Source organism: Lytechinus variegatus, chromosome 19, assembly GCF_018143015.1.
Source record: "Lytechinus variegatus isolate NC3 chromosome 19, Lvar_3.0, whole genome shotgun sequence".
Classification (NCBI taxonomy): domain Eukaryota; kingdom Metazoa; phylum Echinodermata; class Echinoidea; order Temnopleuroida; family Toxopneustidae; genus Lytechinus; species Lytechinus variegatus.
Genome location: NC_054758.1, coordinates 2442121 through 2514209, shown reverse-complemented (window position 1 = coordinate 2514209; position 72089 = coordinate 2442121). Strand labels below are relative to the sequence as shown.

General features: G+C 38.6%; 3 protein-coding genes across 4 annotated transcripts; 2 read left to right on the top strand and 1 right to left on the bottom strand.

The window, feature by feature from the left end:
- The first annotated feature begins 4946 nt into the window (after positions 1 to 4946).
- On the top strand, positions 4947 to 20869 carry LOC121406339 (protein-glutamine gamma-glutamyltransferase 4-like). Its single transcript, XM_041597367.1, has 13 exons — positions 4947 to 5252; positions 9287 to 9570; positions 9845 to 9933; positions 10276 to 10438; positions 11065 to 11665; positions 12085 to 12416; positions 13821 to 13893; positions 15422 to 15609; positions 17121 to 17233; positions 18197 to 18308; positions 18552 to 18709; positions 19096 to 19289; positions 20545 to 20869. Exons 2-13 carry the CDS (start codon positions 9288 to 9290, stop codon positions 20678 to 20680), a joined length of 2442 nt encoding a protein of 813 aa, XP_041453301.1. The 5' UTR covers positions 4947 to 5252; position 9287; the 3' UTR covers positions 20681 to 20869.
- Positions 20870 to 28724: 7855 nt separating this feature from the next.
- LOC121405919 (protein-glutamine gamma-glutamyltransferase 4-like) lies at positions 28725 to 38615 on the top strand. 2 transcript variants are annotated; one of them, XM_041596914.1, is made up of 12 exons: positions 28725 to 29283; positions 30124 to 30289; positions 30828 to 30940; positions 31355 to 31696; positions 32168 to 32331; positions 33102 to 33382; positions 33717 to 33789; positions 34410 to 34606; positions 35161 to 35385; positions 35895 to 36049; positions 37102 to 37295; positions 38052 to 38615. In XM_041596914.1, exons 1-12 carry the CDS (start codon positions 28750 to 28752, stop codon positions 38194 to 38196), a joined length of 2589 nt encoding a protein of 862 aa, XP_041452848.1. In that variant the 5' UTR covers positions 28725 to 28749; the 3' UTR covers positions 38197 to 38615. The 2 variants fall into 2 exon arrangements, with proteins under 2 accessions (XP_041452848.1, XP_041452849.1); XM_041596915.1 differs by lacking the exon at positions 37102 to 37295 and having other exon boundaries at positions 38052 to 38170.
- A 4795-nt stretch (positions 38616 to 43410) lies between these two features.
- LOC121406004 (glutathione hydrolase 1 proenzyme-like) lies at positions 43411 to 67367 on the bottom strand. Its single transcript, XM_041597002.1, has 12 exons — positions 67054 to 67367; positions 61260 to 61501; positions 53137 to 53343; positions 51879 to 52102; positions 51423 to 51621; positions 49603 to 49763; positions 49064 to 49213; positions 48149 to 48285; positions 46391 to 46587; positions 44829 to 45042; positions 44272 to 44388; positions 43411 to 43640 (listed from the first exon to the last, which is right to left on the bottom strand). The coding sequence occupies exons 2-12, from the start codon at positions 61469 to 61471 to the stop codon at positions 43494 to 43496; spliced, it is 1965 nt and encodes a 654-aa protein (XP_041452936.1). The 5' UTR covers positions 61472 to 61501; positions 67054 to 67367; the 3' UTR covers positions 43411 to 43493.
- Positions 67368 to 72089: the final 4722 nt, after the last annotated feature.

Here is a 72089-nt window from a genome sequence, read left to right as displayed (position 1 = left end):
ACCCACCCGCACAATAATAAACCAGTTTGGAGTTATATTACCTCATATGCAATTTTTGGTCAAAATTCATTTCTTTCATTATGATAGGCAGATTTCAAAGCAATATATGGAAGCATACCTTACATAGCAGGATGCAGAAATATTGCATAGACCAGTGAATCTAAAAGCACAATATGGACACTTCATGAAGGAATTTGTTGCATTTCTGCTATGACTGCATTATCATCGTATTGTTATATCAATGTACATGTACTTGGCCAACTATAAAATACCAGTCGCTAATGGATGCATTGTTTTTTTTTAGTGTGTGGATCTAATGAAATATCCAATTCAAAAGAGTATATAAATAATCACGACATCAAAGTTGGTGCTTATCCCATCAAATATTATACCTCGGCTTCTTACTTTGCTTTCACCATTTCTCCTTTTTCACTTTTATCCCGCTTTTGTTTTCTTTCTTTCCTTGTTGTTTTCTCCTTTTCTTCCTCTCCTTTTCTTTCTTTCTTTCTTTCTTTGTTTCTTTTTTTCTTTCTTCCATTCTTTCTTTCTTTCTTTCTTTCTTTCTTTCTTTCTTTCTTTCTTTCTTTTCCTAAACCTGCATTAGCCCAATTATGTCTTCAAATGTCATTTTTATTTGTCATTTCTTGAACTGTATTTTAATGTCAGTGTTCTTTTTAAGCACCAGCTCATGAGGAGAGTCTTTTTAACAGAAACTTGATTTCTTTTGATAATCCCCAGGCATTAGCTGGTGTTCTTTCCTCTTTTTTGAGTGTTTTTGTTTTAATTTGATATTGTGTATTGGATGTTGTATGATATGATTATTTTCAATGTAATGAATTCGACTATTGTTATGAATATGCATACCTAGAAATGAAATAAAATTTAAAAAATGAAGATAGTATAAACGGGAACCGATACGAACTAAACCGACTTTGACTCAAAAGTAAATGAAACAAGACTGGTGAGTCTTTTTCAGACGGTCGCAACAATTTATTTACAATCTGTCTTTTGCATTATTTCATGTATTTCACATCAAACAGTAAGATTTGTGTTTTTCTTTCTTCAGAATTTCTGCTAAATGAAAACTACAAACTGTCCTTGAAAGATCCCTTGCATGTCTGTATATCACACAAGTAATCGGTTTTCATTTTGCGCTCATATATTGTATAATTTATATCAATTATTTTATCTCGCCCATTTTGCTCGCTCTCAAAAACAGAAAAATTGAATGTTTTGGGATCTGCACAAGTGAGTAGGGGTATACAGTGCACTTCATTAACAATTGCATACTTTGAAAACGTCCTAGAATAAAAAAATACAATACGGTGATATTTTTTACACATAATTCTTTGGTATCGTCTGATGCCAGCTTGATTATTGCTCGAATGTCATGCTTGACTGCCTTTTGTAAAGCATGTAGAAATCGGTTTGAGCAAAAGTGCTGATTTTTTTATTCGCTGTGTCAAAGAATAAGAGAATAAAGCGAATTCGCCACGCACTACATTTTCTCTTTTTTTTTCTTTGTATTTTCTGATCCATAAAAATAAAAATATTACGTTATAACTTGTTTGAACAACTTTACTACCACCGACTACGGACATTAAAATTTTATTCTCAAGTAATCAAAGCCACAAAGTGGTTTTGACAAATGGATCTGAGGGAGCATAAAATGAAACATAATTCATGAAAGAAAAAAAATAATTTCAACTAATCCCCAGCATTTTTCTTGATTGCGTCTTATCTTTTGATAAGGGGTTAACATTTTATTCACATTTCTCCGCGGCACTTTCTCAATCATGACAAGAAAATGGAAGCACAGGAATGACAAGACCCCAAATTCAAACCTATTCCCATGTGGTTCACAGCTTCTTGTAAGGCAGATATGATGCTGCAGTGGTCTTCATGTAGGTGGGGGTTGATGGATCGTGTTTGGCAAGTTTAAAAAGGGGGTAAAGTATCTTCAAATCAATCTTGTGATCTTCATGATGAACAAGTTCTTTCCAACTTTGAACGCCAGATCGTGTAGTTTAGAGTCCACATGCAAGACTTATTCACTGAACCACAACACTAGCTCTGTCATTTATCCCCAATGCTGATCCAGGAATGGTATCTCACATGCCAACTATATATACATCAAAAACCATTCCACACGTGCAGTTTCGGCACATCATACTGCATGATCACGCATAAAAATTATGGTGCAAATTAAACATGTGGGAAAGATAATTATATAAAAGACAGTTTGCTTAAGATAAACTTTTAGAACACGAAGGAATAAATAATTTATTTTATTCAGCTTAGAGAATGTAAATATAATAAATTTGCTTTGCAAATATTATGAATTCAACTGATGAAAATTTTGAGATTATTGACCCCGGGGGCCCTCCTTTCACAAATAATCACGATCAATATAAATTTGCCTATATTGTAAGTACGATGTTAGTAGGGCTAAGGAGCCAATCAAAATGCAAAATTTCGTCGGACTTACGATAATAGCGAAGTTATCATATTTGAAAATCGTATATGTAAATCGTGGTCCGTGCATGTGCAATTTTCCATTAGTCCAAAGCGTTGACCATACATACATAAAAACACATACACCCTTACATACTATACATACTTACACACATACATATATATACACACATACATACACCATCACACACACACACACCCTCACACACATACACCCCTACAACCGTACACCCACTCACACACACAGCCACACCCCCTACTTCACCCATACATATTTCAAATCTATTTCATGAGTACAGAATCGGGAAACATTGTGTAATTCGATTCTGAAATCGCAAGTTCAAAGTGGCAGATCGCTATCATTTCCACTATTGTCAGCAGGTAAGTATTGCTAAATGTGTGTGCATTTACACAATCGTTCTAATATCGATTTAACACGGTCTGAATTTATCCACAATTATTATTACCAATAGTTATTATAAAAATAATAATGTATATTCAGCACAACTTACATGTACTAGTAGGTGAGACGTGCGTTTGTGTAATGAAATGGTGCACAATCCTTAATTAACTGTATAGACCAGGACCCCTGGATATAAATGATATCTGGCAACTAAAAAAAGGAGAGGCTCTGAATTATCCAAACCCGGTGATAGCGACTTGATGTGCTGTACACCTACTATATGCAAAATGAAATCTGATATGACAAAAAAAAGGAATAATATTGTCGCTCATACAATCATTGATATTTTCATCAATAGGAGCGTTCGGTTTGTGCACATTGGCGTGAAAAAAACGCATTTGCTACCAACACCAAGTCCATTTGGGTTGTTGCTATGGAAGCGCGTCCCCGCTGCGAAGTGTAATTGGGGGAGCGGCAGAATAGACGCAGACGACAATGACTGAATCATAACATTAGATTTTGTCCTGTCCGGACTAAGGCATCACGCGAGGGAGGTCACGTGCATGCTGGGTATTACTGTATTGAGGGTGTGGGGGAGGGAGGGAGGGGGGGGGTAACATTCAAAGGTTCAACAGCAAGAGCCACAGCATCAAAACCCTGGTAGAGAGGTATGTGTAAGTATTGTAAATAAACTGTACAGGTGGATGGGAGTTTATCCAGGATAGCGTATGAGATGAACCGGGTCAACAATTTAAGCCTTCTGATGAAAACTGAAGGAAATTAATGAAATGGTGTTTGATATGTTGGATTTTGAGAGGGATAGGCAAGGGAATGGAGCGGGCGCGGGTCCAGGATTGTCCAAGGGGGGGGGTCACATTGATTCGGCGGAAAAAATGCGACCCCTCCACTTTGGAAAAATAATGAACAAATTTAAAAATGGTTTTAACCCAAAATGAAGGATATTTCTTACTTTCAAAAGAGGGGGTACACTTCTGCTTTAATGGCATTTTTTCATTACAAATTTCAATGTTTCTTTTTAAAGGAGGGGGGGGGGGTGCACGGGCCGGCTGTGCCCCTAGATCCGCTAGTTGTATGGGGATAATAACCCCTAAGTACAATTTATTGACAGAGAAGAGAGACCGAGAGACAGAGGAGGAAATGAGGGGAAGGGGATAATATTTCATTTTCATTCATTTTCATTTATTGGTTTCTGCAACACTTTTTCATGAACATATTAACAAAGAAAATACAATAATAATATACATATAACTGACAAGCAAAACATAAAAAGAAATGCATTTTCTATTGAAACATCGATTATTAGAAGGTTGCATGGGTTGCCACTATAAGCTAAGCTTGACTGCGTGGCAACCCCACGCAGTCAATAGCAATAGTAGCAAAGAGTAGGGAGTAAGAACTAGGATATTCAGACAAAGAGAGGGTGGGTGGGAGGGGGGGGGGGGGTTGATGAGCGATTATTATTCAAAAATATTGTCTTTCATGGTTCTAACTTAAGAAATAGAATGAGAGATGGGTAATAGACTTCTCTAAAAGATTGATTCATTTCGAATTCGGGGTATCTTATAATGCATGATTGTATTCACCTACCAAATGTTTCCAGACCCTGCATGGAAGGGGAGGGGGAGGGGTTGGAAATGGATGCATACACTTCAGGGTGTGTGATAATACCATCGCTGTTGTCCCTTTATCACGTATAGTAATCTAAGGGTAAGGCAACTTCTGAATATTATTGTGTTTATTCAGGATATACGACCTTGAACCATGGCAATGCATTGTCAAAGTCAATATGTTTATAGATATGATCTTTCGCTCCTCCCCACTCCTCTCTGTCTCATTAACCGTGTTTATCATCTATCAGTAAACTTAAGGTACACATTATTCTGTGAAAATCCCCCCATTCACTAAGCACATACCCCACATGAGAACAACCGATAACATCAGAATGCTGGCATGAAATAATCATAACGTGATGTATTCAGGTAGGCTAATCAGCCCCAGTCGTCCATTTACACTTGGCAACGGGGACGCGCATTCATGGCAACAATCTAAATGAACTTGATGTTTGTTGCGAATCGGCCTTCGCCATTATGAACAAATTGAAAGGCTATTATTGATAATGGCATATATTGTATAGATCGGAAAGGTATATTTTTGGATAGGGTTTGTTTCATATAGCAGCTGCGCTTAGCATCAAGTAAAGGGACCGTAGACATGGTCGATGGACTAATGTGTTAGCTATCATGCATTCTTTCCCTCAGTGGCACGTGATCTGATTTTATTTTGAAAACAAACGACTGTGGAAGTGAGTGTTCTGCGGGATTTTTGTCTTATAACTCTCATCCGGGAGTGCAATGTAAGTATATATATATATATATATATTATCTATCTGCTATGTCATATATGTCTACTTTACCTTGAATAATATTTGTGTAGGGAGATGTAATCACTTCACCGTACGTATTTTTAGGAAATTGTTCACAAAAAAACATATAATTATTTGAACACAAATTCTGGAGGCGCTTTTATTTTCGGACAGAATGATATACAATCAAGTTGCGTTCGTGTGTGCGCTCGTCTTTGATGAAGTGAGTGCGCGTGTGTTTGTGTGTCAGCGATAGTAAATTAATGGGTGTGGGTGTGTGAGTGTGAGCAGGGTATGTTTGCAGTGTGCTAGGATGTGCTCGTGTGTGGGTGTGTGCAGGGTAGTGCGTAAGGTGTACACTCTAAATTACAGGGAGTTAAAATAAGTCAAGATGGACTGTAGTTAGGGACCAATCGATTTCTGGATTTAGTTTTAACCCTAAAGACTTAAATTTAAATCTTTCGAGATTTAAATCTAAATCTTTCGAGTTTTAAAAATGATTCTTAAGGATTCAAACTATTAAAAAATCCGGAATTCGATTGGTCCCTAACTACAGTCCATGTGGACTTATTTTGACTCCCTGTAATTTAAAGTGTACATCACATGGTACCCTGCCGAATGGTTCTAGGACATCTACCCCTGGACATCCAGCCTTTGGGCAAGCTAGGGTAACTAAAAACCCTCTAGGACAATCACCTTATATAGGCCCTAGGATTACGACCCAGGAGGATATCTACCCCTTCGACAGTCATCCCCGGACATCCATCATCGGATATCTAACCCGGTCATCTACACCTAGGACCTATACCCAATGGACATTCACCTGGACATCCCGACCCTTCGGACATCCACCGGCCGGACTTCTACACCTTCTGGACATTCATCCTCGGGCATGTCGGGACAATTAGGGCCTACCCCTAGGGTGACCTTCTGGGATTATGGATGAACAGAAAAGTTTTTAACAATTCCCTCCTAACTTTGGACATATTTTTAAGTATCTTAAGCATGTTCATAAATAAGTTATAATCATAAAAATGCGAGACAAACAATATAACAAGACATTTATTGATCATGTCTATCGTGGATTGCAACAATTGTAACGATCTTGCTAAAGCTCTGCCAGACGATTTATTGTAACTCAGACATTTGATTATTTGTTTGCTTTGCATGCTGACTACATCTAAATCAATTTTATGATCACGAAGTCTTACTTGACAGTATGTAAATATTATTTTCACCAGGGATAATTCTGATTTACCAACGAGTGAAAAGGGGAAAAGAAGGACGAAAAGACAGAAGGACGGGAGACAATAACAAAACGAGAAGTCTGGGCCGAGTAACTTTATAATATCACACTTCAACTGTATGTTTTTTAAAGTCACATTAACTTCTCTTTGCCCCTCACCTCTTTGAAGACACCTCTGTGCCACTGCGCCAACTGACTACTTTATGGTCATTGAACAATACTATAAACCAATGTTTACTGAGCAATCTTTGTTGGAAGTAGCTAAGGGTACATATTCATTACATATTGTTTCCTTTTGATGTTTTTGTTGTTATACACGTACATAATAACGCCTAGGGGATCATGGGCTGAGGTGTTATATACAAATATACTTTTATATTCACTTTACTTGCTTACTTTACTTACATACTTTATTTTATTTTAGACATGTATAAAAGTTAAGGTTGTTGATTGGGCTTGATTAAAAATAACCCAGACAATATATCAGGATACTGCACATGAAAAAATAGCAAGTTGTTTCAGCCTATCACTCTAACAACAAGTTGTTTATTTTTTGTTTTGTATTTTTAAAAACTTTTTAAACAACACTTGTTTAAAAAGTCTAGACAGTTGTTTGAAACAGTAGTTGTTAGAGTGACGGGTTTAAACAATGTAATTAAGATTTTAAACAGCGTCTTTACAGCAGTGTGAAAGGACGAAGGAATCTCTCGATGAATTAGATCTAATTATGTGTAATCATGATAAAAGCATGGAAGAAAGAGGAGGAGAGACAGAAAGAGAACATATCAACGACACTCCGACAAAAACTCAAACAGATAATCTATTAATAAAGTAACCAGCTTAAACGTTATACTTTCGTTACCTATGCGATGTGAACAATACGCTTGCATAAATTATTCAATTCTATACTTTTATTGTCAACTTGTTTGCGCTCTCACGGTACAACTCGCCACGTTTAAAGATTTTCACTATTTTTGGGCATTAAAAGGGGCTCAAACTTGTAAGTTAAGAGTAAAACTCAGCAGACTATAGTAGTAGAAATAGTAGCAACAGCAGCAGTAGTAGCAGTAGTATAGTCATGATATTAGTAGAAGAAGTAGTAGTTGCAAACAAAAATATAAAGTAGTACACTCTAAAAAATATTGCTTAAAAATGCTCAATTAGGGTAATTATGTGTCTTGCCAACATTGGGCTTGTCTTTTTAGGCATTTTTATTGATCCAAATTTAATGAAAATTTTGCCTATTCTTAATTGCATTTTCTTTTTAACTTTACCGGACAATTCGCTTCCCGCATTTGGGTAAAATACTGCCCAAAGTTGATTGGACACATAATCACACTCATTGTGTTAAAAAAAATATCCAATATTTTTTTTACAGTGTAATAGTGGTAGTAATATAAACAGTAGTAGTAGTAATAGACTTCTAGTAGTTATGTAGTAGTACAATGTAGTAGTAATAGTAGTAGCAGTAATAGAAGTAGTAGCAGTAATAGAAGAAGAAGAAATAGTAGTAGTAGTAGTAGTAGTAGTAGTAGTAATAGTAGTAGTAGTAGTAGTAGTGAATGTTGCTTCATAAAGATTAAACTTTTGATCCTAACGTAAATTAAGTTTGGCAAATTAATTTACCTCCAAATTTTCGACTGCACTCTTCGGAAACAATAGTCACGGAACAGAGGAAATCTTTGAAGAGAAGAGCACTTTCGAAGTGTTGATGTTCCAAGTGGGCTATAATTGATAGAGTTAGCAACCCCGAATGTCAACAACAAACCTTCTGTTAGAACTCGTTCCACTACTACAAAATGATTGGTCGTTCTGCTTTAACCCTATCTAGGCCGGGGGGGGGGGCTCGGAGGCCCCCCCCCCTCAACAAATCACGCGATATTTTCGCCGTGCAAAATTTTTGACCGCGCCGCTCGCTGACTTTTTACTTTCAAGTCTTGTGCAACTTTTGGGACCAATTTTGCGTCACCCGGGTACGTGGTTCCGAAATTACACAACATTATGTAAGTGCATGTCAGACCGAAAATTGCTCAAAAACGTGATTTTGTGTACAAAGTCAATGCAAATTGTGTTTTCAACCAAAATTCATAAATGTATGATTATTTTTAGTTTTTTTAGTCTAAATGTATTAATTTTATTGTTTTATGATCACAGAAGAGTCCCCAACAAATTTCATTGAAAAAACAATGAAAAACAAAAGGTCCAAAAAACATAGAAATACATAAAAAATTGCAAAAACAATATAATACATAAGAAAATGATTTGATCACAATTTTTTTCATATACACTTGCTAAGGACACCACAAAGAGTTTCTATACCAAAAATAGTATATTTGGAGCTTTATTTAGGGAGTTAGAGGGAAAAGTATGCGCATACTAATTATGAATAAATTAGCATAATCACTTAATAGCGATTCGCATGAAATAAATTACTATACAATCTTGTAGATTATGTCCCAAGCAACCTGCGTGCCAATTTTCGGCGCGATCGCGCGGTCGACGGCCGAGATCTTAGGGGGGGGGGGGGGGGCTGGGAGCCCCCACCCCCCCCCCCCCCCGCGGCCCGTAAGAACTCCCAAAATACCCGGCCTAAATAGGGTTAAACCTTGGAAATTCACCCAACCCCATACCATTTACATAGTCTTGCCTCTTTTTCACCGAATGCAGTTCAACTTTCATTCGATTGTGAATATAACTTGTTCTTACAGGCCTAAAATATATACTTACACAAAAATATATCATACTCTTGAGCTCCAATACTTTCTTTTTTCACTTTCAGTATGGGTACCGGTACAAGCAGGGGAGGGAGAGGCAGTGCAAGAGGGGGAATGGGAGGAGGAGGAGGAGGAGAAGTGAGGAGTGAAGGAAGAACTGACAGTGTCCGAGGAGTAAGAGGGCCAGGAGGGCGTTCCACCGATGATCTTTTTTCAGAGTGGCTTCGCAATTGGATAAACAGTCTCCCACCGCCAGAGGAGCTTGAGGAGGAGGACGATGGTGACGAAGACCCTAATGATCCTGTACCAGGAGGAGGAGACGATGCCGCAGCAGGAGCCGGTGGATCAGGTACAATCTTAAAACACACACGAGTGAATATTCCAATAACGGAAGAGAGATTTCCACTCCTTGTTGAGTGAATTTCATACCTACAGACAACTTAAATCTGTTTGAAACTTGTAATGTTTGCAATGATCTTCACTATGTTGCCATGAATGCCAAGAAATCTAAGCACCGATTCAAATTCATAACTAGGAATTAGCTCCTCGTATTTACACCAATACTGTCAATTTCCTTTTTTGTGAATAAATCACATTTCTTCTAAATGTTGTTGTTCATACAGGAGTACCAACTGATGGAGGTAATTCTAGCGGAGAACATCCCCCCGCACATCGGATATCATCCCTCAAGGTCACCGATGTCGATCTCAATGTAAGGTTTGCATCAATTGAAGATATTGACATATGCGACAAAGCTATACCTATGTACATGTAACTGACGTCTAACCAGGGAATTCCAGTGCAACGAAAGAGATTGATAAACTCCTCCTAAATTGTTTTTTTAACAAGAAGAAGCTCAATGGAATTGTCACTAATGTTTTTATTCATTATTCATTCCCGATGACAGTCTGTCACGCTTGTGATTATTGATTGGCCAGATTCGCGTACTTTGCCTTATTCTTGAATTGTTCGTGCTCACCTATTCGATATGCGTTCCATAGATGAAAGTATCTGAAATTGATGCCTATTCTCCTCTCATTTCGTTCATTTACAGCGTAATTCCAATGGCCCCATGCATCACACGGATGAGTACGAAAATGACGAATCTATAGGCGTCATCTTACGACGCGGTCAGGAGTTTCAAATCGACCTCCATCTCAACAGGCCTTTCAAGCCAAAGAAGGAACGGCTGTTCCTTCAATTTACCGTTGCAAGTGGTACGTGCAGACGCAAACACCGCTCGTTCAGTTCGAAGATGTTTGATAACTAATATAATGATGACCATAATTGCATTGAATAATGTTACAATGGTGTCACGACGATGTCAGTCAATTTCATAATTTCAACATCTTCTGGAGAAATGAAATAACATCCTAATTTAGACAAACAGTTCACAAAAATTGTTAGCGTATGGCGGAAGGCAAATAACATGAATAAGTATAGACGGTAATATTACCGGCTACTTATTTGAATACAATGTTTGCTGCGTATATCCTGATATGGGCTTGTAGTAAAACTATATAATGGCATAACTTTCTTTCTTTTTACGTTATTTATGATTGATGTAATACTCAAATATCTAAAAATTTACAAAAGTTCAATAGGTTAAACACGAAGAAACAGTGGACATAAGGTGAGGAAATGAGGCAATTCAAATAAGGTAACAAGGAGAGAACAGGGTACTTAAAAATCGATAATGTGAGAGCGCTTGCAAATGGAGGGGTGATAAAAAAAATAAGCCACTGTGATTGTCTAAGGTTCTGTCTACATGGTCTATGGTTAATGCACGATGCCGAATTGTTAAGAAATAACTGATGAGAAGTCTCTGTTGATTTTCTTGCAGTCAAGAACCCCCGGCCAATGAATGGCACTCTTATCGATTTAGACATCGAAGGTACATACAAAGAGGGCAGCTGGAGCGCGAAACTGGAGTCAGCAGAAGGCAACTCCATCAAGGTCATGGTGAACAGCGCCCCCAATTCCATTGTCGGAGCATACAAGTTCTTTGTCAAGGTGGAAAGTCGTGCGAGTGGAATCGAGAGGTTATTCCCTCAAGATAAGAACATCATAGTTCTCTTCAACCCTTGGTGCGAAAAGGATACAGTGTATATGGAAAGCGGGGCCGAGCGAGAAGAATACGTCATGGCAGACACCGGGGCGATTTGGAGGGGCAGTGCGTTTAGCAACCGACCAACGCCTTGGACGTTTGGACAATTTGACAGGGACGTCTATCGGGTGGTCCTTGAGCTCATGGAGGAGGAGATACGACTTCCCCAAGACAGAGAAAGCGCGGTCAGGGTGTCAAGATGGTTCACCAATATCATCTATGCGAAAGTCCTAGTAGGAAACTGGAGTGGCAATTACGAAGATGGTACGCGTCCAACTAGATGGACAGGCAGTGTAAGGATAATTGAAGAGTATGGAAACACCAAAGAACCCGTTAAGTAAGAGGACACTCCTTCTTAAGTCCCCCCCCCAAAAAAAAAAGGGGGGTATCGGCTCCTAAAGAAGCACATGCACGCTTGAATGTTCTTTTTTATTTTGATGTATCTAATGGTGCAAAACACGATTTTAGACCAGGGGCAAGAATTTATTAAGAGCATGTCTTAGGATATGAATTGGAGTGACATAAAATATTACTTTCTTTACCTAGCTATTACGGCTTTACTGTTCTCATTTCGTTTCAGAAGGAGCTTTCAAGACTTATCTTTAGGACAAATTACTGTGCTTGGTCATGGTGGCCAGCAATTCTATGGCTTTCAATAGAAAGAATATAACGATCCAGTACGTTTGATATAGATGATACAGTTCCATACTTGCCAAAATGATATTATATGAAAAACCGACTTTTGTATGTTCATAGATATGGCCAATGCTGGGTTTTCTCAGGCCTCCTCACCACGTTCCTCCGCTGCGTTGGGATACCAACCCGTAGCGTCACCAACTTTGACTCGGCCCATGACACCGAGAGGAACATGACGATAGACGAGTACGTGGACAGCAACAGGACGTCGCTGAAAGATGAATTTTTCTACGGTCGGAGAGGAAGCGATGGCTTAAGGACAGGAAGGGACTCTATCTGGAATTTCCACGTTTGGAACGAATCATGGATGACGAGAAAAGACCTGCGTGGGCTGGACGATGACTTTGACGGCTGGCAAGTCGTCGATTCAACTCCACAAGAGATGAGTGGTGGTAAGTGATTCGTTTTCTTTGGATCACGAAGATTATTGGCATTATTGTTTCAGATGGCATTAATGATATGGCAAGATATTAATTCAATCCTGTCAAGTGAACTTAGTATAGCTGTATCATATCGCCTAAATTAATTTATAAGTTGGCATACTGACATAACGCTTCTCGCTAAGCCGATTTCTCAATATCATCTGGGCGACAATGACAATTCGCCATGACAACACATAGAAGCCGATTTGGCTGGACCCCTTTCACACCGTCGACTTGCAGAGTTGTCGCTCCGCGATGTACAACGGTTTCATGAAGAATGTAAAATGTATTGAGAACGCCCGCCAAAATGACAAAGACAGCAAAAGAGGTATTCGTCGTAAACTGCTAAACCGGAACAGCAGTTTCGTTCTAAGTTTCGGAGCTAACGAAAATTGGAAATATTGTTTGCCCAGAGTCAAATACGAAACTGCTTACATGTATATGATTAACCAATTTTCGACAAAGATTTCTTGGTTGCTCTTTGACAATACATGTAGATTTACTTTGTTCTTCAATCCGACGTACGTCATGGTGCGGAAACTCCATACTTTCTTAAGATATACTCTGGACTTTTCGCATATGCTGTACGGGGAAACTCTCTTCAACGCACCAATCCCTTTTAAAATGCAAGTTAAATCACAACGGAGAGCGGAGTGGTTTATATCGAAAGATGGTGGACTGGGACAGCATCGGAATCTCTTGACTCTGGACAACGCCATAATTTGCATTTGTTCGTCCGGTGCAAATATTTGGATGATCTGCTGCCCCAGGAAGCCAACGTTCGACAAAAGCTTTTGTGATTTCAATTGCATTTTCAAAGGAATCGATGCGTTGAAGAGAGTTTTCCCGAAGTAAACGCGAAAACTACGTAGTATCTTGCCATCGCGTCATTTAGGATCACCATTCCTTATGGAGTGGTAGTCATTGTCATCAATATATATATATTTTTTAAATTTTGTTGGTGCAGCAACAGCAGTTGTTTAGGTCGCCGTTGCCGAATTATGAATGGGTGGAAGTAAAATCCACGCGATATATTATGCGTATGTATAAGAGCAGTTCGGGGTTGCAATAGGCATATCAATCATGAATACTATTTTCTGTACAGAAGATGTATTCCTATTCCGTTGCACTAAGTCTGCTTTACATAAAAAAGGGTGAGTATACAGAAGAGAGAAAGGGGGAAATTCAGCGGCGATTCGGGCTACTCTGTAAGCTGCAAGCTGCAGAATGCTCTTTGTATACATTTATTTTAATAACCAATGACATATTTCAATGGGATCTTTTTTATCTATGTAATCGTTGGATGTGTTATTGTTCACTTTTTTACATTTTTTAAATATGTGAATAAATATATATATACATATATCTTTTAAGGTATGTACCAGTGCGGTCCGGCACCAGTAAAGGCTATCAAACGGGGAATCGTGGACATTCCATATGATTCAGGGTAAGAAGCAGTCCCCCTATGCTCACAATGCACTTCCTTTGAATGGTTATAGTTCATTTGGTCCAATGCCAATTCGTCCGATTGCCAACTCGTCTACTATTATTTGGTCTACTATCGGTTTGTTCAATATCCACATGGTCGTAATGCCATTTCGTCTACCTACCTTTCGTCTAATAATCGGTTGGCCCAATAACATTTAGTCCATCTACCACTTCGTCATTAGATTAGGCCTAATTGGGCAAAATGGATGAAAATAAAACAGATATTAGACCAACTGTTTATGAGGCAAAATGGTCATCATAGAAAAACTGGTGATATTATACGAAGTGATGATTGAACCAAATGGTTATTGGACCAAATGGTTGTTAGACTAAATATTTATATGGACGGAATGGCATTAGACTAAATGAAGGTAGACCATGTGGAGAGTAGACGGGTTGGCAGTGAAATAATCGGCAATTTACCCTTTAGATGAGCATCAGTAGAAAGTTAATGCAACAGGGGCAGATTGAAGAACAAAGTGACTGCATCGAAAATGCCCGTCAAGTGACAAAGAACAGCAGTTCCGTCCTAAGTTCCGGACCTGACGAAAACTTATAAATATGTTGGTTGTCCGAAAATGCTGTTTTGATTCACCAATTTTCGACAAAGACTTCATGGATGTGCTTTGTCATGACGGTTATTTGGCAATACATTTTCTATGTTCTTGAATATGTCGTGCGTGTTGAGAGCGGATACTCTCTTGTCATGGTATTTTAAAGTATTTTTCGTACTTAAAGGCATTGTTTAACTTTGTGAGCAGCCGATTTAAAAAGAAATCTCAAACCAAGATGAAACATGTATACAAGTACATGCATTAAAACTAATAAACCCTGAAAGCAACCATTATTAAGAATGAAAGCTAAAACTACAAGGTAAATCCGATTATGTAAATATACGTCTTATAGACACCTAAATATTACACATAAGTGTATGGGATGAAATTAAGATGGTGTTTCTGGTCACTTTATATTTCAATTTTTGAAGCACTGAATAATTATTTTCGAAAGCAATTTTTCTGGACTTCATTTTTGTAACATATCGCAGACACAGATGACAAGTGTGACCTTCTAGCTCAGATTTTTTAAAAATCAAACCCCTGTTAACCAATCACTTTAAGCTAAGTTTACCGCTACATTCTATCACCAACTCACATCACTGTTTTATATTCATTTTGATTTTGACATTTGTTTTATGTATCTTGATTTGAAATCGTCTTCTTGCGTATTCCTAGAAATAAAAGTATTCAATGGTTATGAGATGAAATGGACAAAGACGAAAAGGTGACGAGACGAGATGATGATAGAACCACACAGTTATTAGACCGAATGGTTGCTAGACGATATGTTGGTGGACGGGAATGGCATTAGACTAAATGAAAGTAGACCATTTAGGTGAGTGGACGAGTTGGCAGTGGATGAATTGGCAATTTACTGTGTCGATCACACTGAATCATCATCAGTCTTACTATTTCCTCTAATATTCCTAGATTCGTTTTCGCTGAGGTGAATGCAGACGAGGCAAGATGGCTCGTGACCCCGTACCGGACTCATCGGCACTCATTGATGTACACGCTACTGTCACGTCACAGAAATACCGTGGGGAAAAAGATTAGTACGTTGAAAGTTGGATCTGATGAGAGAAATGACATCACACTGGACTACAAATTTCCAGAAGGTATAGTCCCTGGCTGGGGGGCACTTCCATTGAAAAATGGGTATCATGCGTGTCCGCTATCCACATGGTGTAATTATCATTTCGTCTGATAACCCATTGGGTCCAATAGCCATTTAGTCTCTATACCATGACTCTAATTGGACTAAGTGTTCATGGGCGAAATGAATGGAAATAAAATGGATACTAGATAAACTATTAGACACAATGGTCATAGACGAACTGGTGATTAGACGAAGTGACTATTGGACCAAATGGTTGCTAGACGAAATGTTGATGGACTGAATGGCATAAGATTAAATGAAGATAGACCATGCGATGAGTGGACGAGTTGGCAATAGACTGTCGGCAGTTTACCATCGTTTATCTTCACACTTGCCTTCAGACAAATCATTGAGCAAGACCGGGAAAGACGCATAAAATCACAATGGGATTCAGAAAAGCCAATATTGTGAACAAGGATTAAATTAAACCATAGCCTGCTGGTGTTGGGATGTCCCTGTACGAATCCCATGGGAGCTGTCAAAATTCATTCGGTGCTCTGGTCTCAAGTATTGGTTTATTAAAGAAAGCTCATTGTGACACAAATCTCTAACCGTCATGACCGTGGCATGCTGCTTTTATCAGCTCATCTGTTCAACTGTAAGACTGTAAGGGAATAACAAATATATTTTTTTCGTTATTATAGCATAAGAAATGCACTTATTACAATAGATCAGTTCGTAGTTACTTCATGGACAATTTTGGTCAAATGACCTTTCATTTATTTCATTATGATAGACAGATTTCAAAGCAAGATATTATAAGCTTGCCTTACATAGCAGGATAAAGAAATTGAATAGACCAGGTGACTAGAATAGCACACCAATGAACACTTCATTAAAGTATTTGTTGCATTCCTACTCTGAATGCATATCATAGCATTTTGCACAATGTACTTGGCAAACTGTGAAATACCAGTCGTTCGTACGCATTGTTGTTTTTTGTGGATGTAAATGAAAACCACAATTCAAAAGAATATATGAATAATCAAGATATCAGAATTGGTGCTTATCTCATTAGATTTTAAACCACCATGTCACTTTAGTACAAATGACCTTCCTCTGATCATGCGTAGAATCTTTTGATCATGCGCAGAAAGGAACTACGAACTGGCTTATATGAAACATGAATGTAAACACAATTTATACAACATTCGAGTTGTAAAAGCGTCTTTCTCAATTGTTTTACAGTATTCGCCAGTTGCCTTATCAAAAATCAATGTGACGGTTTGTGATGAAAAACTTCTTGCTGGTTTGAGCATGTTGAGCGTGATTCGATCTTCACCAAAGAGAAACATGGCAAAACAATAGATAAATCAAATGATAAAGTAGATAAAGAAATGAATGAATGCAAAACAATGAAGTAAGAATTAATGAAATAAATAAACAAATATGTATTACAATGAATGAATAGATTAATCAATAAATTAAGACATAATTACCAGGCTTAAACGCCTTTTCTCCAATGTTTAGGCTCCCCGGAGGAACGCGCTGCGGTTGAAAGAGCGGTCAGTATGGGGATCAACCGCGGTCTTTACGACGCAGACGACAAGCCCGAGCTTGTATCATTGGCTATCGAATGCAAGGTAAAAGATGAAATAACAATATGACAATTTTTAAACAGGTGAACAAAATACTTATTTTCACTGACTGCTGTTCTACGCTACTGGAAATCCTCGCATCTGGGTGATTAAGCACAAAGTTAGCTATGGTCACAAAGGTTCGTACGAACGATGCGTTCGAATGAATCTGACTGTTCGTACGAATTAGGGAGTTCTTACAGATTCGCACGGATGCTGTTTATTTCGCAAGAATGACTTAACTCCTACTTAAGAATTTTCGGTAATGGCCGCAGAATTAAAATGCTACGTCTTTCGTAAGAATCGCAGCTGTTCATTCGTCAGACGTACGGTCAATTTAAGATTTATGTTGTCTGCTGACGTGCAATTCCCAAGTCATTCGTAAGAAGATTTTTCGAAATTTTCGGGGAATTTTTGTATATTTTGTCGGGTTGTAAAAAGACACTGCCGTGTTATGTGGAAAGTTCTTCAACTTTTGACATTTGTATACTTTCAGGATGAGAATAGGACCTAGTATCAAGAAAAATACGAGTCACTTACGTGGTCAATATTATACTTACTCATGTTAGTGGCATGGGCATGTTAAGCATGTTCAAAATACCCATGGTATTACTTCAACACTTTATTTGATATGTTTAAACCGCTCTAGGGTATAATTCCTTTACTTTAAGGGTGTGTTCCTTTAGGAGCACCACCTGGTATCACTTCTAACGCCCTTCACTCTACAAGAAAATCAGTCAAAAATGACTAGTTAATAGAATCAGCTGGGTGCAACTGTTAATATTATTAATAATCATATTTGACTATTTTTCTAGTCGTATTTTATTAGAAAAGAGTTATTTCTAACTGTCTAAGTAGAATATAGGTCGGAAATGTGACTAGCATATCAGGTGCACCCAGCCGACTACTTGTCTAGTCAATTTGACTGATTTGTGTCTTTGTCTGTATCTTTCTCTTTATTTCTATTAGGATGACCTGTGGATCGGAAAGTCCGCCAGTATCCAGATTGAAACGAAAAATGAGTTTGACTATCCAAAGGAGATTGAGCTTGATATAAAGATCAGAAGTATTCTCTATACAGGTAAGCTTGGAGGTGTGGCCTGTAACCGTGGAAACAAAGGTTTCCTCCGACGATAAGCAATCATTAGCATGATTTAGTCTTTGCTCTGCAATTTTTCATATTTTTTTGTGATTTTGAAATCTGATCGAGCGATAATTATCTATGAATATTGTCATTTTTCATGATTTTCCCTTTTCCCCCTTCCCTCCCCCCTCTTTCTCTCTCTTCCTGCGTCTTATTCTCCGAATCTTCATCTCTCTACAGGTTTGCCGAAGGACATTATCAAAAAAGATGAAATGAAATTTATCGTTAATGACAAGGAAAGCATAAGCCAGTCAATTCATCTCACATACGACGAGGATTATGGGGACAAGCTTGATGATGAAGGAATGTTTCAAGTCAGAGCAATCGCGACTGTCAAGGTTTGATTTATGTATTTATACATTTTAAGTTATTTAAATAATAAGTAGCAAATAATTGCTCACGATATAAAGCGAAAAAGAAGAAGAGGAACGAAAATTATTAAACAGGAGAGAAAAGACAAACACAAAAAAGAGAAGAAAGAATGAATCCCCTTTTCGCATTTCCCTTGGTCGTCTTTCTCCTGCTTATGGAAAATGAAAACTATTTTGGTGTATGTGCACCCATTTTTGGCGTGTTATGTTATTAAAACATTTTCTTGCTTTCTTATGGAAAGTTAATCTATTTTTGATGGTCAATGTTTTTTTATATTATTTTTTGTTCTGTGCTTTTATCAGTTGCGCAGTGGTTGATTATAATTACTATCTATCTATTTTGATCCGTCTAGGGCAGCAAAACTCCAGTCATCTGTAAGGAGATTTTCAGGTTCAAGCAGCCTGACCTCGAGGTCAAAGGTGACGTCAAAGGGAAGGAGGTCAAACTGACGGTTAAGTTCAAGAATCCGCTGAATAAACGCCTGACCGGTTGTACGTTTACCGTCGAAGCACCAAAGCTCGTCAGACCTTTCAGTGTCAACACAGAGTGAGTAGCAAGCCGTGGCGTAATTAGCCATTTTTAGGGGGTTGGGTATGGCATATCGCGTACAATTTGCCAAAAAAAATGCAAGCGATCGAAGCGAGATAGCAATAAATTATATTCTATTTTTTAAATCAAATTTTGAGTTAGATTTTGACATCATATTCAGAAAATGATATCATATTTCGCTCTTCTCTCTCTTTCTTTTTTTTTCTAGGTCGCATTTGTTGGGGGATGTAAAAGTCCCCCAGCCTCCGCCCCATCAATATGCCACTGGCAGCAAGCTGGCAAGGCATAAGATAATCAATAGGATTTCAACTCGGATAGATAAAAACAGAGAAAAACAAACCAATTAGATTTTAATCAATATCGCACAGGGACTAACTGAGTTATGACATTTCGAAGTTATACATGTACATTATTTCGGTGAAACAGTTCTATGTCTTCATCAATACGTAGTGAGCGAATTGATGATGCCATATCCCCACTTATTCTTTTCTATACTATTTATAAATGAAATTGTATCAATTTTGTCAACCAAGACTGAACACAAAGATGGGCTGACAACTAATTTTATATGCAAGATTAGTAATGCTGCAACCTCAGCATGTTCAGGGAGAATATCAAACACATTCCTTCTATTAATATTATTGTTATGATTATTATTATTATTACTATCATCATTATTATTTGTACTACTACTACTACTACTACTACTACTACTACTACTACTACTACTACTACTACTACTACTACTACTACTACTACTACTACTACTACTACTACTACTACTACTACTACTACTACTACTACTACTACTACTACTACTACTACTACTACTACTACTACTACTATTACTACCACTACTTCTACTACTATTATTATTATCATTATTAATGTTGTTGTTATTATTATATCAAGAGTATTTTGGAATAATTCACCCGATACTTTAAAATTATTTGTTACATTCTCATCATTGAAACGTAGATTGAAACAAAACCAATTATCTACTTATAGTTAATAATTCCAGCTGCCTATCTAAAGGTCAGTGGCCTTTCTGACTTCCTACATCCGCTACATTTTATTTTAATTTCTTTTATATTTCTACCATTTTTATTGCTTATACTGTGATATAAATTATTTTACTCCTTTGTTGTCGTATACTTGTACACATGTTTGTATGTTTTTAAAGGATGTCAAATAAATTGAATTTTCCTGCGGTAATATATTCAATGACGTCATAATTTACCTCTTGATTCAGGGATATTGAACCTAACGAGATGATCGAGAGGGAAATCCGATTCACATCGAGATCGTCTGGACGTAAGACCGTGATCGTCGAGCTCGATACAAACCTCATCAAGGACGTCACTGGCTCGGTCAAAGTAGAAGTCTAGATCTTTAATCAACATCAATGATCACGAATGTCACTTTGGGACATGTTACACAGCTAAGACTTTGATGTCGATTGACGTACTGGGAGGGCCACATCAGTCATTTTATTTTGGTGTTCTGGGCTCCGTAACACAAAGATTAGCGATTAATCGCTAATTTGAAAGAACAATTCTGATTGGTTCCTATCAGTCTAGGGAGCAAAATGCGCATGCAACGATGATCTTGATAGGCCATTTCATGTAGCGATTAATCGCTAACCTTTGTGTTACGGAGCCCTGGTCTTAAAACGTTGGTGTTAGTTCAGCACATATTGGTGTTTTTACAACACCTTAGACTTTTACTGTGACACCCTTTGGTGTTATTATCAGTCTCAAGGGTGTGAATTAACACCTCACCGTTTCATTTCGTCTTATCGCAGTTCGTCAATAACCATTTCGTCTCATAACTAGCCGGTCTAATATCCATTTGATTTCCATTCATTTCGCCCAATTCACATTTCGGCCATAAAGGCCAAACATGCCAAATGGTATATGGACTAAATGGCTATTGGCCCAACTGGATATTACACGAAATGACGAGTGGATGAAATGGTTATTAGACCATGCAATTAGTTGACGAATGGATGGTAGACCAAATAATAGTAAACGAGATGGTAATTGAACTTATTGACATTAAACCAATTATAAAATAAACCGATTAATTTTCGCGTGCCGGGATTTACTGAGGCATTAAGAATATATTATTTTTTTAGGACTTGATGTGTGTGGCTTATAACGATGGATGATCATTGTCTCATTGTCAATTTCTGTGACTTGTAAATATGCTTAGTCTAAGTTATGATGGTTATCATAATTTTATGAATTACTTTGATTCGTGATTGCTACACGAAAGTGGCATAGCAATGTGATTGCTTGTCGATTTTAAGAAAACGCAAAATCCGTCCAGATTAAGCAAAATTATGTGTGTGTGTTTTTTTTTTCATTTAAAAAAAGTATGTAAAAAAAGAAGTCAGAGTACATGTAACTATAAAAATTGCAATTTCTTGACCTTACTTTTTTTGTAACAAGTTTATCGACCGTATTTATCAACGTCTATTGATAACTGCTATACATCAATTATTACATATACAAATATTCAACATGTTCAATGTGTTTGTAGGCCTACAATGTGTAACGTGCGTGTGTGTGTGTGAACATTATAGACAATAACACGTACGATTCCATGACATTTGCTCCGACGACAATTATAAAACTAAATAAGCCCTAATCCTAACTCTAATCTTATGCCTTCTGAGATATTAAAGACCGAGGCAATACTCGCAAGAGCAAATGTCTTTTAGCCAACACGTACGCTCTAAAATGTAAAGTGGTAATTTATCATTTACAGAAATTGTACAAATATATTGACTGTACTTTCGAGTGCTCATTCAAATTTAGATGATTAAATAAGTACTCCAAAGTGCAGTCAACATACAAGGTCCTCAAGTGCTAAATTAGCACTTCATTTTCTTTTTCTTGAGTAGAGGATTAGGATGACAATAATTGCAGATCAGTATGTGCTATACTGTAGATTAAAGGATGTGTGTAAATATTTCTCGAATAATTGTATTTTTTAATAATTGGTTTGATGACGATGCTGATGGTGATGATAATTAATATGATGATGACGGTGATGATTATGATGGCGATGGTCATGATACTGATGATAATAATGATGATAATGATGACAGTAATGATGTTGATGATGATGGCAATGGTGATGATAATGACGATAATGGCAGTAACGATGGTGACGATTAAGATTATGAAGACAATGGAGATGATGGTGATGATGATGATGATGATGATGATGATGACGATAAGGGTAATGGGGGAATATATACGATAGTAATGACGGCGATAATGATGACGATGATGATAAAAGAGATATGGTTAACACTGCGACTAGTCTGATGTGCAAACCCTTCACTCGAGTTAGGCTATATGGATCTGAACGTGCAGTCTATAGCCTTGTGTGCTCAATAACCTCTCGCTTGCCGATGACCTGCCGATGATCGATGACTCATCTGTTTGAATATTCAATTCAATTTATTTGGCAAAATAAGACAATCAAGAAGTTACAAAGTAAACAAATACATATGGAATAGCCAGGACCTCTGAAAAAGCATCCTGTGCTTTTATTTGAGGCCCTAAATGACAATTAAGAAATACAGTAAAAAAAACAAAAATAACATTAAATTAACTTTGTTAAAAAAATCCCATTAGTATTAGCTAAAGGCCTGCACACCATACGTATAAAAAAGCACATACACCAGCAATCACACATTGCAACAAAAGAATAAAGAAAATGAGAGAGAAAATTAGATAAGAGAGGAATAATGGAATCATAGTGAGAGCGAGAGAAGAAGATGGGAAAAAGAAGATAAAATGAAGAAAAAAGTACAAAATATATAATGATAATAGATAAAAATAAAGGAGATAAACATGGCAAGAAGGGGTCGTTACCAGGACGTAACACCTCTAGCACCGCCTTCATTCCGCCACAACGTTCCTTAGGACTCTGGAGATTATAATTATAAACCACTTCATCTTCACAATCAATTTGATTAGCGTTCGATTACTATTCTTTCAGCAACCAGCGTAAAAGGTAAGTCAGTGATGTCAGTGACTGTCCATATAAATAGATAACTATATGATTTCGTGCATTTTTCTAGAGATTAGGCCTATTTTCCCTCCAAGTTAGATTCGCCAATATTAGTGCGTTATTCCTCAGCATGCACGCGGACAGGATCGAGACCAGGGGGGGGGGGGGCGTTTCATGAAAGGACTTGTCAGACGATTTATCCGACAAGTCCCATTTTATCCGACAGTTACCATAGGAACACTGCCTCTCAGCCAATCAAAATCATGGAAAGGTGTCAGATCTGACAACTTGTCGGATGAAAATATTGATGAAACGCTCCCCTGCAACCACCTCCGTTGTTACCCGGACAACGCCTTATGTAGCTATGGCAATGGGACGCCAAGCGAGTGGTCGCGGTAGCTTGGTTCTATTATGGCTTATGGGTCACTTGGTTATATCGGTGGTTCATTTAACCATGAAATATAATTTGACAATTCCTGCTGTTGATGAGACCCCTTTTTGATATTTTCCAGATGTGCAGAATGGTTTAGGGTTCAAGATTAAAGGCATCATACCGGTCGTTCGAACAATCCCATTCGCATCTTAAAGCCTATTTTCTTTCGAAATTTTCCCTTGATTCAGAATCAAACAGTCACGAAATAGACATTCAACACTGCATTTGAAAATAATTCTTGTTCTATAGGTATACTGCCCAACGCCCCGCAGTGGTAGCCAACCGGGCAGGAAGTGCGCAGATGTTAATGGCGCGGAGGGAGAAGATGCTTTTTTAGTCTTTGCTTTGGGCATCCATGCAGGACAATTTGAAGAGCCGAGAATAGATTGACTGATTGGTTGATTTTATTTGTCAGGGTATTGTAACAGGTGAAAGTATAAACATAAAATATCAAAATACCGTGACCGGATCGATAGCCTATGGAAAAAACCGACATGGCTTATTTCCAGTGGGATCCCTATGCTCGATGACATCTCCAAAACGAATCCCGGCCTCTGGAATGGATCACCTCTCTTAACATGCTTAAGGCATGTTCACACCGCCCGAGCGTTGTTGGAGCGGTCGTGGAGCGGAGAGAAAAAAATCATCAGCGCTCGCTACCGTTCACCATTTTCGATTTCGATTGTTTTTTTTTCCTTTTTTTTTTGCTTTCGATTTTGTTTTCGATTTTTCCCCCAAGTTTGAAAGCGAATTCGACCTTCTCTCCCTAGCGCTCGACGACCGCACCAACAACACTCGGTGTGTGTGTATTTGAGTTTTGTCAGACGTGTATCAATCAGATATGATTATTTACGTCTGGGACCGACCTTTAACGTCACCATCCGAAAGACGTGACCAGGCTCGAACCTCGACCCTCTGCATCAATTTGTAACTTCCCCACAGCTTGGATTACAGGCGCACGCCACAACGCCCAGTTGAAGCGGAAGAGAATGATAAAGATTGAGAAGAAGGGGTAGGAGGAGAAAACGAAAAAAAAGAAATAATAATAAGAATATGATTTTGAAGATGGTGGTGACGGTAGTGATTAATTTTTTAGCATAAAGACCAGCATCATCGCCATCGTCATCATTATTAACATCATCATCATCAACATCACCATCATCATCATCATCATCTATTATTGGTGATATTGATGTTGCTGCTGCGCCCATTAGAATGAAAATGGTAGTGGTGTTATTGCAATACCAAGGCCCGCATTATGCTTCATAATTAAGCTCAATCACACAGTCGAATTCAAGGTCGTTGTCAGATCCTGATCCAACATACTCGGGCGTTGTGACCAGGCTTTTATACCAACCTTCTTTATGGCACATTTTTGGTTGGATTTGAAAAGCTCGAAATGTCGTGCTGATCGATACTGTCCTAGTAATAAAATAATTTGTATATAAACGTGATCTCTCATTATCAATAATATGACATGTATGCATAATTACCAATTGACCAGTATTCATCTGTTCATTATCCTAATTACCCTCTCCCATTTTGCCATTCAATATCGTCAATCAAAGACAAGCTACCGTCTCCGAGTCGTCTATTCTGTCAACTATATGCATGGGTGCTCCGACTCCTCTCCTGCGCATGCCTCGACTTCACAAATGATCTTAAAAGGGGTACCTTTATTGACAGATTTGTCTTTTCAATAGAAATCGATTTTCTCTTACACCCAAAGGAGGGAGGCCATTGAATTTCTTTGAAAAGACACAATACAACATGCGAGTGGCCCGGTCATGGGGTGACCGCCAACTCGCCCATAGAAATTTCGGTCTTTTCGAAAAGATCGAACCCAATATATCCTATGGTTTAAATATAAACAAAACCAATATTGTCAATGAATGAAAGTTTGACAGATCATGATTTCTAGTCCCTTGCCTTTCGTAATTATCGGTATATGATGTAAGATATAATAAGACACATTTTCTAGTTTCAAAACATACATAATAAAGCAACGAGAAAAAATAGAGTAAAATTCGGTTCCACTTTGGACATAGACATGATAGATGAGAAGGTCCAGGCTTTGATGGGGTGAATGATTGGTTGGTCGAGTTGTCACGGTCTCCTGTTTACAATCGCCTTGTAGTAACACATAGTAAACAACAATCGTCAAATGGATTTCTTGCTTTTAACTAGTTTCTGCAAATAAAATGTAAGTACCGCAATTTTATGTTTGTAGCATTAATATGAGTTTTATTATTCCTCTCTACTGGTATCGGTTTATATAGGTTTCATTACTTACATTACCATGACCATGATTACTAACAAGTGAGGTAAAGTGCGCGGGGGGGGCACTTACATTGATGAGTGGATACCATGCGTTTCCAAAAAAAAACCCACGTAAAAAGGATGTCTTTTTCAAGATAGCGCACGTTACGTACGTAACGTGATAAGGAACATTCCTGTACTTGTTTAGGGGTTCATTTCAGGGAATATTTGCCATGAGTATCGTTTTGTTTCCAATACTTGTTAAAGGGGAAGTTCACCCTGAAGAAAACTTTGTTGTAAAAATAGCAGAAAAAATAGTAAAAAATATTGGTGAAGGTTTGAGGAAAATCCGTTAAAGAGTAAGAAAGTTATAAGAGTTCAAAATTTTGGATTTGTGACGTCATAAACGAGCAGCTGCCCCATGTGTTATGTAATATAAAATATATGAATTTCAAATTTGGTATGGTTCCTGATGACTTAATTTTGTTTTCTTTTCATGATCGGGTGTGAAACGATTTGTCTATTGATATACAAAAGTTACAGTGAAAACCATTTTCAATTTTCTGAGAAAATGACATTTCATTGATTTTTTACCATTCGCTATGTAGGGATGCTGCTCGCATATGACGTCACAAGTCAAATAATTGAAATTCTAATAACTTTTTAATTATTTGATGAATTTTTCTCAAACCTTCGGCAATATTTTTTATTATTTTTTCTGCTATTTTTACAATAAACTTTTTGTCAGGGTGAACTTCCCCTTTAAGGGTAGGGTTTCACATGCGAATAAGGAGTGCATTTTCAGAATATGGAAATTACGTGTTTAGGTGCTTTTCGAGACCCCGTGCCCGCATGGTATCCATTCGTCAATGGAAGTGCCCCCCCCCCCGGTAAAGTGTTAACATTATCGTTGCAGAAAGAAAAGTAGAATAACTTGTAGGGCCTACCAGTGGCAGATCCAGGGAGGGGGGGCGGGGGCGTCCTCACCTTTTGACAGCCACGATCCAAATTTGTAATGTAAATAATATACCGTTTTTACCAAGTGTGCCTCTTTTGAGAGGGACTACTTTTTTAAGGGGGGGGGGGGGGCTTGTCAAATTTTCCGCGGACGAAAGGACTTTCAATTAGAGGTCAAAAATATATATTTGTATATTTTTGTTTTGCTTGTCAAATTTTCATGTGCCCCTTTTGGAAAATCCTGGGGTGGTATTCTGGAACACTGTCATAACTTTTGTCATAAATTCTGTCAATTCTCTCCGAGATGTGACACCGCTATGATTGTCACAAATCAGCAGTGGCGTAACTACGGGGGAGCATGGGGGACGTGCCCCCCCCCCCTCGGCTGACAAAAAAAAGGGAAAAGGAGAAAAAGAGGGAGAAAGGAAGAGGAACGTAGTGGGAAAGAAGAAATTATTATTCATTATAATGATTACATTATAATCATGTTACGTTATATTACATAGGAAACATTTTTATCATAACTTTATGAAACATAATTTGCTCAGGGCCTATGTTGTCATTGTTCCTGGTGCTCGCATTGTCTGTTTAGAGAGATATATATAAACCTGTTGTACGAAAAACTCCCGTTTCAAGTCAATATACACCAAATATATTATTGTTTTATGTAGTGACATATGCTTCTTTTTTAATGACTACTTAACATGATTGCCTCATGTTAAGGTCTCAATATAAAACATTTCCTGTCCGTGATTACGCTCTTATCAGAGGATTGGTGAGATAAGTCTGCTATCTGTGAATTCCTAAAATCTGTCCTTAAAATGTCCCCTTTTCTGATCTGAATATCAAAAAATTTCAGCTGGCGCTTCGCGCTCGCATCATTTGGTTAGAGAAATACGTATGGTCTTAGTGAATTCCTACAAGCAAGTCTTAGAATGCCCCGCTGCAGGTCTGAATTATCTAAATTTTCAGCTCGCGCTTCGCGCTTACAATATTTACTTAGTGAGATGCGTATGGTATTCATGATTACAATGACTACGCAAAGTGCTTCATGTGTTCAGATGTAATTCTAACGAAATCAGCAAGCGCTTGGCACTCGAATTAGATGACTATGGTGAGATATGTATACTATTAAGGGATTCCTAAAACATAGTCCTTAAAATCTCCCTTTTCGGGGTAAATATATACAAAAATTTTGTCTCGCACTTCGCGCTCGCATTGTTTAACGAGACAGGTATCATGATTACAGAATCGATTGTAATATCCTTTTTTAGGTCTGAATATCAAAAATTTTCAGCTCGCTCTTCGCGCTCGCATTATTTGATTGCTGAGATGCGTATTTTTATTTATGATTACAATGACTACAAGTGCTTCCTTAAAATGTCTCTATTAGGTCAGTATACCTGACTAATGAGCGCGCTTCGCGCGTTCCTTAAGTGACTCAAATTTTTGGTGGTGCCCCCCATGCCGTGACCCACGGTACGCCACTGCAAATCAGTATTCTGAACTTTGCCCTTTCCTTGCCATATCTCTCAAAGTTCCCGCCCATCTTTTCGGAAGCAAACTAACCCGTATCCATCAGAATACCGATTTTGTCATATCTCTGAGAAGAGATAAGACAATGCTCAGAATACCGCCCCATCCGGTTCAATGTCAGTAGTAAAATATTGTCTATTGCATCTTATTAAAGTAGCCGTTCCAAAAAGTAATTCTTTAAAGAGATGGTCGTGTATTCTGATTAAGAACAATTTTCTCCTTTCAAAGATATAGGATCGAACGATGGGTTCAGGTTCTAGCCGATCAAGATCCGGTCAAGCTCCGGCCGGGACAGTCAACAGATCAGGTGATGGTCGGAGCTCCTCTTCTTCAGACCCCAAGAAAACAGGATGGGAATGGTTTGAGATCAACTTCAGCTCCATGGAATTAGGATTCGATTCCGACGATGAAGGGGATGCTGGTGATGATGCTCCTCCTGTGGATACTTCCCCTGTGACTCCTGGACCTGAGGTAGCCGGGGAGGATGGAGGTGGAACAGCACCTACGGAAGACCCGGAAACAGCTGCTGATTCTGCAGCCAGTGGAGGAGCTGGTGGAGCTGACGTGCCCCCAGCGGGAGAAACAGCTGATCCATCTCCTGGAGAATCGGTGGGAGAATCGGATCCTGCTGTGACGGAAAGCGATCCTGCTGCAAAGCCCGAACCAGCCCCTGCCAATGCCTCCGAATCGACTCCTGCTCCTGTTCCAGCTCCTGCACCTGCGGCCCCTGATCTCTCCGATCTGCCATCACTCTCCGTTACTGGGGTTAATCTATTTGTAAGTATAATCTTGTAATGGCGTGCTATAGGCCTATTGGTTATTGCAACAGATGTATCAATTACATCGATTACGAACATTGAAATCCTGAAATGAGGTGTCCCAATTAAACTCCAGTAAAATCCTATTTGTTCATTTTATTGTTATCTTTATACCCAATTTATTAAAATGACACCAGCAAAAATGACTAAAAGAGATAATAATTAAGATAGTGATGATGATTGAGAAGGGGTAGGAGGAGAAAACGAAAAAAAAAGAAATAATAATAAGAATATGATTTTGAAGATGGTGGTGACGGTAGTGATTAATTTTTTAGCATAAAGACCAGCATCATCGCCATCGTCATCATTATTAACATCATCATCATCAACATCACCATCATCATCATCATCTATTATTGGTGATATTGATGTTGCTGCTGCGCCCATTAGAATGAAAATGGTAGTGGTGTTATTACAATACCAAGGCCCGCATTATGCTTCATAATTAAGCTCAATCACACAGTCGAATTCAAGGTCGTTGTCAGATCCTGATCCAACATACGGGAATCTATCTCCTTTTTAGTTCGTAATGCATGTCACGTTCATTAAGAAGGTAGATTAGACAGATGTAAACTGAACATGACTCCCTGCTTTTGCCATGTCTGTTATGTACTCCTAATTAATCTACAGTAATTAGTAATTAAGGCACATAAATAAGCACACGTCTGATACTCTTGGTATATGATTCCAAAGCAAGTTTATTCCGCATTGCGCCTGCGCAGCTACAATTGTGAGTCATGGTATGACATCATGAATGACATCATTATCAATATGTAGCAATGTCCTTAATGATCCTTAGGAATTAGAGAATGCGAAAGCACATCACACCGATGAGTTTGAACAGGACGCGAGTGGAAACCCTTGTTTGATTGTCAGGAGAGGTCAAGAATTCACCATGAAGGTCAACCTCAACCGGAAGTACTATCCAGAAATAGAAAAGATACTTCTACGATTTGCAGTAAACAGTAAGAATGTTTCCAATGGATGAATTTTTATTTTAATCGTGGAGTTCATTTACAAAATTGACATTATATTCACACAAAACTTAATGTTTGCTGGACCCAAGGTAATTAAGATTCTTGCAATATTTGTTGTTTTAGCTCTGAATACTTTTTATTGTTGCATTACTTTATTCAAGTAAATGGTAGACAGTACACTCTTAAAATTTTAGACAACATATACTGTCCACAAAATTGGTTTTAAAAAATCAATCCAACTCTGGGTAGTTTTCAACCAATACTGTAAAGTTATCACCCCAAGCATACATTATTGGTTTAAAACTACCCAGAATTGGATCAAGTTTTAACCAAAAGTAATGTTGTGTGGATAGTATGTTAAAGAGTGTAACCTTCTGCAGGTCATCAGATTAGCCTTTAACCAAGAGCGTTCCTACATTATCATTCATTTAACTTTTTACAGGATAATATATAGCATTATACACCGTCTGTCCACATTCCGTTTTTAATTGTTGTTTTTTGTTTGTTTGTTTGTTTGTTATCGTAGCAAAGATTCCCCGACCTACGAATGGAACAATGATAACACTTCCTTTGAACGGTCCCACTGAAGAAGGGGAATGGAGTGTCAAGGTTGAATCGATCGAGGAAAAATCTGTGAAGGTATAATGTCATATAACTTGGTATTGGTTGCTTATCCTTTATCAGTGCCTTTTTCTTTCCTTTCTTTCTTATTACTTCCTCTCATATCACCCTCGGACATCCATTGCTTCACCACAACGAAATAGACCCACCAATGACAACCTTCTATGCCCTTATAGCGAGTCAATGAATGCCGACATTACCTAGGGACACTGGGGGCGATGTTGGCACACAACTAATTTCATTTGAGCTCATTCCAAAGCTTTGCATACCTCCCTTGAAAAGGATGTTGAATATCCAAAAACAAATTCATATTTGTTGGGAATTAATCTTCTAAGATTCGATTATCTGTGTCGGTATATACTTTGATTTCTTTACTGCTAAGGTCTAAAACAAGAAGATAATTATTTGTATATCTTGGGCATGCACCCGCAGGTAAAGGTGAAGAGCGCCCACACAGCCATTGTTGGCTGCTACATGCTGACCGTCATTGTGAAGTACCTCAAGTCTGGCGTGCGACGAGAGTTCGCCCAAAGGAAAAACAAAATCAACATGCTCTTCAACCCTTGGTTTGAAAAGGACTCGGTGTTCCTCGAGAGCGAAGATGAGAGAAAGGAATACGTCATGGAGGACATGGGTCTTATCTGGCGTGGATCCTACAAGAACTTCCACGCCAAAAAATGGAACTTTGGACAGTTCGACCTTGATGTACGAGAAGTGGTCTTTCAGCTTCTTGAGGACTACATCAAAGCGGAAGACAGGTGGAATCCGATTAAGGTGAGTTATCAAAAGATACAGAAGTTTACAAATGTTGACCTTGCTCTGAGACGAGTGGACGCTGCCTTTCGGCTTTATATATGGTGATCTACACTACTAAGTAGTGGACCGGCAAGTGGAGCCTGAATAAAGTCAATGGTTGAAAAAGCCCCTCCCCAAATCAATGTCGATTTTGTAAAATGGTTTGTCCAATCTGTTGACAATCATATCGAAACAGAAGAAAGGCACCGGCAAATTAATGTGAGGGTTTGCAATAATAATAATAAACTCTGTATGGCCATGTGTACCATTATTGCCCCAACAAATTGCTACCAAAGCGAACTTCAAAAAAATGCTAAAAAGTGTTTTTACCGTTGTTTACTCTTGCTTTAAGAAATACCGACTACATTGCTTCTTCGAAATTGGAATCGGTTTCATATCAGTATCTAGGTACAAATTGATTGTCTTCTTTTCTGTGTGCTTTTTTTAAAGGTATCTCGGGTGATGTCGTCGATCATTAATGAATCTGGTCGAGGTCTTACAGGCATACTGGTCGGTAACTGGAGTGGGTCCTATGATGATGGTACAAGTCCCACCAAGTGGAACGGTAGTGTGGCGATCTTAGAGGAGTATAAAGAAACAGGAAGCCCTGTTTTGTAAGTTCGCCAGGGCACCATGGCAATATGTATTGTATATCCCATGTAATCTTCATGATAACGTATCATATACAATGATAGAGACTTTCGCAACGGGAAGGAATCAATACTGAAAACAACAAAAAATGGATTGAAAACAACCGCCAAATTACAATAAAAAGCTGAGAGGTCTTTGTCAAAAGTTGGTTAACCAAAGCAGTGATTTCGAGGTTAATTTCTGAACTGACGAAAAATAGCAATATGTACTTTGTCAAGAGTCAAGGACGAAACTGCTTCTCTGAATCACTAACCTTTGACAAAGTATGCTCTGTTATGACAGGCATTCCACAATGTATTTTCCTTTTTTCCACAATGTATTTTCCCGACTCTCACACGCATAGGCGGCGGAAGCGGGGGGGGGGGGACAGGGGGGACGTGTCCCCCCCTAAATTTGTTGTTGATGACCTTTTTTTTTTTTTTTCTTTCTTTTTTTGCTTGTCAATTTATTTTCCTACGTCCCCCCTTAAAATTTTTGGGTTGAAAACCTTTTTTTTTTTTTTGGGGGGGTTGTCCCCTCCTAAAATTTGTGGCTTCCGCCGCCAATGCTCACACGTTCACACAGCCTTTGATAGAGAGTTCGGCCACCTGGTTTCAATGGGTTATCAACATGGCGCATCCTGCTTTGTTAGGCAAGCCCAATTCAAAATAAATTTCAGCATGTTGTTAACCCATTGGTACCGGGTTATCCGAATTCTCTATGGCTGTTCAATGTATCGCCCGCCCTCACGCAGGTACGGACAATGTTGGGTCTTCTCTGGAGTCTTCACCACCATCCTGCGTTGCCTTGGTATACCCGCACGGAGCGTCACCAACTTCGCTTCAGCTCATGACACCGACGACAATATGACCATCGATAAGTACGTTGACCTCTGGGGGAACGACCTCAAGAGAGGTCACGACTCGGTGTGGAACTTCCACGTCTGGAACGAGGCCTGGATGACAAGACCAGATCTAGATCCTGGACTAGGAGGGTGGCAGGCTGTGGACGCTACGCCTCAGGAAACCAGTGACGGTATACAAAATCTCTCTACTCTGTATTTCGGATATTCAAATTTGCAAGATATTCTTCGTTCAAACGAAATTTCGAAAATATATCGTACGATGTACTGTTATCCCCCAGAAAGCTATCTTTTAAAAGGGTGAGAAACTTTAGGTGTATTGCTTTCACTTTCCCACGTGACCACCTTCCCGTATTAAGACACAATTGTCGGTCGCTCACTATTGCATTAGGTGGAAGACCATACATGAATAGGAAATGGCCTAGTTGTGAAAATGCCCATGAGTGAGGGAAGGGTCTAACAAAGATAAAACGTAATTGCTACGTTGATGTATTTTCTTATTAACAGGACAATTCCAGTGTGGCCCTGCCCCTGTGATTGCTGTCAAACGAGGTTTGGTGAACCAAGGACATGACACTCGGTAAGTACAAGCGGTCGTATGGCATGGGCGGAAATCCCAGGGGGGACACGTCCCCCCTACCAAAAGTAGTAGGGGACACAATATCAAATGCCCTCTTACTATTTTTGGTCGTTTATGATGGAGAAAAATACATCATTCACAGTCTAAATAATACATGTATTTTAGACTACATGACCTGATATTTTTGGTGAAAACATTTTTTTTTTGCTTGTGTTTTTTTTTGGGGGGGGATGACCTTACATTCTGGGTGATGACTTTTTTTTTTCTGTTTGGGGGGGGGGCTTGTCAAAGTTTCTTTCCAACCCCTGGTCCCCCTATCTTTGGGGACAGATTTCCGCCCATGCTTCTTGGGTAAAGTATGAGTGATACTAGTATTCATTCCAACACGGGTTGGGTGATTCGGGCGCTTTTTATTTTACTACATTAAATGAATAAACCTATGATTTCCACACATTTTCGCCGTTTTAGTAACCAGATTATATCCAAGGATGAAAATAACGTTGATAACCACAGTCATTCCGCGAGTTGCAGACCGTGGTTATCAAAATGCAACAAATGGTTGCCCTTAACAAGGTCAAAATGTTGCAGAGATTTCATACCTGCTTTCTCTCTCATTTCAGGTTTGTATTCGCAGAGGTCAATGCTGACAGGGTTACCTGGGAGGTCCGGAAGTGGAAACATAACCCCAATGACCCCATGTCAGCAAGCTTCAAACACATTGGTCTCTCCAATAACTCAGTGGGCAAGAACATAAGCACCAAAGCCGTGGGGAGTGATGCAAGAAACGACGTAACGTCGGAGTACAAGTTTCCTGAAGGTAATCGTCGCAGAAACGGTTTGCTACTTCTTTGCGTTACAAGTTCTCGTTTTCTAGTTTCGAATGATAGTTTGCGATTTGTATCTATGCCGCTGGAGAATGACAGAAACTAAATTTGCCAACATGTATATTCAAAATGACAAGAACAAACAAACACCCCCCCCCCTTCCAAAAAAAGAAATAAAGAAAAAAAACCGGTATGGAGTAGTAGAGCGCCATATAGAGAGGGGCAATTTGTTTCCCAAAAGTTCATGACTAGATTTTATAGCTGATTAGTGCACCATTTTGTCACGGTGGTCGGAAACTTTTAAAGAGATAACCGTCATTCAGCTAATAAACGATCATGTCACCCATATGGGTAAACTAGCTCCGTTCTCTTTTATTCATGTCCTGCATCAAAAAGGATAGGTGTTTTAGGTAGGTAGATAGGTAGGATAGGTATTTTATTCACAGTTGTTTGAGAGAATGTTGACTGCCTTGCTTCAGGTAGGAGCGTGATAACTTGTCCCTTTTACACACGTAAAACCTTTACTTTCAAATTCATGTTCTCGTAGGATCTGCGGAGGAACGTGCAGCAGTCATGAACGCGGTCAACAAGGGTATGAGCCGCGGTGTTTACCGGGAAGACGGGTCGGTTGACGATGTCGTCTTCGTCGTCGATGACATCAGTGACGTCTGGATCGGCGACCCATTCCGAGTCCGCGTCAAGGCTACGAATAAATGCGACAAGGACCGGACAATTTTCATGAAGTTGAATGTTGAGAGCTGCTATTATACAGGTGCGCATGTTAATTTGCATATTATTAGGGTGCAATGTTGCTAAAAGATCGGAAGATATTGTAAACTGAATATAAATAATTTCAATTTTCAAATTATGTTGATTCATTCCATGTTAAAATAATAGCATCAACTTGTATGAATTTGACAAAATAGAATATTTATACAACTAAAATAGAGACAATAATGTGCAACATTTTGTTTAGCACTTATTACAGTTTTTATAAGCATTGCATAACCCCAGCTTTAGCTCGGCTTCCCTGATCGGGCGCATCGGGCATTTAAGGAATTCTTTCCTACCGAGTACCCATAGGATGGAGAGTGGCAACTGTAGATAAAAGAAAACATTATGAGTAAAAAATGAAAGTTTGCTATAGAACGATATAAAGATGTAAGATTTAAATGTTAGATAGACTGAAGCGGGATAATAACGAAATGGAAATGCGAAGCGATATAGGCTACATGTTTCTCTATTATCAAATCGAAACTACTTTGATGTTTCTTCTTTAAGGTATTGCGCTGGAATCTATAAAGAAAGAGAAGATGACCTTCAAGATTGGTCCCGGAGAAACGATCGAGAATAACATTAACATCGAGGTCGATGACTACCTCGGCAAGATCGACGACCAGGCATTAATCTCAGTGTTCGGGATCGTCTCGGTCAAGGTAAGGTTTGTAAAGGCCAAGGAATGATTAAAATGCCGCAGTCAATGGCCCGTATTCTGAAGTCGGGTTTAACTTAGACTCGGGTTTAAAGTTGTGGTTTAAGTATGGCGAGCCAATTGTCACATAAATCACTAACAGTAGAGACATCATACTTCAGCTCATTTGGCTCTTAAATCATTCATAATTGTCTAGGAAGTATAAAAAAAATTATTGGCTTCACCATCGATGAATCGGGAAAGAGCTCAGTAAACATAAGAAACATACAACTTAATAACAAATATGATACGTTTGGCTTCCCATACTTAACCACAACTTTAAACCTGAGTTTAACTTAAACCCGACTTCAGAATACGGGCCAATGGGTTTAGTGCTCCAAATTCTACAAATCTTGAGGAATATAGCATCTGTGCACTAGTTAACAACGAAACAACAAGGTGGCGCTGTTGAAAATACATTAGATCCGACTCGATTTCATCAGAGATCACTGGACCTTAAAAAACGAATTGGAATTCATATTTCTGATGCAGTATCTCGCCCGAAAGAGGTACCATCAGGTTTGGGCAAAATAATGATTGCACGGACCATCCGCATAGTAAGTTGAAGGGAACAGACACTACATGGTGTTGTGGATTAGCGGATGTCTTCAAAATTTGAGCCATAAGGTCCGGGGTTCAAATTCCCCTCCCCGCAGCACTTACGTCCTTTTAGCAAGGTATTTGTCTCAATTTCCCTCTCTCCAACCAGGGGCAGTAAATAGTACTCGGTAGAAGGGAATTCCATGAATACTCGAACCAAATGTCCGATCAGTGTGACCTTGCTAAAGCCGGGGTATTAGTATGCAGTGCTCCAAAACACTGTATGGAATTCTACATAAAGGGTTCATATTGTTATTATCAACCCACAAATGTGATCTTAAGAGGATTAATCTAGTCTGAAGACAGAGAAAGCTATAGCAAGAAAATATAAGATAGGAGCCATGTTTCCGACCGTGACGACGCAACCTTCACCTTGAATAACATGTCATTACTTCTCTGTATCTATATCCTGTGCAGGAATCAAGCAAGACTGCCACGATTCTTGATGAGATCCGACTCAAGATACCTGACCTAGAGGTCAAAGGTGAGGTCAACGGATCAGAGGTCTGCCTTACGGTAGGGTTCAAGAACCCACTTCAAAGGACACTGACCGATTGCGAGTTTGTTGTGGAAGCTCCGAAACTTGTCAAACCATTCACCGTAAAACACCAGTAAGTATATCTACGCTTTTATAAGAAATAAAGAGACAAAAATAAGAAGAACAAGAAGAAGATGATGATGATGATGAAAGAGAAAAGAAGAAGAAAAAGAAAGAAGAAAGAAGAAGGGGAAGGAAAGTGGACATGTTAGACAATGGAATTTATTCAGAAGTGGAGTAGTCGTGGTGAAAGGTTTTGGAATGGAAGTCAGGTTATTTTGGAATACTCTGACGTCTGACAAACCCTGTCTATGCCACGATTGATTTAAGGGACCACCACCATAAGTCCTTGCAGTCAACTGAGGGATCTATAATTGGTAGACTTACTGAAATGCTTCTAGGAAAGAGGAAGAAACGCTTCCATCACGAGAAGAGAACTAGAAAACCCCTGATGATCTGGATAATAGGCGGTTTTCGCATCGTGACGCAGCATTGATTAGAAAAAAGTGAATTACTGAAAATAACCTTCAAATGACAATGAGCAGCTTGGAGGGCTTTGTCGAAAATTGATGAACAGAAACAGCAGTTTCGTTCGAAGTTTTGGAGCTGACGAAAAAATGTAAATAATTATGTCATTTTTGTCCAGATTCCAAGAAGTCACGCTGCTGTTTTATTCACCATTTTCTTCGACAAAGACTTCTTGGTTGTGCCTTTTCATGACGGGCATTCGAAAATACATTTTATATGTTCTTGAATTCGGTACATCGTACAAGTAATAAGCGGTTATGTAAAGAAAAAATCCATTATCATTATTTGGATTGCTTTTCAGAAACATACAAGCTGGTGAAACGATATCGAAGGAGATCAAATTCAAGGCAAGAGCTCGCGGACGAAAGGAAGTCCTCGTCGAGTTCGACTCGCAGTACCTCAAAGACGTCACCGGGTCCGTTGTCGTACATGTCAAGGAAGTCTAATGAGCTGTTAAGACATCACTAAGCCTCAAGAACAAAGGACAAAGAAATGCCTACAGAGTATAAGAATCACAACCGTCCTGATATGGAATATCTCTCCCAAATATTGTCAATTAAATGTGTTAAAGAGAAATAATCAAAATGCTGCAATAATTGTCAGTCAAATTCTTGAAAAAATATTTTCATGTAATCTATGCAAGTTTAAGCCAATCAGGAGTGGTGATTTGTAAACTGACTATGCAAATATGAAATTTCTTTTAAAGACATGTCTGAAAGGGATTTTGGAACGCTATATTTTAGATCCCGTTATATCCTCATAAAATGATCATCCTTAAAATTCATTTCTCTGATATTTTAAAGCGAAAAAATATTATCACTATATTTCTTGAAATATTTTATGCAAATAATATATAAATATATGTAGATATTTATTCAAATATCTGCTCTGTACATTATATTTTTATCAATGCATATTCTTGATGCTCAGCGATGCATTATAATTTTGTTATTTTATATTGGATTTATAAATATATTTTCCATGTTTTTATAATTCAATTTGGTTATTTTTAGGAACGTCTTCGCCCTTCCGTTCTTTTTTCCTGTTCGGAACTAAGTATTCAATAATTTTGGTATGCACAACTTGTTTGACAATATCAGAATGTGTCAAGTATATTATGCACTAAATCCTTTCATGGGGGCGGTAAATGCCATGCCCCCCCCTTCCGTCTTCATGCACCCAGATGGTAATCTTATTTTATCATGTCCTTATTTATAACGTATTTTCAGACACCAATTTAAATTTCACCTAAAAAATAAATAACATTCTATGTTTCAAATAATAAAAGCAACGTGACATTTAGTAAAGGCAGATTAAAGATTCTGCCAAAAAAGATGTGGTTTTAACTCCACCAAACGTATTTTTTTATATTGTCTTTATTTTGAGGGATACGTTATCTACCGTCGGTTTTTATGACAAATGTATATAATATTATAATTTCAGTACTGAAATAGAGAATATTTGTTATTTTGGAACAAAACAATTTTGTTACGTTTAGTTTTCATCCGCGTCAATTGTCTACTTACATTTTCATTCACACACATATAAATTTAATCATATATACATTCATGGCGTGTAAGCCCTATACTGTGAATGAAAATAATACAAATTACGTTATTTATGATCATCGGTTAGTCTGCAGACACAGACCATTGTTTTTCGCATTGTGCATAATGTAGAGTCTGAAATAGATAGACTAGACTCACTATGTCCCGTGGCTGGCTCTACCAATCTTATTTGACATCGACGGAGAATTGGACGTGTAGTCTTCACTCTAAACATAGTATAATTAGTTATGGCTTCAAATATGAGCCTGTGCTTGCAGACTAATTACTGGTGATGCTTCAGCTACACCGCGAAAACAAATCAGAGCATACCCAAACGCTAATTAGGTTATTATTACCATTGACATACATCGATTGGTCATGTTGGTTTGTCGTCAGTTTCGGTTACAGTCACTGCAACGAAACCGACTCCAGACCGATCAAAGCTATTACGTTATTACGAATGATATACCATCGGTCGGTTTGGAGTCGGTTTCGGTTACAGTCACACCAACGAAACCGACTCCAGACCGATCAAAGCTATTACGTTATTACAAATGACAAACCGTCGGTCGGTTTGGAGTCGGTTTCGGTTACAGTCACTGCAACGAAACCGACTCCAGACCGATCAAAGCTATTACGTTATTACCAATGACATACCATCGGTCGGTTTGGAGTCGGTTTCGGTTACAGTCACACCAACGAAACCGACTCCAGACCGATCAAAGCTATTACGTTATTACCAATGACATACCATCGGTCGGTTTGGAGTCGGTTTCGGTTACAGTCACACCAACGAAACCGACTCCAGACCGATCAAAGCTATTACGTTATTACCAATGACATACCATCGGTCGGTTTCGGTTACAGTCACACCAACGAAACCGACTCCAGACCGATCAAAGCTATTACGTTATTACCAATGACATACCATCGGTCGGTTTGGAGTCGGTTTCGGTTACAGTCACACCAACGAAACCGACTCCAGACCGATCAAAGCTATAACGTTATTACCAATGACACACCATCGGTCGGTTAGGGGTCGGTTTCGGTTACAGTCACACCAACGAAACCGACTCCAGACCGATCAGAGCTATTACGTTATTACGAATTATATAGCATCAGTCGGTTTGGAGTCGTGTGACTGTATCAATGGGAGGGTTTTCGCATTTACTACGGCTACAACGCATCGATCCCTTTAAAAATGTAATTGAAATCACAACGGAGAGCTGGGAGGCTTCTATCGAAAGTTTGTGCACAAGGACATCAGACCATCCGAGGATTTGCACCGGACAAACATTTGCAAATGTGTCGTTGACCAGAGTCAAGAGATTTCGATGCTGTCCCGGGGGGGGGGGGGGGGGCGTTTCATGAACACTTTTGTCTGACAAGCTGTCAGATCTGACATCTTTCCTTGATTTTGATTGGCTGAATGGCACTGTTACTATAATAACTGTCGGATAAAACGTCCAAGTCCTATCATGAAACGCTCCCCCTGTCCACCATCTTTCGACAAACGCCTCTCAGCTCTCCATTGTGATTTGACTAGCATTTTCAAAGGAACTGGTGAGTTGTATACAGTATCCCCGTACTTCGCGGAAAGTGCGGATGAATGACTACATAATGCCATACAAAATCTATTTGTAATTATGAATACGCATTGTATGGATTCAACGCATATTCAGGCACACCAACGGAACCGACTCCAGACCGATCAAAGCTATAACGTTATTACCAATGACACACCATCGGTCGGTTAGGGGTCGGTTTCGGTTACAGTCACACCAACGAAACCGACTCCAGACCGATCAGAGCTATTACGTTATTACGAATTATATAGCATCAGTCGGTTTGGAGTCGTGTGACTGTATCAATGGGAGGGTTTTCGCATTTACTACATCTACAACGCATCGATCCCTTTAAAATGTAATTGAAATCACAACGGAGAGCTGGGAGGCTTCTATCGAAAGTTTGTGCACAAGGACATCAGATCATCCGAGGATTTGCACCGGACAAACAATTGCAAATGTGTCGTTGACCAGAGTCAAGAGATTTCGATGCTGTCCGGGGGGGGGGGGGGGGCGTTTCATGAACACTTTTGTCTGACAAGTTGTCAGATCTGACATCTTTCCTTGATTTTGATTGGCTGAATGGCACTGTTACTATAGTAACTGTCGGATAAAATGGGACTTGTCGGATAAAACGTCCGACAAGTCCTATCATGAAACGCTCCCCCTGTCCACCATCTTTCGACAAACGCCTCTCAGCTCTCCATTGTGATTTGACTAGCATTTTCAAAGGAACTGGTGAGTTGTATACAGTATCCCCGTACTTCGCGGAAAGTGCGGATGAATGACTACATAATGCCATACAAAATCTATTTGTAATTATGAATACGCATTGTATGGATTCAAATGAAGTACAATTCACGAGGTGTGGTCAGTTTTGAACACATACAAAATGAAATATTTAATAGCAAATGATGTGATACAAAGTAATATACGAGTCACGGATATATGGGATTTCATTATGTTATATCTATACATCTACTTTGACTAGTTCATCAAATCTTCTAAATGTTCTATCAAAACGTTATCTACCACTTGCATTATATTTTAACCTGTATGGTGATAAACCAGTCCTCTCTTGGAAATGTTTTTTTCTATAGGTTGTCACTCAAAGCATATTAAATAACACTTTATATTCCAATTGATTTAGGAAATAATCATGCAAGTACATCTATGATAATGAGGTAGGCTATTACGTAATGTAAAATTAATTTGATAAATCGATGGCCATCTAACAATTGTTTTAACATTACATTTTCATAAAATATTCCCGTCGTATACGAATGGAAATATTATTTCCTTAGGATTTCATATGCATTGTTTCACAATTTAAAAAATATAAAGATAAAAAATATAAAGAAATACAAATCAAACCTCCACATTAACAATCATCCAATTTATTAGAAATACACTTACACAAATACTACTGACAACTCTACTCTGTAATAATGCTTCTCTTCCCACTTCTAATATTCTTGCCACTTAGTGCTTCTGCTGCTGCTACTTCTTCTTCTACTGCTACCACTACTGCTACTACTACTACTACTACTACTACTACTACTACTACTACTACTATATTACTACTACTACTACTACTACTACTACTACTATATTACTACTACTACTACTACTACTACTACTACTACTACTACTACTACTACTACTACTTCTAATACTACTACTACTTCTACTACTACTACTACTACTACTACTAAATCCACTGTTACAGTAATATCACCGTTTCTACTGGCACTGAAATAGTCCATTATTGAGGCCAAAATACAATTCCTGCTTTTATCACCTATGTGCTTTCTTTTACGTGTTATCCCCCTGAGACCATAATAGCTCCATGGTATAACTGTTCGGACGTAATTGGCGGAATAGGAGTTGCCATGACATTGGGTGATTTCAAGTACGGTGTTGAAATCAGGCTGGTGTTGATGTTGTGACAACACCAACACCAGCCACAACACCGTACTTGAAAGCAGGCTGGTGTTGGGATTGACCTTGAAAAATATGACGTATTTCCGGCAGTTCGTGTTGAAGAATGGTGTTGAATATCGTCTGCTAAACCCAGCACTGCGGCTGGTGTTGACGATCTACGTGCAATTTCCCCATTCACCAACACCAACCCCCAGGGATTGGGAAAATCATGATTTCAAGTTCGGTGTTGGTGTTGGCATTCTCAAGCTCGTGAACAGGCGGCGAACACGATGAAACATCCCCGTAAAATTAGCTTTTACAGTTAAGATGAGTTCAAATCAATTGAGCTTTATATATTTTGATGAAGAATAATGTTCACTCTTTCGAATTCTTGAATTAATTAAAGCATTGGTATTCTGTACGATGAGAATTCAATGTCGAGACTTCTCGCGTGAAGTTGAGATGATTTAGCAGCGCAGAGGCGTGACGTCATGTGCTATCGATAAACGCAGCCGGTATCGTTCCTCTGAACCCAGCTCGGTGTTGGAGCTCGGTTCAGCGGACTCAACACCAACACCAACACTGAACACCGTACTTGAAATCACCCAATGAAACTCCTGCAACCCCCCCCCCCCCCTCCCCCAACCCTCAGGTAAATGACAAGAAAAATGGCAAAGAAGAAGACTACGTTTCTAATTCAGTCCGTTCTCAGTACCCTGAAGATTTTCCTCCTTTCCGGGGGTCTGAATACGCAAAAATGGTTTCGTCTGATTTCAGTATACCTTGTATAACACCATATATCGTTGTCTGCTCGTTCAAGTCATGGCCCAGTGCCGTCAGCTGATCAATCATGTCCTAGATATGATACAAATAGGTGAACTCTGTTCAATCAAAATCATCTTTGAATTCTTCCCTGAAGGAAATTTTGTAGAAACAAGGCGTTCAATGTTCAATATTACGTTTTAAGTTAAATTAGGGCCCGTGTTTGTTTTCTACTGCATACTAACAGTGTATAAGTACAAGAAAATTTATCCCTCAGAGAGATTATCGACAACTACTAGACAGTTTCCAAAAACTCAAATTGGACAATGTTTTACATTTTTCATGTTCATTAAATTAATATTCACTCAATCAGATATGGATAAAATAACGTCATATCAGTTAAAAAAAACTCAAATGGGCAATGTTTTACATTTTTTATGTTCATTAAATTAATATTCACTCAATCAGATATGGATAAAATAACGTCATATCAAACAAAGCTTATGTATATCTCATCTTCACAATGATTTAATAAGAAAACATAAAAGATACAAATCTTGTACGCTTTGAGTTCGGCAATACAAACGAATGAATGAAAATGTATATCTTAAACTGACCGGGTATATTTGTTACCATGGCCATAAATATGGGCATAGATCTCTAAAAAAGTATTTAAAAAAAGAAGAAATGAAAAAAGAAATAAAAGATTTCGAACACAACATACCTGATCAAAACCACTCTCATAAACTTCATATATTTCGGGTCTTAGCTCAGCGTGAATCAGCTTTCCGTCGATAGCTTGTGAGAGGGGCATCTGACCTAGCATCGTACTTAAAATAACCTGATGGATCGTCCATATAAATAAAAAATGGATCATTTTCTATGAAACAAAAATCTCCTTAAACTGAGCTACTTTATTGGCTAACATATTCAAATGACCAATCCTTTTTGTCTGACACAATTCCTTCCGTGAAAATCTTATTAAAATGTTGGAAGTACAAGGACGTTTGGTGAAGAACAGGAATACTCACATAAATACAACAAGTACACGGAATGCTCCTCCATAGAATTAAACTAGTTTCTTTTTGGTCTTAAACATTTGCTACTGTTGGATATCATATAAGTATGAAGGTGTTCCCCGAGACTGCGCACCTAATCACTGCATTTAAGATTTCACATAAATTTGTTTTTATTTTACAAAATCTTTCAGTTGATATTGTTCCCTACATTATTATGAGTAAGCGAGTCAAATATCTCATAAAAATTGATTGATCCCCTTACCCACGCATTCATCGTAATGATTTTCTTGCTTCCCGCGCTCCCCTCCACCAACCTCACGTGACCATCTTTGCCGACAACTATAGAACCAGACATCGACGAGAGAGGGCGCTTCCCAGGAGCGACATAATTAGGGGAAGTAGGATCGTAGCTAAAATCGGACATGTCGTTGTTGTAAATGATGCCTGTAGACGGTGAGCGGACCTTACTCCCAAATCTGTATGGAGGACAAAATTACATTAAATTGGAAAGTATTGGCATTACGTTTCTCTGCCAGTGTACTGTCCACTTATCATGGTTATCATGCATTAACAAACACAAAAGGGGAATATTAACGTTTGGTACGTTTATACATTGTATATAAATTTGCGACTCACGCAATGAAATTGAGAAATAAAATCAACCAACCTACACAGGGTAAACGTTTTCCATTTTGTTTCACATCGGGTGTTCCATAATTAAGTGTTAAAAAAAAGTTTATGCAGAATCTGAGTTGACTTTGAGATGTCGACAGCACTACCAGTAGCGGACCGTGACCCGGAGGAGACAAAGCATTGGGGGGGGCACTGCATTGTTTGTGAACAATGCCGTGCCCCCCCCCCCAATGCTTTGTCTTCTCGGGGTCACGGTCCGCCACTGAGCACTACCACATACCATCCTGGCTTTTAAAGACGTTTTGTACTTTTTCATATAATCTCAATAGTTATTGTGAAAAATAAAACAACAAAAATCACCGAATGAAAATGAGTTGTCAATAATGATATGCATTATCGTTCAAAGTCATTTCATGCTATCCAAATTGAATGAGAATCAGCTTTACTATACTCTTGAATGGTTAGCTTTGTTGGTGATCTTCACTGACCAAAAACCCTGAACCAGGCAAATCCAATTATTCCAATAGATTTTTAAATATTGTCATTGAAATATCAAACATGGACCCTTCATTTTGCTTGACGTATTCGTATTGACAAAATAGCATAACGTCACAAACATACGAGGATAAAGTGAGAAAGAGAAAGAGAGAGAGAAGGGGGTGAGAGTAACAAAGAGCAGTGATGTGTTTCTATAGACTTGGCCTCGGTATCCAGAAAAAAATGTGAACTTGGAGTCTCGGACGTCGTGTCGTGCCTTTGGTTTCGGACGTATAGACTTTGCATTTGATCTCAAGACGTCTAGTCCTGCCTTTGGCTTCGGACGTCTAGGCCTTGCCTTTCGTCTCGAACATTTAGTCCTTGCCTTTGGTATTTGACATATAGCCCTTGCCTTTAGTCTTGGGCGTCTCATCCTTGCATTTGGTCTTGGACGTACATGTATAGTCCTTGGTTTCGGTCTAGGACATCTAGTCCTTTCCTTTGGTCTCAGACATGTAGTCCTTGGCTTTGGTCTCATCTACTCATTGGTTTTGGTCTCGGTAGTCTAGTCCTTGTCGTTGGTCTCAGGCGTAAATCCTTTGCATTGACCTTGACTTTGGCCTTTGGCACAATGGTGATTGAGAGACAATTTTTTGCAGGGAGACAGATTATATGGGAAATCGGAGGGGGGAGGAAAAGGGTATAATGGATCACCTGTAATTGACAGATGTAGTAGATGATGCCGCATCGCCATTTTCTGCGAGTACACTAACGTGACTCGTACCGCCTAGGGTAGTGGTAACTTGGGGTATGACGTTGTAATAGCTTGAGTTCGTAGAATAAACACGGTTAGTAGGAATTGAAGCCGCTACTTGACGGGCATACTCAAGAGATCCAAGGGCATCTAATGCCTAAATAAAACAGTTTGGAAAAGGTGATTGCATTAAACAAAAAAGTGATGATGATGGCGGCGTGCATGGAGATTGAGATATCATGATGATGATGATAATGCTGCTGCTGATGATGGTGATGATGATGATGACGACTGTGACGATGATTATGATGGTGGTGGTTGTAGTAGTAATGGTGATGATAACCGTAACACGGAGGAGACAGAGCATTGGAGGGGCACAGCATTGTTCACAAACAATACAGTGCCCCTCCAATCATTGTCTCCTCCAGGTCACGGTCCGCCACTGGATGACAACGACGATGATAATGCTTATGGTAAGAGTGGCGATGACGATGGTGGTATGATAATGATGATGATAGTGATAATGTTGTGATAATGATGATGGTAGTGATGACGAATGAATGAACGACGGAGGAAGTGATGATGGTAATCACGATTATGATAAGAATGGTGGTGATGATGAAGGCAGTGGTGGTAGTAATTATGACGATGATGGTGATGTAGAAGAAGAAGAAGAAAGAAGAAGAAAGAAAGAAGAAAAGAAGAAGAACAAGAAGATGAAGAAAGAACAAAAGAAGCAGGAGAAGGAGAAGAAAAAAGAAGAAGAAAGAAGCAGAAGAAGGATATGATGATAACGATGACAATTAAAATAGTATTTCACGTGTGAATGAACTTTGAAACTAGTTTCCCTAAAAACAGTACAAGGACATTTCGAATTCCTGAAATTAAAACAATCATCATAATCAATTTCGCAAAAAAGAGTTGCAAGAGTCGCAATGGAGAGTTTTCGCTTTCACAACGCATGACAGATTCAAGAACATCGAAAATGTATTGTAAAATGCCCAACATGACAATGAACAGCCAAGAAGTTTTTGTCGAAACTTGGTCAATCAAAACAGCAGTTTCGTCCTGGAGTCCTGGGCCATGTGGTACAAAGAGTTACGATTGATCCGATCAATCGTAACTCTATGGAAATCCATTAGTGTCATATTTTTTTCTACGAAAAATTTGCATCTAATGTCCTTTTTATGCAAAGAGAAGCGCAGTGAATTTTCAAGGGAACAATGAATACATGAATATACATCACAGCTAGAAAATATTTTGAAGAAACATGCATAATAAATGTTGACGTTGCTGGCCGTCCATAGTTGCGATTGATCGGATCAATCGTAACTCTTTGTACAACAGCGCCCAGGACTCTGGACAAATGACACATTTTGCATTTTGGTCACTTCCTAAACAAAAAATGAAAATGCTGTTCCGGTTCATCAATTTCCGGCAAAGGCATCCCATTTGGGGCCCGTTGCAGAAAGAGTTGCAATCAGTCGCAACTCTAAAAATCACGCGCAACTTGATTTTCAACCAATCAACAGCGCGCATTTTTGACTTGCGATTGATTTTTTGACTTGCGTTTAAAAGCAACTCTTTCTGCAACGGGCCCCTGTTGATTTTTAGCTGACAAGTAATTTCAATACATTTACTGTGTTCTCGAACTTGTTATGCGTTGTAGTGCGAAAATGTGCTTTAGCTGTAGCTTTGCACTAGCTGAAATGACTTACCTGCTGTACATCTGGGGTTTCCTTATCCCCTATCCTACTTCTCAAACCGAACCCAAAGCGACTGGCTTCTAGAAATCGGTGATAAGTTGTGACCAGATTCGGACCAGGTATAAAATCTTCATGTGTTAAATTAAATGCTGCGGAAATGAGTAAAAAAAAAAGAAGTTAATGCACAATAGGAGGATGGAGAGAAACCTGAAAATATTTGTTCTGAAAATGATCAAGCAGTTACATCATACCTTAACACGTTTAACTGTCAACATTAATAAAAAGAATGGAGTGATTGAGCCACTCTGTGCGGCGTTTCAATGTAGTTTTCACAGCGCAACGCGTGACGGATTCATGACTATAGTAAAGACATTGAACATGCCCATCAAATGACAAAAACAACTGAGAGTTCTTTGTCAAAATTGGTCGACCGGAACAACAATTTCCTCCCGGCTAAGTTTCGGAACTGACGAAACAATGCATATGAGTGTCGTTTGTCCAGACTCTTGGTAGTTCATTGTCATGAATGGCATTCGACAACACATTTTCTATGTTCTTGAATCCGTCGTGTGCCGTTGAGCAAATAATCCAAACACCAAAGTGTTGATGAAGGATGACTGCTTTCCGAAAAAGCACTGTCGGAAGCCTCCTACACTACGAGAACACTGGTGTTCATTAAACACCACCCATGTAGCTAAGTGTATAGAGGAAAACATCAGGGAGGCATTGAAACAACACCAGACTGACGTCAGGCTAACACCAGATACGGATTTAAGCTATACCAATCAGTGTTGAAACAATATCGGTTTGATTCTTAACTGGTGTTCTTTTAACACTTCCTTGGTCCTTCCGATATAAATACCGGGATGGTATTAAATTAACACAAACACTTTTGCAGTGAATGTCTGAGAAGTCTTTGACACTTACACTGCATGACGTTGACAATAAACTGTAGCACTGGACCCCCTGACGGCGATGGGGGCGCTAGTAATATCATATCCTCACCGACAGGTGACGTCACTGCCGGACCTGATCGGGTTGAATAACTGCTAAGATCCCTCATTGTCAGGATGCCGCCTAAAAAAAATCAAACGAGCATAAAATTAATATAAGTGCTTAAAAATATCGACGTTTGTGCTTATCCAACGTGACTCTACAGTTGAGATTTGGGCCTATAATATTTCCCTCCGTTATAAAAGATTTCCCTTTTTTGGCTTGTCCGATTTCTCTGGACGAAATAACCTTCATTTTGTAGTAAACCCTTCTTTATATGTCCTATTTACATCTGTACCCCGATTAAAAAATGTTCCCAGTGCCATTTCTGTGATTTTTAAGACAAACTTTCCTTGAACGCGCAATCACTATCATTTTCCTTTTACTCATTCACACCCCCCCCCTCTCTCTCTCTTTATGTCTTTCCCTCCCCCTCGCTCTTTACTTCTATCTGTATACTTCCCAAATCCTACCTAATTCCTGCACTTCGTCAACTATTTTCATTGCCGTCGCTCCGGTGTAGAATTCGTCTGATCCATTCACTGATATTGCACGCAGTGTGTTTGCCAGGGCGATATTTTTTACTAGATCCCCTTCGCGTTTATAGCTTCCATCTTCATTTAAGTAGATGTCCCTTTGAAAAAGGATCAAGAAGAATGAATCATTTATAATTATATAAATGAAGTAAGGGAAATGGATTATGTAATAGCCGAGATTTAAGTACATGGCTTTCCGTATTACATGACTTTGTTTCAATTTGGTGAAAACATACTCGATGCAAAAATATTGTTACAAAACTAATTCCATTGTAGTGAATACATGAAGTGCATCACTGCTATAGAATAATAATTCAAAACTGCTGAACTGAGAGAAGTGACAATTTTCATAGAAGTTAGAAAACTTAGAACATGAAATGAGCTTTCCACTCTTGTACATTTAATTGAGAATACTACCACATTTTGGAATTAATTTAGCCCTACGTCAGAAGGATATTTTAGGGACGCACTGAACAGTCATATCAATAATTCAATTACTTCCCAAGTTTAAATTTTGTATTTTTTTCTTTTTACGTTGATGGCGTTTTGGTATATTTATTTTTATGGTGTAACTTCAAAAATATAGAAATGGCTTTTTATCCTGCAATATTGTCCAGTCGAAGATCAAGAGATACCCAGTAATGAAGTGAAAATGCATTCTTCTGAAGTGATTTAAAGACTACTCTGATTAAAAAAAAAAGCATAAAAAAACCAATGCAGTGTCCCGCCGTGTTTTCACAGTTTTCGCATCGTGATCTGATTTGTGAAGACGTGATTTATGCTGATACTCAAAGTTTTAACAGTGTGAATACATTTCTACACTGTGTTTAACTATACAGTGTGTCTACACTATGGATCATGTACAAATACTATTCATATTGTTTACAAATTACAATTGAACAGTATGAAGGTGATCCACATTATTGAAACCTCTATAATGAGAGTTTTCACAGTTTGTTTATGCATAACACTATGTGAAAATGTCATTCACGTTGTTTAAATTCTTGACATAACGAAAGGTGATCAGTCAAGATGATGTCATACTATGTTGCACTCCCCGAACATACTAGACACACAGTGTACACACCGGGACACAATGTGACCACACTGGACACCTGTGAACACTGGCCACACTGAATACACACTGGAGACACTGTGAATACACTGGACACACTATGTACACACCAGACACACACTGGGTACACACTGTGTACACACTGGGCATATTGTGCACACAATAAACACACTGTGCAGTGTGCACACACTAGACACACTGTGAACACACTGGACACTCTGTGAACACAAACCGTAGATACACTGTGAACACACTGTGTACACACTATGTACACACGGACACACTGGTTACACACTGGACACACACTATGTAAACACTGGACACCCGGACACACTGTGAACAAACTGGGGTCGGGCACACTGGACACACACTGTGTACACACTGGACACAAATGCACATTGTGTACACACTGTGTGCACATTGTGTACACATTGGGTACACATTGTACACACACTGGACACACTAGGTACACTGTAAACACACTGGACACACTGGGAACACACACCATAGACACACTAAACACACTGTGTACTCACTGAACACATTGTTAACACAGAGGACACACTGTGTACACACTAAGCGCATTCTGGACACACTGTATACACACTGGACACACTGAACAGACTTGACACATTATGAACACATTGGATACACTGTGATTTTCACAGAGCAGATTACTTACCATTGTCCCTCATATTCGCTCAGCGGTTTAACCTCCACCATCTTCCGTAACGTATCCTCGAGATGCGAAGTAGCACGGTATCCTTTTTCAGCCAGTTCAATCACTGGTTTAAACAGATCCTCCCACGGTAGCTTTCCATACTTTTGGTGAGCGTCCCATAGACCGCGCACTTCTCCAGGAATAGCTGTTGAATTGATACCTTAAATAAAGATGTAAGAATATACAATCCTATAACAGAGTCGCCTATGGAAAACAAAATGTCAAATTACACAAAACGTCCGTTAAAGATCACTAGTCTTCCACAGAAGGGTCATTCACGTTACAAATTTACCGCTTGATTATTTTCAAAGTTTCATATCACATATCACTCTTAAAATAATTATCAGCTCAAATGACAGTATGGTATTATCATTCTTAATTGATAAATCTGAAACTATAGACCCTTCAAATAATTACCCGTCTGCGAGCCAGTTGCAAGTCGATGAGTGACGAAACCCCAATTGGCCCCTGAGGGCGCCGTCTCTCTGGCATCGATGAAGTGAGACGATTTGCTGGCTGCGTCATAAATGACCATGAAGAAGCCGCCGCCCAGACCAGAGCTCTGAGCATTCACAAGGCCGATACATAGCTGCGATGTAATGAGAGCGTCCACAGCCGAGCCACCCCGCTCCAAGATTTCTCTGTGTGCAGTCGAGTAGGAATCGGGTTTCAAGATTATTTATATATGAAATCTTGAAAATATTAATCTTTCATATTTAGGCCTAAATTTGCCTTCTACAAAACTTAAAAATGTTCATTTAACGATGTTGGATTTGTTGCATAATTTTTTTTCAGGGGGTGGGCCGGCGGGAATAAATTGGGGCCCATTTCAAGAAAGTGCATAACTTTTTACTAATTGTGTTACGCAAGGGATTCTGCACTTCAATTATCTTTTGTTTATAGATATATACTTTTTTCTTAATATGGGTATTCTTAATGTGAAATTTAAATTTTACATGGTGAAATAAACAAAAGATGAATAACCACAGACGCCGTCACTATGGAAAGCCAAGCTAGACAATATTCAACTCTATATTCGACAATATTTTTACGTCCAAAATCCACGTGTCTGCATTTATTACCAGCTTGGCTTTCCATATACATGATATAGATGACACCGTGATGGCACGTTCATTAAAAGGGGCCCCTTAGTGAAGTCATACAGGAATTATTGACGGGATATAATTAAGGAACCTCTGAAAATGCAACATCATCAAATATCAAAGGCCATGCAAGCAGAGGTATGTTTTTTTTTCTTATAGAAAACTGTCTTGTACAGCGTTGTGTGTTAATACCCTATAGTCATAACGCGCTTTTCCTAAATGGCCCAAAGCGCTCATAATTCATATAAAAAAAACCAAATGATAAAACGGATTCATACCCCAAAAATGACAAAAAGAATGACATACGTATAGAATGAAGGCAGGCTTTCATTTGTATGCTTAAAAAATAGTTGTTCTGTTGGAGTCTTCATAAAGCTGACCTTGCACCATCCCGCACTCTGACGTCAGAATTCAGGATAGTACATTTGGTATGACGTCAGAGTGCAGGATGGTACATTTTGGATGCCATAGTGCAATTCGCTGAATATCATGTGATCCGGTTTGGACCAATCAGATAACAGAACATTCTTGGGAGTTGTATAATAAATAATATACAGAACTTCGCTACTTACTTCCCCATGATTGAACATATCTCTGTGTCCGTCACAACAGCTGCATGTTGGTACACACTGGACAACGGGTCTGAAGCGCCCTCTGACGGCATGCCCTGTTTATGATGGGCGTTTTGACTACTAAGCACTGCCACGACGATCGTAAAAACAATCGCTACTAGTAGTCCTACCGTGAGTATAATACAGCATTTCCACGAACCTCCGAATCTGCAATTTGAAAGAAAAATTAAGGAAAGATAGGGACGTGGGAGGAATAGAGAAAATTAATATAATCTGTATCTGTCCGTTGACCTTCAACTGTACAATCACCAATCTGGTTGTCGCTTAAGTTTGGGTCAAGTGCTAAACACAGTTAATTTTTGTAATGTGCTTTTGAGACAAGGTGTTGATATCCATATTTTCAAGTTTGAGTTTGAATACTCCTATGTCTTTGGAGTTTCCAGCATCCTCGCCAAGAAGATTCTACTCTGGGGTACAGGGGGTGTCGATAGCAGTCTTTATTTGATCTTATAACGTTGTATTTAAGAGTTCCCTTTTGTCTTGTTTGATATCTACAGCTGGTTGGGTTTTGAGATTGAAGGTGGGCTGATATGTTGGAGGGTACAAATCCATGTGTGTCTTGTACAAGGTTGTCAGTCTAGCCTTACTTCTGCGGACTTTCAGTGTGTCCCACTTTAGATTTTGTAGCATCTCGGTGACACTAGATTCCCTGCTGTAATCCTTCAAAGTGAATCTAGCTGCCCTATGTTGAACCCATTCTAGGTTGTCCTGATCTGATTTGTGTTGTGGATCACGAACTGCTGCGAGTATTCCAGCCTTGGTCGTATTAGAGATTTGTATACAATGTCCTTTTACGAGTGCTGCAAGGGTGCAGTTTTCTCTTTAAAGTCCAAAAATCTTATTGGCCTCTGATGAGATATAGTCAATATGAGTTTTCCAAAATAGGTCCCAAGATAACTCCACACCGAGATAGGGATAATGGTGCACTTCTTCTAATCAGACATTACTGAGCCCATTGTTGACTTAGATTACTTTTTCTCTTATGTGTGATACTCAATTGGAAGTATTCAGAGGCATTGAATCTGCCAATTCTTTCCCTATGTACTTAATTTGTTAAGATCACCTTGCAAGATTTCTGTGTCCCTATTATTATGTATATTAATACATTACAGTCATCTGCCAAAAACCGAATGTTGGAGTACATCCCTGAAGGATTATCGTTGATATAATGTATGCGAGGAACAGGAGAGGTCCGACGACCGTCCCTTGCGGGACGCCTGATGTTACATCACACTTGTCTTACGTTTCACCCTATGCGATTACTTGCATTTATAAAAATGATAAAAACGAATCTATCCACTTGATAGTGTCATTACTAACTCAGGTGCTATGAGAATTTCCGAGTAGTAGTAATGTAACGTGTGTAAAAACGAAATCAGGTTATTTGGGGTTGGGATATGGGGAACTAAGATGTTTCGTAACGGGAGTCTTGCGAGCGGGGCGGCCTCTGAACGGAACTTTTATCATTCGAAGAATCTAGAGAGCTGAACAATTTAGTCTCAAGAGGGGGGGGGGGGGTAATCAAAGGGGCACGCACGTCCCTATACCAACAATGTAAGTGCCCCCACCCCTCCACGGGGGAGGGCTTTCCAAAGTAAAATGATGCGTTTTTAGTTGTTAGAACACACTCTAGAGTACATATATCTCTATTCTCCTACCTTTCTCCGTTGTTGCCATGTTCGTCAGTTTTAGTTCTCAGTAATGATGGAATGGTCGATTCTGTATAAATCCCATTAAATAACAAAAACCCTCTCCCATGGGAATTCGAAGACTCCCTACGAACACATTTGGCCCCGTTCTCCTGGCCGGCTCTCTGGGATCGCTTTCTAATAGATGCCATGGGCTCCGTGATAAACTAGAAACAAGATTAAGCCCCTGTCACAAGAGTGTGAACTCCTCAAAAGGACGTTTGACATCACAGCACCAAAAATGTAAAATCTCGTAATCACATATGAATGATGAGAGAGTGTATTTGTGTTTTACAGATCATAATTTTCGATTGGTTAGTCCTTGAACAGTTGAATGAAATAAACCTTTCAAGTTCCCCTACAAAAACGTATAGCCAAACAATGAAAAGAAAAACATTGAGCCATTTCAGCTGGAAGACTAAACTCATATGTTAAGGTTGATTGAGGAATGAGCATTGTATTCTCTAAATCAAACGTGATAAATCTTGTTGGATCCAAGTTTGAGAAGCTCGTCTAGACAGTCACTGAACATTTTCAAAGCAGATTTGCAATACTTTGAGGACAACGCTCAGTGAGCCGAACAGGCTAGAATAAATTGAAAAGCCTTATAGTCAGTCGGCAAGTCCGCAAAAATAACCTCTTTTATCAATTTATCTAATATTCATGTCTAGAGGGTTTTTGCATTGATAAGGTTGGTGCGGAAGAAAACACCTCTTTGTATTCGACCATTGCTGCTCTAAATATTGACAAAATGTCATGGATTTAGTATATACATAAAGAAGAAAAATCATTCTTTCAATCACGTGTCTAGATTTTTAAAAGGATTTTGTAATATAGGTGAAATTGTTGACCTAAAACATGGTACAAAGTGATAATTTTCATGCAAAAAATACCCAAATGATTTTTTTAAAGATTTAATAGGATAAACTGAAGATCTCCGCTTAAACATGATATAGGTTTCAAAAAGTAACATTTACTTTTTCTATGATGCAAAAATAATGGGTTTTACTTCAAAAGAAAGTGTTTAAATTCTTTGAGAAATGAATTTTAATAGCACATATTCAGTAAGGAATAAGACTTCGTTTCACATGACAATGAGAATATTTCATATGATGAAATACCAAAGAATTAGTGAATAGTGACGTCATCAGTCCCCTTATTATTTTGCATATACTTTAAATTGTCATAAATTTCTTATTTAAACCCGATTTTGATGAATGTTTAAGCGATAAGCTATTTGGAATTTTCTCTTTTTATTCAAATCAACGTTTTTGTTGGGGTGAACTTGTCCTTTAATAGCTTCACGGTAGGATGTGAACTTCAATAGTTTATTACTCGTGCTCGGGGGGGGGGTTGCCTGGATAGCATGTTCCCCAGGGAGTGAAGATAGTGAACTTTATACGTGGAACAGCGATGGAAGTAATGACTAAGGTATTAATAATAGCATGTCAAGTCTTAGACTTAGAAGCACAAAGTATGAGGCGCTACATGGATGCACCTATTATTATCATCAAACCCGCAATTCCTTTAAGGCCACACCGCCCGAGCGTTGTTGGAGCGGTCGTGGAGCGGAGAGAAAAAAAAATCATCACCGCTCGCTACCGTTCACCATTTTTGACTTCGATTTTTTTTTCGATTTTTTCCCCAATTTTGTCAGCGAAATTCGACCCTCTCTCCCTACCACTCCACCAACGCTCGGGCGGTGTGACCATTAAGGCCGAGTCACACCGCCAGAACTTTGCTGGAGCGTTCCTGGATTTGTGAAATAAAGTCACCGCCAATGAGTGGCGGTACCGTTACCGAGGGGGGGGGGCATGGGGCTTCCCCCTTTTAAAGATCGTTGCCCCCCCCCCAGAAATTTGGAAAATTGAAAAAAATGCATAGTTATAGTCGTGGACTATAGAATGGTAACGTTTCAGATCACAGAGATGACCAGCTCCATATCAATTAAAAAAAACAATAAACTACAAAGGAAATAATTATATTTCGCGAGTTTCTTTTTTTGTAGATGTTTCTTATTAATATAAGTAATGATATTTTCATCAAAAAATAGCATTAGCAATTCCACTATATATAAACACCACTGTACAGTGTGTTTTTAGAGGCAGAAACATTGTTTTATCATCTTGAGCGATGCAAACCAAGACGTGAACTAACATAATTAATTTCCTATGTACATTATTTGGGGGGTTTTCAAGTCTTATGAGTTTATATCAGTTAAAAACACAATGGCGTTGACTTTGTAAACAGAACTGCGTTTTTGAGCAACTTCGGGTCTGATATGTTTACAAAATGTTGCGTAAATTCGAAACCGCGTAACTCGGGCGTCGCAATAACAATGGCAATAAAAGGCATGGGAAAAATACAATGGTAACAAAAATAAAAAAGAAAGAAAAAGAAAGAAAAAAAAATCAAACATGATAACAAACATATGTACAATACAAGACACACTCCACTGAGCATGTGTGGGCGCAATTCAACAAAATCTGGAATCATGCCCTAATACGAGAAAGTAACCAAAACAGCAACTACATTTAAGATGATTTTGAAAATTTTGTCATAATGAATTTACAAAACCTTGACAAATTTTTCAAGTCTTTTGTATTTCTCATATTAAACATCTTGTGCATTTTAATCACATTTCGTCTAACAGAATAATACCCTCTAATTAAAGCTTTCCTTTCATTTTTAAAAACAGGACAATTTAACACAAAATGAAACTCGTCACCCGGCTCATGCGAGTCACATAAAGTACAAGATTGCAAACCTTGATTAGGCAAGTAACGACCATTGGCAACAGGCAATCTATGATTTCCACAACGATATTTACAGAGTTCAATCCTATCTGCAAAATCTATTAATTTCAGTTTTCCATTCCTGTTTGGCAATATCATCCAATCTGAGACTCACAGTTGACTTAACCCACTCAACGTCCAAGACCATATTCTCAGCACTCCACAAGTTAGACATGCCACATCTATCCAAAATGTCTTTTACTTTAACTATCCATGGTAATAGTAAGTGTTGTCATAAGCCTTCTTTCAAGGCAATTAAGTAAATTTCTGGAATAGCATTTTCAATCTTCAAATTTGAAAAATTTCCCAACCATTCACTGATTGCTCACAACAATTAGTGGCTAACTGAATATTTCAGTAATTTAAATAAAATCTAAAATTTCTATCACTCTTCGCGCTCGCAGTGGCTGTTGGCTGAAGAACTGATCTGTTCAATAGGATAACATGGGTCTATAACATTCAAAAATTCAGTGTTCAAGTCAATATGCTTCCCACGATTAGAGATTTTTCATTCTCCGCTTTAGCGACGTATGCATCATGTGTGTTCATAATTTCTAGATCTATAGAAAATCTTTAGCTCGCGCTACGCGCTCGTATCAATTGTTTAGTTAGACACCCATCCTGTTAATTATTACAAAAGAGCAACAGAACGTCCAGTTATTATCTCAGGATATTAAAAATGTTCAGCTAATTTTTTGTTCAGAATAGGGCATATAATTATGAGAGCGAAGTTGTCTCAGTCGGTAGTCTCTGCCCGTCGAACCAAAGATCGTGGGTTCGAGTCCACCCAAGACAGATGACTGAAGCCAGTTCATTGTGTGTAAACGTCTCTCCCCTGATCCATAGATGCATGCAATGTTACAGTGGAAAACACTCCGTGCCTCGGATAGGACGTTAAATGGAGGCCCCGTGTAGAAGAGAGTCACCACCTTTGCACGTTCATTGCACTATACGAATAAGAGAAGGGGGAACCCCCAGTGTAGTGATCCACCTGCATTTCCCCCAACCAGTTACTTGTATATAGGGAGGAGAGACCTGGGTCCCGTTGCAGAAAGAGTTACAATCAATCGCAACTCTAAAAATCATGTGCAACTTGATTTTCAACCAATCAACAGCGCGCATTTGGGACTTGCGTTTGATTTTTTGACTTGCGTTTAAAGGCAACTCTTTCTGCAACGGACCCCTGCAGGTCACAGTTCTATGTGCGCGCCCTTCTAACATGTCTAAGCGACCCAGATTGGCTGGCTCCTTCAAAAATGCGCCTTTGAACGTCTGTTATAGGGCGCTATATAAATGCTGTGCATCATGATCATCATCATCATCACATATATTAACAGATTAAGCTCGTGCTTCGCTCTCGATTTTGTGTAAACATGGTAAAAGGCAAAAACAATTTGTGTCTGGCTGTGCCCCCCCCCCTAGTTTTATTATTCTGGTGCCGCCACTGTGAGATCTTCCAGGAATATATCTGACTACCTCTCCTCGGGCACGTTGCAGAAAGAGTTGCAATCAATTGCAACTCTAAAAATCACGCGCAACTTGTTTTTCAACCAATCAACAGCGCTCATTTGGGACTTGCGATTGATTTTTTGACTTGCGTTTAAACGCAACTCTTTTTGCAACGGGCCCCTCGTCTGATTATTGCTTGTATCCAGATTTGGGGAGCAATACGAGATAGACACTTACCGAACTACCGCAAGGCCGTTGCACGATCTCCAAAGATACTTTTCACGAAAACTGAACGATCTTTGTCAAATCAGCTTTAAAAGTAATACATTTTTCTCTACTCTCGGTGGTATCCAAATAGTTTTGGGGAAGACGTCAAAGAGTTGACATCCAGATTAATCTCATTCCGTTGAGAAAAGGAAATATCATTCTTGCTCATTAATTGTATTGTCAGTAGTTTAGGTCCGCTCTCAAACCTATGCCTATTACTATTATATGAGATTAGCGCATATCCAGCATCAACTACAAACAAACAAACGCATGGGACCATGCCCCTGCACAGAAGAGTCACTATTGTCCCCAGACAAAAGGACCCATGAAATGCTCTAATTTGTAGGATCTGATGCCGAATAGCGATATTACATTTCAATGATAAGGACCTCCAAACTGCATATGATCTAATTCACCTGGTAGGCTACCAACATTGTGCAAGGTTGATCAATGAAATAAATCTGTAGCTGACTATTATTATGAAGAATAGGCCAATCCTTAAACCAGCATATCTTCTTTCAACGCGATATCGTGAATAACTCTCGCTTCAGCGAGTTTCAAAAGATTTGATGCAAATGGTGTGTGAATCTTTGACACAATACATGGTCAACTCTGACGTATTCATAGGACTCAAATTTCAGTGTTCAAAGGCATCAACGAGAATTGCATAGTTTTGTAGTAGTCAAATAATAATAACAACAATGACAATAATGATGATGATGATGATAATAATAATAATAATAATAATCATAATAATCATAATAATAATAGTAATAATAATAATAATAGTGGTAATAATAGCTGGATTTATTAAGGGTTTTGCCTGAGTAAACAAAGCGCTACTATTTTTACTCAGGCTCCAGCTGAACTGTCATTGTAGACACTAAAGCATTCGAGTAATCTGTTCCTACTGGGCATCCATTTACCTCATCTGGGTTGAGTGCAGCAAAATGTAGGTAAATTTCTTGCTGAAGTAAAACACGCCATGGCTGGGAGTCGAACTTACGTCCCTTTTTTTAAAAAGACGAGATTCCTAACCACTATAGACCACGACGCCTTCATCGGTTCATCACTAAAGGCATGGGCACACCGCCCGAGCGTTGTTGGAGCGGTCGTGGAGCGGAGAGGAAAAATCATCACCGCTCGCGGCTAACGTTCACCATTTTCGATTTTTTTTTCGATTTTCCCCAATTTTGTGAGCGAAATTCGACCCTCTCTCCCCACCGCTCCACGACCGCTCCAGCAGCGCTCGGGCGGTGTGACCAGGCCTTAACAACATATATCTCACAAGCAAACTGTCTTTATCCTCGTCTACGATTACTTTGTTACTGATACCTTATTCGCACCACTGATTCCATGCATATTTCAATAAATTATCTAACAGAAAACAGTGATAGAATCCATTTTATTAATGATAACTTGGCGAAATGGTGTTTGCTAGACGCAAGTCTGTTTTTAACGGATTCTCATCAGACTGTCATTTGTCTGCTTTAATCAAAGCCAACATGACGTGTGGGATAAGAAATTATATAGGCCCTATGCATATACAGAGGCGGATCCAGGGTGGGTGGGGTCACTGGGTTATGACCCGAGACCACACCCCTTGGATGGATGGGGGGTGCGATCATTGTGAATAAAGACAATGTCAATGGTCCAAGTGTGCCCCCCCCCCCCCACCCCCTCTCGCCGCCGGCCAAAACTTGTTTAGGGGGTTATTTTGCACATAGAGAATAACTGGTTGAGGGGGTGTTTGGAAATTCCTTGGTCACGCGTGTGCACAGCAATACATCTGACTGCCCCCCCCCCCCCGAAGCCGGGGGATGAAAACCAAAATAAGGAAACTATCAGAGGGGGAGATAATTACCCTGTTTTATGCGATGAATCGCCTGCCTCCGCATCGGTTTGTGTCTTTCCATTGGTACCTTCTGTGGCCATTTTACCTCGGAATTCTTGCATCGATATTTCATTGTCTTTTGAAACGTCAGAGTCGCCCTTTCCGTCCCCAGCGCTGGGGCGCCCTCCTTCGTTCAGTGGTTCCTTCTGTTCGAGCTCCAGCTCTGCAGATGCCGTCGCCATGGTGATGATCACGTGGATTTACACCTCGTTCTGTGGATTACAATTAAGTACATGTCAGCACTGCCATAAAGATAGGGAAGGGGGCTTGAGGCGTCCCCTCCCCACAACCCCCCCCCCAAAAAAAAGGTAGATAAATTAACACATAACAAAATGGAGAACAAGGTGAAAGGGAATTAGGGAAAAATTGTATTACTGTATTATACTGTAAAAAATCATCATAAAATTACACTGTTAAAAAAACCCTGATTTTACAGAAAAATAAAAGAAGATTTTGCAGAAAGCAATACCAGAATCATTCTTTAAATTCATGAAACAGGAATTTTTCTGCAATTTAACAGAACAGGTCTGTTAGAAAAGGGGGGAAAGAGTGTTTTATTTAAGGAAATTTGTAAGATTACACACCAAATACCAATTTCCTGTAAGATTACGCAATCTGGTAAGATTACAGGTGTTCTCGAGACTCTGCTGCAGGAACTTCTTTTAGTTTAAGGATAAATTTTCTAACAGTGTAGCTTTTGGTAAAAGAAGTGTAAGAAAAAAAATGTTCACACTTTTTCTTCCAAAACACCATTATGGACCTTCAACAATATCCAGCTCATTTCGACTCAGTTTAGAGAATTTAACGTCGTCTCCATGATATGAGATATAAGATGAAAGACATTATTAAATATTGCAACTACGTTACGACTGGATTCTGTTTCTATTTTTTTTAATATCATGTCTGTTCAATTGATTTTTTTTCTTCCTGATTAATTTCCGGCAAAAATTACAAACCATCCTTCTTGTCACCTTCTCGTTATTTTCACCATTAATTCTAGCCAGTTCGTAGTTCCTTTCTGCGCATGATCAAAAGATTCTACGCATGATCAGAAGAAGGTCATTTGTACTAAAGTGACATGGTGCTTTAAAATCTAATGAGATAAGCACCAACTTTGATGTCTTGATTATTCATATATTCCTTTGAATTGTCGTTTTCATTTACGTCCACAAAAAAAAAACCAATGCTTCCACGAACGACTGGTATTTCACAGTGTGCAAAGTACATTGTGCAACATGCTAAGTTATTCATTCAAAGTAGGAATGCAACAAATATACTTCATTAAGTGTTCATTGGTGTGCTATTCTAGTCACCTGGTCTATTCAATTTCTTCATCCTGCTATGTAAGGCAAGCTTACGTAATATCTTGCTTTGAATACCGAGATGAAATAAGGAGAAAATGTTGATTTTATTGAATAGAAGAATGGTTCAAAAGCGTGTAATGACCCTTCCAATGATCACATTTGAAGAAATTAAAAATGACTCGCTTTTCTCGCCCAAGGCCAAAAAGGCAAGCCGTAATGACTGCACTTTCATCTTTTCCAATCGCTCTGCACTTTTCGTAGAAGAAAATTTGGCAGGGAAATCCGCAAAGGTATAGACAAAACAAACGTTCGCATGGCAGGATATAACCCAATTATATCGTTTTACTGATGTACATGTAGGCCAATATGAAGGAAGTATCCCGTGGTATAGAAATTTGGCGCAAAACACACTTTCTCCAGTCACCAACAACCATGACAAAACTGACTCAAAACAGAATGGACGACATTAGAAAAAGCTACTGACGTAGCATTCATGAATGGGGGACTCAGGGGAGGGCTCTGCCCCCCATAATACTAAATAACAATGACAAAAAAACATCTATAGGCACAGATCCACGGTTTCAGCAATTCGCATTGTGCACAATGCAGAGTCTGAAAGAGAAAGACTAGATTCACTGTAATGTGGATGGTATCTTACACAGACGTATTCTGAGTCAGGTTTAACCATGGATCCTCCTGGAACTTTAGGATCCATGGTGCCATGAGCCTAATTACATCAGGAGGGCTCAAGATATTCGTTCGACCCAACCCATTCGAATTTTTTATCAATTTGATGTTGCTGATTGACAAAACTGTATGAATATGATTCAAAATCTAACACTGATTCTAGAAATGGTAGCTACTGAACTTCCTTCGCCCAAATTGGGAAGATAAAAAAGTGACTTGGAACTATTTTTTTTGACTGGCGGACTAATTAGGGCTATTTTACTGTTTGAGTCGATGAATTTGATCCATTCATAGTTATCTTCATAAATGGCAATTTATTTTTAAAATGAGCTGGCTACGCTACCCTTTCCTGGTCAGATATGGAATGCCAGATATATATCCTATCCAATGGTAGTAAACATTCCACCCTCTAATTTCACATTTATTTTTTTTGAATTTTTCAAAAGTGCAATTTTAACACACAAGTCTATGGGGAATGTTTTACGCGCGTGACACCCCATGGTTGTCAAACTCTGTGCTAAAATTATTGGAAGCCAACAGTGTCAGATTTTTTATTAAGTTGTATGTTTCTTATATTTACTGTGCTCTTTCCTGATTCTTCAATGGTGAAGACAATAATCTATTCATACTTCCTGGACAATTATAAATATTTTGAGAGCCAAATGAGCTGAAATATGATATTTCTACTGTTAGTGATTTGTGTAACAATTGGCTATCCATAATCAAACCACAACTTTAAACCTGAGTTTAAGTTAAACCTGACTCCAGAATACGGGCCAGAGAGCTTGGCATCTAGTCTTTACTCTAGACATCGTCAAGGTGTTAAATATTAGTATGTGCAGGCAGAGTGAACAGGTTTGTAGGATCTGATTATTACCAGGGTGAACTATTTCATTCGGGGTACTCAATACATAATGTTTTGTTCTGCATTGGAGTTTCTTTATCTTTGCCGTGAAGCATATTTTTACAATCTTGACAAATGTTCAGTTTTAACTCCAATGAATATTTATATAGTGGAGACCTCCAAGCATCTATCAACGCAAATAATAATTTCATATCTTGAAGATATTTCCAAAAGTGTTTACAGGTTTTAATGAGCACTGCGAAGTTTTTACTGCCACGTACTGCTAGATGTAAACTTAAAAGCAAGAGGATAGGAAATCCATGTTAAAAAGAATTGTAACTGTCTTTTTGTTTGAACATCCAGTTATGTTACTCCATTGAGAATAAACATGCATAATGGTATAGACTTGACCTTTGGTACATTCAACATTGAAGGGTAAATACTGTTTTGTCTAGTTTTCCCGCTGGCGCAAACATTGGCGTATTTTCGCACCCTCTTCGCAGACACTTTTGCAACGTTCAGAATCTATTGAAATTTCCCGTCAAATCGCAATATGGCTTTCCTAGGGTGTTTGATCCTCACATTTTGCAATGTATATATCTACTCATATGATTTTTACCAAATAAGTAAATTGAATTGAATTGAAATTGTTATGAAATACTTTTTGACAAAAAAAGATCTTCGTTATCGAAAGCACCTGCGAAGAGATTGCTAAAAAGGCCCCATTGAATGTTAAAGGGGAACGAAACCTTTGGAACAAATAGGCTTGTGTAGAAACAGAAAAATCAAAGAATAAGAATAAAGAAAGTTTGAGAAAAATCGGACAAATAGTGAGAAAGTTATGAGCATTTGAATATTGCAATCACTAATGCTATGGAGATCCTCACATTGGCAATGCGACAAAGATGTGTGATGTCACTGATGAACGACTTTCCCTTTGGTGGACTATAAAATACCCTCAAAATGTCTCTTTTTGCTTTTTCTTATGATGATACAAACTCTTTATCCATGACGTATTCTTAAAAAATATGTATTACATGCCCTCATGTAAACAGAACACATGATTTATGGAAAGATGTGATAAAAGAGGCAATTCTAGTGAAATATATACTAAAGTATTTAAATGGGGAGAGTTGTTCACAAGTGACATCACACATCTTTGTCCATTTGCCAATTTGCTATCTCCATAGCATTAGTGATCGCAATATTCAAATGTTCATAACTTTCTCATTATTTGTCCGATTTTTCTCAAACTTTATCTTATTCTTATTCTTTGATTTTTCTGTTTCTACACAAGAATATTTGTTCCTTTAATATTTCCCACGGAGATACAACTCATATTTCCCATTCAAAGTCATGCAGGAAGCTAGCGAAGTGGAACATTTCCCATTCAAAAAAGGACAATCAGATAGATTAAGTCGTCTGTAGCGAAATATCCCGCGAATTAAATCAACAAGCATTACAATTGAATTCCAATGTTGACCTTGGGAGTGACTCCTGAATGAGATATAGCTTAAAGGAGAATGAAACCTTTGGAACAAGATAGCTTGTGTGAAAACAGAAAAATCAAAGAAACAGACGTCACTTGTGAACAACTCTCCCTATTACTTTAGTATATAGGCCCTATTTCACTTAAATTGCCTCTTTTATCACATCATCAGTAGATCATGTATTCTTACTATAGGAGGGCATTGGAATACAGTTTTTAAAGAATACATCATGGATGAAGAGTAGCCTACTGTTTGTATCACCACAAGAAAAAGCAGAAAGAGACATTTGAGGGTATTTTATAGTTCATCAAAGGGAAAGTTGTTCACATGTGACATCACACATCGTTGTCACATTGCCAATGGGAGGATCTCCATAGAAATAGTGATTGCAATATTCAAATGCTCATAACTCTTATCATTCATCCGATTTTTCTCTTTCGATACAAGCCTACCTGTTCCAAAGGTTTCATTCCCCCTTAAATTCTTCAGGCAGACTGCTTCCAGTTTCTGAATAAACTATGCCAATCATTTCATATTCATTATTGAGATCTATCACGATCTCTATCCGCTATAAGGCGAGTTAAATCAGGCCCACGGCTGCGTGAGATCCATGACCTCTCCTCGAACCATTATGACCCTTCATATTGAACTCCTTTTGTCATATTGTATAAGGGAATCAAAAGCCTTTGAAAGCAAAGTATTGGTATTTATCAAAGCGTAACACTCGGGTTCGTCACACAAAAATTAGCGATCAATCGTCCACTTCATTTTTACGTTTACCTCATATTTTGTGGACAAGACAATCAATCATAAAAAAATGTTCACGATAATTGCAAACCTTTGTGTTGCGTGCCCCTGGGGCCGATTGCACGAAAGGGTCTTTGCAAGGACCGTCTTTCGTGTCGCCCATCTTTTATGATGCGCCATGTGAAACGCATTTTAAACCAATCATCTGCAACCAAATTCTATTCGTCCGTTAAAATAAACAAAATATTTGTTTATAAAATGATGTAATATATTATGAAATTGCATAAATTTTGATTTAGAAGCAAGTTTACGAATCTTATTTTTTATCATAAATTTCAGAAACACTCCGCTTATAGCGTATCATAAAAGATTGGCGACACGAAAGACGGTCCTTTGAAAGACCCTCTCATGCAATCGGCCCTGCTTCCATTCATACTTGGCCCTATATTATAGCTCACTGCCTTGCCTTGTTCTCGTAACAGGTGTATTGTGTATGCGGGGATTGAGCACATGCAATCCCGGCCGAAAACAGGATGCTTTGGGTAATGACTTAATTAGTTCATAATGATTTCTTCCCCGAAAGCTGAGATTCATTGTTCTCCACAATATCACTGCTGCTTCCATATGTAAACCAGCGAATTACATTGTGCGAGAGAGTGAAAATGAATATCATGATTTTAGAATTTACTCACCTAAAGTTAAACGATGATGTCGGTTTTTGTAAGATTCCACCACAGCGGACCAGTAAGCCTTTCCCTCAGAACTCCACTGCCAACTAACGTTATTTAATGATCTCACGAATATCAAATACGAATTGGGTCTCAGTCCTGTGGGTCTGCACTCGACACCGAAGTCACGAAGAATCTTGATTTAGGAGGTTGTTTTATGACAGTAATGTTTGGCAGTGTTTCATCTTTCAATAACAATCCTTGGCTGAAAGTCATCCACTCCGGCGCGCCCCTGGTGGCAGCGTGTTCAGACGGCTGGCCGTTTGAGCTCATTTCGGAAGATGGGGGTTGGCATATTCTTCTTCTTGTGTCAGGACCCTGGGAACGATTTTTTGTTTACAGGCAGCAAAAAAATGGGACGTGTTCACTACCAAAAACAAATAAGGTTATTTTGATCCCGAGAAATTTGACGCGCCATAAAGAGGGCTTCATTATATACAAAATGAAGGCCATTGTGGTCCAAAGAAATTTGACAAGCATAAAAAATATAGGTATTTTTTTCAGGGGGGGGGGGTTACACTTCTTTATTTTTCACACCTACCCGAATTCCAGGGGGTGCTGCCTCAGTGGAGACTGATAAACGTAGCACCCCCCCCCCCCCCCCTACCCCCGACCACTTCCCAGGTCCATGTGTCGGTTTAGCAAATTCCATCTCATGCATAGTATATCCATAGCTCCATGGTATAACATGGAGCTATAAAACACAGTTATAACCATAACTGCTCAATACTGCAGCCGATTTGATCAATGAAAAAAGGAGAAGATATTATGCATCTTTTACGAGGCAACCATCATCATCAAGCCTAAGCGTTCACGATGGCGGTCTCCTGCTTCTTTTAAAGGACAAGTCCACCTCAACAAAAATTTGATTTTAATAGAGAGAGAAAAAATCAACAAGCACAACACTGAAAATTTCATCAAAATCGGATGTAAAATAAGAAAGTTATGGAATTTTAAACTTCCGCTTCATTTCACAAAACAGTTATATGCACATCTCGGTCGTTATGCAAATGAGGAACTGATGACATCAATCACTCACTATTTCTTTTGCAATTTATTACATGAATTATGAAATATTTTTATTTTCTTGTCATTGTCATGTGAAATGAAGTTTCATTCCTCCCTGAACACATGGAATTCCATTACTTTAACATTTTGTGCTTCAGGCAAGGAGATCCTAATCATCAATTTCGTAAAAAATTGAAATATTGTATAATTCAAACAATAAAACGCAAAAGAAATAGTGAGTGAGTGACATCATCGACTCTCTCATTTGGATGTCACTGGCTCGTTCGTTTAACTATTTTGTTAAAAATAAGCGAAACTTTGAAATGTAATAACTTTCTTATTTTACATCCGATTTTGATGAAATTTTCAGCATTGTGCTTGTCTGATTTTCTCTATTGATTCAAATCAACATTTTTCTGAGGTGGACTTGACCTTTAACTGAGCACTCAGACGGTACTCTGCTTTCTGAAATTAAGCAATGAGATGAAATTTCTTCGACATCTAATTTTTATAGCAGTCTAACATCCTATGATGACGTTTTCTCTATGGGGGGGGGGGGGAAACTACAATTAACCCGTTTTCTCATTGCTGAACCAAAAATGCTTGAGTTATTTGTTAAAGGGGTATAATCCAGGCTGAAAATATTTTTATCTTAATACACAGAGTAGAATTCGCTGAGCAAAACGCTGAAAATTTCATCAAAATCGGATAACAAATAATAAAATTATTGAAGTTTAAAGTTTAGCAATATTTTGTGAAAACAATCGTCATGAATATTCATTAGGTGACCTGATGATGTCACATCTCCACTTTCCGTTTTGTTATGCTATTACATAGAATCATTTTTTCATTATTTCATACTTGTGTGAATAATATGTCTCCCTTATAATGAAATAATTTGCAGCAATAAATATCTAAAGAACTAAATCAGTTGTCAATCCAATTTTTCTAATTCTTGGAGGAAAAAATTCGAATAAACCTAATTTCATATAATAAAATACAAAAGAACAAGTGGAGACGTAACATCATCAGCCCACCTAATGAATATTCATGACAACTGTTTTTACAAAATATTACTAAACTTTAAAATTCAATAACTTTGCTATTTGTTGTTCGATTTTGAGGGATTTTTTCGGCATTTTGCTCAATGAATTCTACTCTATTTATTAAGCTATAAATACTTTCAGTCTGGACCACCCCTTTAATGTGAGTTATATTTTGTTGATGTTTATGGAGGGAAGTCTTTTGAGGGGCAATGGCCTTCCGCCCGTTTTCTCTTTATCAGTATTATCAATTTCATACGATTTATTGATTTTGGCAATGTTGGCTGTTTACCGGCATGGGCTCCGCAGTGCGCCTAAAACTAGGGTTACGCTGGAACCGCATCAGCTGCGAATTCAGCCGAATACACGTATTCGGGTGGTATCGGCAGTGTTCTTCTCCCTCCGCAAATGCGAGAAAAATCGGGAGGGATTCGGGAACATTCGAATCCACCGAAACCATCCGACATGTCCGAATCAGGCCGTATTTCGAATTTATTTGGGAGAATTCGGTTTTGCTGTAACCCTAGCTTTACACCAAAATGTTCCTCAGACCGATGAAGCATGCCCCTCCCTCGAGAAAGTGAAGGAAAAAATAATCAAACGGGAAAGGGGGGGGGGGGGTCGTTATTACTTCTTCATAGGAAACCTTAGATAAGCCCCCCCCCCCTCTCTCTCTCTCTCTCTGAAACTTGATTAGGTCTGAATAATAACTGACAAGTACATTATCATTCACCTGACTGAACAATATTTTGAACAAAGTCTGAAAATATTATCGGCCAAGCACATTAACCAGACATTGATTATAAACATTGCATTGAATTTAAAAGTTAAATAGTCCTTCGCCACAAGGACATGGAAGGAATGATTCCCCGCCCAAACAGAACAGGTGTGTGTAAATAATGTACGCTGGGATAATAAACATGATAAACATGATACAATGCTTACATGACATGCCTGACCCTGAGGCCTGGGCGAAAAATTTCACTACCAAGAAAAAAAATGAAGAAAAAGAAAGAAAACGAATTGCTAAGGGCAAAACGATACTATTTGCTGATTATCAGATTATTATGTAAAAAAAAATCTGTCACAAAATATATTGCTTTATTTCTTGCCGGCGCTCGCAGGCAGTTTTTTATAAATTTTGTTCCATAGACAATGGCTGCCCCCCCCCCCTCTAATTTCATTGGCTCATTACGCCACTGCTGACCCATTTTTTTTTGTATTATAGTACTTGGGGCTATCACATCTAGCTCCAACTCTCGCCCCACCCGCGTGCATGGAACAACCACCGTCCACACATTTATACATGTAACTGTGATATGATCATGAGAAAATCGCAGTTTATGGAATTTATTTCACATGAACCCCACCCCACCCCCCCCCCCACAAAAAAAAAAAAAAGAAACGTGTGACTGCTACTCTTCTGTGGCGTCACATGAATATTCTAAAATTTCATGTCTTCTTGGTGCTGTTGTGGATTTTATCTGAATCTGTCATTTCATCTTTAATTGCAACCGTTTATTGCTGAAATTGCAAATTTGGAACTGTTTGAACTGGGGGATATAATCATGAATAAATCGCGATTAAAATCTCATCTAAACACTATCATATCAGGTCAGCTGCCGAACTCTAGACGGCCCTGTAAATGTTACCCAAGGGATCGTCATCGAGATGAGCGCGTTGTGATGGCTCTCTGATGGATGGAAAGGTGTCGAAGTGTGACGAGGTTTTAATCGGTTTAGGAGAATAATCCTACCTATCATGAAAGTATGATATCACCATGGAGCTCTATGATATCACCATGCAGACACCGTAATAGAGAAATCGTTTTTGGTCCATCAATTTTCTTTTTCAGCGGCTCTATGAGATGGATCTAAGTGATTGAAATTCAGAAATTATTAATTCAGGAAATCGGCCGCGGTCTTGACCTAAAACATCTACCCATCTTCCATTGCTCTAGGTGTACATGTGGCTCATTATGACACTGACCTATGGGCGTAGGATCTTGGTATTTTAAAGGGGATACTCCGGGCTGAAAATATTTATATTTAAATAAATAAGAGTAAAATTCGCAAAGCAAAATGCTGAAAATTTCATCAAAATCTGATAAATAGCGAAGTTATCTAATTTTAAAGTTTAGCATTGTTTTGTCAAAATAGGAATATGCACGTCATCATGAATGTTCTTTAGGTGGGTTGATGATGTCACATCCCCACTTCCAAATGTCTTATGTTATCATTTAACATGAAATCATAATTGTTTCATTTTATACATGAGTGAATAATGTGTAGACCTATCCGTTATGATGAAGTATTATTATGATGAAGCAGCAATGAATATCCAATGCTCTTCAATCCAAATTTTTCAGCCCTTGGTTGATATTTTTTTTAACAAACCTTATTTCATATAATGAAATACAAAATAACATGTGGGGATATAACATCATCATTTGCTCATTGAATTATCATGAAGACATGCCTGGAACTATTTCACCGGAATACTGCAAATCTTGAAAATACCATAACTTTGATCGAATTTTCAGTGTTTTGTTTGTCTGATTTTCTTTATCTGTTTAAATCATACTATTTTCAGCCTGGAGCTTCCATTTAAAGGAAACCAAAACCCAAGAAGAAAAGCAATTTTTTTGGAAAGAGCAAAACTAGGAACATTTTAAACAAGTTTCATCAAAATCGGTTGAAATAGGCAAGTTATGGATGTTTAAAAAGTCGTGTTGTACTTATGGGGATCCTCAAATTGGCAAACATGCTTCGAATTGCATGGCTGATTTTTTGGACAACCCTCAATTTGTTTTGTACACAGATTTTCAGATTCCCCCCTTTATTTTACACATTTCAAATCATTTCCTCCTGATCGTGACATATGTGGTGTGAAATATATTTTCTCATGACATTATGCTCAGAATGTGGCAATATGCAATTTGAAAGAAAA

Bases quoted from the DNA above. Each gene is read 5' to 3' on its own strand.
- LOC121406004 (XM_041597002.1), bottom strand. From the start codon at position 61,471: ATGGCGACGGCATCTGCAGAGCTGGAGCTCGAACAGAAGGAACCACTG. The intron at 44,389-44,828 runs GTAAGGGGATCA...ACGATCCATCAG, and splicing joins TCATTACGATGAATGCGTGG to GTTATTTTAAGTACGATGCT. The intron at 43,641-44,271 runs GTATGTTGTGTT...TATCATATCTAG, and splicing joins ATGAGAGTGGTTTTGATCAG to GACATGATTGATCAGCTGAC.
- LOC121405919 (XM_041596914.1), top strand. From the start codon at position 28,750: ATGGGTTCAGGTTCTAGCCGATCAAGATCCGGTCAAGCTCCGGCCGGG. The intron at 30,941-31,354 runs GTATAATGTCAT...ATGCACCCGCAG, and splicing joins TCGAGGAAAAATCTGTGAAG to GTAAAGGTGAAGAGCGCCCA. The intron at 34,607-35,160 runs GTAATCGTCGCA...ATGTTCTCGTAG, and splicing joins GGAGTACAAGTTTCCTGAAG to GATCTGCGGAGGAACGTGCA.
- LOC121406339 (XM_041597367.1), top strand. From the start codon at position 9,288: ATGGGTACCGGTACAAGCAGGGGAGGGAGAGGCAGTGCAAGAGGGGGA. The intron at 10,439-11,064 runs GTACGTGCAGAC...ATTTTCTTGCAG, and splicing joins TCAATTTACCGTTGCAAGTG to TCAAGAACCCCCGGCCAATG. The intron at 18,309-18,551 runs GTAAGCTTGGAG...ATCTCTCTACAG, and splicing joins CAGAAGTATTCTCTATACAG to GTTTGCCGAAGGACATTATC.